The following is a 62250-nucleotide window of genomic DNA, read 5'->3' on the forward strand; positions in this document are numbered from 1 at the left end:
AATGTTGCAAGCAACTTAGAGAGCCGGATAGAGCTTTACCTTCAATCCGTTCAGGAATATCGGCGACCCCCTTTAGCTTATGTGGCGAAAACCTTGACTTGTAGATTTATTTGTACTGTGTCTGACGATTGACGATTAGGCAGAAGAGAGTCTCTTAGATTGAGTTTGGGCATAAATAGTTCAAACTAGGTTCTGGCTGTAGGTCTGGCATTTGAAAAAAAGGATCCCAAAACATCTGAGCGTAAGCCCGCGCGATATTTCACAGCGATTGGTACTGGCTTATCGGATCCCTAATCGAATGTGCCACCGAAAAACGGAGAAAGCTCATAGAGCCAGCAAGGATCGTACCATACAAAAACAACGACCACAACGCGGCTGTCAAATGAGTTTTCTTGCACGGAGAATGTCGAATGAAGCAGCTGTCAAAAAGTGTTTTGTTTTTCTGGTCATCCATCAACATTGATTTTCTGAACGTGTACCGGAAAGTGAAAAGCTAGCTAATGGCGGTAACTAAAAAACGAACCATTGACAAACTTCTTCTCGCGTGGATGGGCAAATTGTGTGCGTACCGTTCCACGGGCCATGTTTACATTGCCGTAGTAAGGTGAATAACGAGTTGTCGACAAACGTCAAATGGTCGCCGCGCACGCGTTCTTGTACTTGTAGGGCATCGATCTGTGAGCAGAGGGCCCTCGTATCTAGGGTTTTGCGGATACTCCTTCAGTACGCGTAGACTACTCGACACGAGTATGCAGGAAGGTTCCGGCTGGCTCGCAATGTACCGTTGTCACGCTCACCTCTGGCGATATGTGCTGCTACGAGAATACCACCGCGGTCAGCTACCTATCGCCCGCTGCTAATCAATGTTCACGCCCGAAAGCAGATTGAGGGACGACGGTCCGATCGTAGCATCCGTGCCCTAGCATCCGAGGCGGAGGCTCGGCGGACGGCCTAGCTGTGCTCGCTCAGTGACAATTGCAATCTGCAATGGAAAGGATATCTCGTCACACGAATGCTCGTGTTTCTTGTATCAGGATCAGGCTTGTTTTTGAAACAAATTGAACCTACATAAAAAAAACAGTAAGCATCCGTTTGCAAACAGTAAAAGTGGTGAAAGTTTCGCAAAGGCCTGTGAGTGAAAACGGCTTCGTTTAGCACTGGCCCATCAGGAAACGACGGGAAGGAATATGTGTTTCACGCGTTGCAAAAATATGCTCATCTCGTCGATTGCTATCCGCCCGCCAGAGTCAATGTTCTGTTTTCTGTGAGCGACACGGTGTGTACGTGCTTTTTTCGTGCGTATTCATATTTTAACACAGCATCCCAGTCCTCGTACGGTACGTGCGTGCGTAATAGTGTTTATTCTTCCCTGCCAGAGAACTTCTCGCTGCCTCTCTTCCTAAACGTAGCATACCTTTCAAAGCACACTCATTCGCCAATCAATCCGCACCATCGTTCAGACCAGCAAAAAAAGCGACCACAATGGCTGACACTGTCCTTCAAGAAGGTGGTAAGAACAACAACCAACCGAACGTGATCGTATCTCTCCCTCATTCCGTATTTCCCTTTTTTTATATCTTTTCAAAAACAAAATTGTAAAACACTTCCTTAAACCATGCTCTACGAAAATCCAACAACCACTCGGCGAACTGTTTACGAAATTTGTACGCTTATTTTGGACACTTAAAACCTACACCGCTACACGTCGGTTGCACGTGGAGCTTTCCTCCGTAAAGAATCCTTCGAGATGCTAAAGGCTCTATACGACTTCACTGCCGTGTATCCGAAAACGATCAGCTTCGACGAGGGCGAATACTTCATTCTGCACCAGACGAGCGCCCGCCAGCGAAACTGGTGGCAGGTGGTAAGCATGAAGGGTAACGTTGGCTTCGTACCATCAAATTACGTGATGAAACTGAAGGTAAGCATACTGGGTGCTGGGCCGTCGGCCGGGGGCCTGCCGGTTTCAAAGCTTAATTCTACCGGATACTCATCTCGAATCCTTTATAAGACGACCATGTTGAATAATAAAGCGGCAAAGCAGAGCGCACAAGAAAAACAAACAAGATCTGACACATATCCTCCACGCAGACAAATAGGCAACATATTATTACGCCGCATTGGAGAGTGGAAAAATCGATACAGCATGCATTTCTAATAAACCTTCATTTTAGGTTGCTATTGGACGGTCGTTGCTCCGTTTTTACGTAGCTCTTTCACTTGGCTTGCTGCTACGAGATCTAGAGGACCGAAACATGCCATGACGGGATGTTTCGTCTGGTTTGCGTTGCTGAAACTATTAATCTCCACATCGTTTGATGTGGATCGGTGTGCAGACATGATGCTCACGAAGTTTCACCGTTTCACGTTCAAAACCAAGAATATACAAAAATGTTTGAGGATACATTTCTGTATATTTTACACTGTTAAGCTTTGCCGACTTTATCCAGAATAGATGCTAGAATTTAAGAAGGTGGAGGTTCAATAGACTGGAATGAGGGTTATCATTGAAGAGGTTAATGGGACAGAATTGCAGAAAGAATCATTTCGTAAATTACATATTTTATTCCTCTACTGACTACTTCTAACCCCTTCTAATCATGTATTCTTGCACGGATTGTCATGCTCCAGGTGAATCCAAACTTTGTGAACGGTTTTCTCGAATCGAGCATCGAATCGTTGCGACTATCGACTGAGAAGGAAATTAACGGCATTATCGGGCGCGATGAACTCATTGGCCGGTTGGTGGAGAAGAAGCGAAAGCTGGAGAAAATTTTGAAGGTAAACGAGACAAGGCGTACGGACTGCAATCACGTACATGATCTGCTAACCTATTTATTTCCACCACGCGCTTCGTGATGTTGTCCAATTGGCAACGGTTCAAATTTTTCATTCATCCTTTGCAACAATGCGAATGCCATGCATCCTCCCATACGCTTGCAGTATGAACCTTCCGATAGCGAATCTGAGCCACCGTCACCGCTGAAGCTGGCCAATGGGCACATCAAGCAGTTAGAGCGGCAGGATGAAATGCATCTGGGTAAGTAGTCGTGTGGGGTTGGCGTCGTCATTGATCCTTTCAACCTAATGATTTTATGACTCTCTTTGATGATGATGATGATGATCAATGAGATGAATTTACGACTCGGCTGATAATTTTATAACTCACTGTCTCTCTCAACCTGCTCAGCCGATGCGCCTCTGCATGTGAATTCCGGTCCTCGGTACTCGCCACCGCCAATGACCACCGGAGCAATGACAGAAAAGTCTAAGTCGAGCCCTGCGATCGGTGTGCAGGGTGCTCAAGCCCAACCGCCGCAATTTGTTTCGGAAAGCCCGAGCATGGGTGTGCTGGTAACTAAAGTAGTACAGTCGGAAGACCCATGCCCTTCGACCAGTGCACCGGAAGCCGTCAACAGTAACACCTTGTCATCGGAGGTATCATCGGAGGCAGAAGCAACCAGCCACGATACTGTTACGACGGCGACGCTCACCACAAGCGACGAAATTACTGCAATATCACGCGTTGGAGAGGACGGCGAAGAAGACGCAGTGACGCGTGACGAGTCGGCTGCGGAGGCAGGACCGGAAACAGGCAACCACACCGACCACGAGCTAGAACTGGAAACAACCAACAACGACGATGTTACCGTGAGCGAGAATGATTCACATCCAAGGCCGGGTTCGGGCCCACTAGTAAAGGTGCAAGAAATTACGCCATCGGAGGGTAGTGCGTCGAGTGTTTGTGTTCTACAGGATGCTCCCAGTAATGGTAACGCGGGACCCGAAACATTTGAAGAACAAAGTACCGTGGCGGAAGCAGATTCCAACGAAACGCGAGGTACACGTGTTGAGCTGGAGCAACTCCCAGCGGTAAAAATTGAACCACCGGAAGTGTATCAAATTGTAGACGCGATCCGTAATAGCACCCAACTCAGCCACGAACTATCCTGCGTTGCGCTGCGCGTCATGCTGAGCGAGCTGGAAGCACTTCTACCAGCACCCGTTGTCCAGCACTATCTTGAACCGATTGCATTGCATTTAGCATCGCCGCTCGACGTGACCGATGCACTGCTGAGCCAAACGCACGACGCCCACCGGCTGCGCGTGATCTTTGCCGAGTTGTCCGACTGCAAGAACGACTCGGAGCAGCGCACGTGGATGCTGCACGAAGACGAAGCCGACATCAGCCAGTATCTGACCGAGTTAATACGCATATTGAACGATGCAGATCCCAAAATATGTCGCAGCGAGATGGCGTGCGATCATTACCAAGGCATCATTAACCTCGTACTTTACTACCAGATGGAGACACGCTGGTCGATCCGAAAGTTGCTGCTGAAAGCGTTTCGGGCGATGTGTCACCTTGACTACACTACCGTCGACATATTGTTGGGTTCGGTTTTGCCACTCGAGCTCGTGCAGGACATGGTATCGAATGCGCGCAACATCGAAAAACTGCAGGAACTGGCGAACATGCTCATCATCATCTTTTCGATCGGCCGCCGGATGACTATCAATCAACAAGGTGCGCTTAACAGAGAACGAAATCGCGAACAGATTTTCCCTGCTGCTCCTACTTCCTCTCTAACGGATTCTCTGTAACGGATTTTTTTGTAGATCACTTACGGGCGGATTTTGTCATCTTTTTGCTGAATCTCATCGAAACGCCTCCCGAGTGCGACACGCATGAGGTGTTACCAGATACTATGATTAACCTAATTCTGTCATTCAATCTGCAATTCGACAACTTCGCCGACAACGTGGTGCTGGAGGCGGTGGAACAGTTTAAAACGGCCAAAACGTTTACCGAGAAAATACTGCTACTGATCAATCGTGAAGGTACTAAGTTTGGCTTGGGTATATTGCAAGCACAAATTAAATTAATAAATTTCTGTCATTTTTTACTATTGCCTTCAATAGAGGACCCCGTACACACGCTTAGGCACACCCCGGTGAACATAAATCCTGTATTGAAAATGCTCGTCGATCTCTTCAGCCGTCCGGAAACGGCTTCTATTTTCTACACGAATGATAACAAGGTGTTGATCGACATCTTAGTACGCCAACTGTCGGATCTGTCGGCTGGAGAGCCAGTAAGTGTGGCTACGCGTTTCAATTTAGTTTGCAATGTGATGCTTATTTTTTGCACCCATATCACAAATACAGCTAACATAAACATAATAATATTAACAGATACGCAAATGGTACCTCGAACTGTGCAGGAAGATATTGCGCAACACCAACTACCCGGAGCATCAGCACCGAAAGCAGGATCTGATGAAAATCTTCACACGCATTTTTTGCGAGGAAACGGAGTGCAGCGCTAGCGATCAACAGATTGTGCGCGAAATAGCGAACGCATTTCCGCAAATCTTCAAGGCGTGAACAAACCGATTGAAGTTCGTTGAAGGGGTTCGATGTTAAACTATTATATCTAGTCCATTGGCGTTTCTATGCGCTGCAGCTAAAAAGGAAGACCGGATTGAGGGAAAGATAAGATTGTTGCGATGCACACAACATTGCCAGGTGATGAACGCTTGGACATGAGTCATGTTAACATTTTTGAATGTTCTGTTTCTCCATTTCTCTTGTTAACTCTCAATCGATGCGTTAGTGTTAACACCTAATCGTTTACATGTTTAACGAAACGAGATGAACAGATACTTGGTATTGAATGAACGATGGACAGTGTTAAGCCCGTGGATTGCGGTATAAAGGCTAGAATCAATGCAATATAAGATAGCGGCAATGGTGGAAGTAAGCAAACCTATATATGCATGAAGAATACGAGCATTTGTGGACGAAGACAAAGGTGTTCAGCGGGCGAGTGTTAAGTAGTGTAGAATAATCATGGAAATATTCGTACAATTTTCGAGGGAACTTTCCCCAGAGGCCAAAACAAAACAACCCAGTCGTCGGTGGCCATTGACAAGCTCTTGGCGAACCACACATGTTATATCGTTGTATTGAAGGCCACTAAAACGAAACAGTGCAAGTAAACGAAACATTGTTAGAAACAGTGAAACAAAACTTTATTACATTTTAAACGTACTGGTGCATATTTGCAGTTTTTAATCTTCGTTGAGCTTCCATTTTTCCCTTTACAACCTGTAACTGTTAGCATTGTTTGCATTGCATTTTCCTGATTGGCCGTTTATCTTTCATCCGGCACTAGTTTCCCACGGTTCTCGATGCATAACTTTCGAGCAAACAAATAAACCGAATAGTCAGAATTTATTCACTCAATAGATAGAAAAGGGAAGCTAATATATTATACTACAAGTCACCGCTACTGGTTAGGAAAGATTAGTAAAATCTAACGTAGCTTCGACGATGGCACTAATTTTAAAGCAAAAGCAAGTAATAGGTGAGGAAAGGTGAGCCGCCAATGTTCGTAGTAGAGAATAATGAATCATAATGCTATGGGCCAATACTAACTGCTTACGTCCGGTTGCACGAAGAAGGCGAAATATTGTTTAAATGTTTCACTACGTTTGCGAAGCAATTGCGTTTTTGAAAGCTCCGTTTGCGATGCGTCGAAGACAGCGGGTATGATCTGCAGTACCACAGAGAGCAGGTCATTCGATTGTTGTAATGAATAAGGAGTCTTCAGCAGTAAGCATTTTGTGCTTAGAGTAAGTGCAATACAACGATCCAGACTGTAGGCTCGGAGCACTTAGGTTTGCGAACGCGTATCGAATTATAGTTACTCAACGAGCGTGACTCAGTGGAAGCACCAGCTGCACTAGCTGTTTTAGTCACACCATGATTCCCAAACATTTCACTCAACCGTAAACCGATCTCATTAGCCCTTGAATCCCCCTCGGCTTTCTCAACACCCCTTCCCGTTCCCGCTCCCTTTCCACCAAAACTTGACTCCCTCTTCATTCCGTAAGTTTCGTTTGCATAGTCTTCCGGCTTACAGCTGAGTCTAGTTACTGTTACTGTAGCGAAACGTTGTTTTTTAAAAGAATAAGCAGACTTGTCAAACGTTTTTATCATCATAATTTTTAATACCAAACCAAGCAACCAAAGTTTGCAAAGCATGCAAGTCGGATATTTTGCCAAACCAATGATGCCAAAACCAGGCCACGCAGGCCTCGATGCCTAGGAAGTTACAAACGAAAGGCAACGCAAGCTGGCTACGTGTCTTGAGAATGAACGGCAAAACTTTAACTCCAAAATGAAAATAATTCAAAATAAACGTTAACTAATAAACGGTAACGGGTATGCTATTTTCGGTAATACATAACAACGTCGCATCGTTCGCCTCTCGTGTTTGCCGATGACCTGCCATTGCCAAGAATGCGGAATCCCTCAGTGCTTCTCGAGGAGGAGAATCAGTTTAGAAGGTAGCTAATCGTACGACTCGTAAGTCATTGGATATTCTCAGAAGCACTTTTCTGAGTCATGAAAACATTTTCTGCCAGGTTATGCCTCATTCGTTTTGTCTTATCAGTGCTGATAAGGCTGATGACAACTTGCACAACTCCTGAAGGGCCAAAAACTATGATAAGCGTGTAGAGAGCGAACGGAGCGAAACAGAAACTGTATTTCACCAGCGAGCTCGGAAAGGGTGCCGCCGGAAGTTGCACCGGTTTTCGTAATCGCAAAACGTTTTCCATTCCTATCCCTCATGTACCATAAACGTAGACGGCTGTGGGAGGCCATTGGTTCAAGGGTTTGTACGCAGGCCGTACAGGTTCTCAAAGGGTGTACCTTTGCTACGCAGTCCGTCTGTGCGACCAACATAGCGACGGTATCTTATCGGGCCAGCGGTGTTATCTTTTTTCGATTGCCAAACATGGGGCCGACGGTACGCTGATGGCATAGTTAGCCCAGGGTGCGGTTGATACTCGATGAGTGTGTCGCGTTCCGTTCCACGTCAGGTGTGCGGCAATATCTGCCAATGTATCTAGTTATCGAGAAGACTACGCCCCGACTGGTTGGCCATTTTTTGGAGCAGGTGGCCGATGCCACTCAGAGCTTGTGTGAACTGCGCTGGTGAAGGGTCTTTTTAGTTTCAGTTAGCGTTTCAGTTGGCCAGAAAAAGATTGGTGGACGAATAACGAGTGCATCGAGAATAGTGTAAACCATAGTTTCGGGTGTAGGTGGCCGTTAAATACGCTAGCGTTGAGCTGGCGTGGAGTGGTGGGTGTTGAGAAGACCAAAAGTGAACTAGTTCGAAAGCGCCAACCGTTGGCGTCGAACTTCCACGATGCGGTGGAAGTTACTATTGCTACTGCTATGTGCGGTAGCGCTAACGACCCTATCAACTCCTGCATTGGCCGATGAGCAAGATGGTGCTGAGGACGATGACGGTGACAATGGGCCGATCGCGGACGATGACGACTACGGCGAGGAACCAACTGGCGACGATCAAACAGCGGAAATGGACGAGCCGGCCGAAACCAACGATCAAACGCCATCTGCGGACGACACCGAGACCAACGAGGATACGGTCGATATAGAAACCGAAGGCACTGGAGACGGCAAAGGCAGGAAGGGAAAATACTATATGTACGATGACTTCCTGTCGAGCCTCGACCTGGCCGACAATAACTACAACTGGGAAGGTAAGTCCGAACGCTCTTCGTCCCTTCGGCTACTATAGCGCAGAGTCTGCACAGGCAAAGAATTCGATGACGGCCAAAGGACTGTTCCGATTAAGAACAGGTTCGAAAAACAGTCATTCTTTCTCGCACATTCCGAGCCCGATTCCAGCTCAGGAATCGGTTATCTTATCTCGAAAACGAGACCTGCAAGTTCCCGTACCACACATAGTTGTGCGCAGCTTCGACAGGTCGGTTTTTGATTAGATTAAGGGCCCATTTTTTTCCGCGGTCCCACCCATTACGGTAGAGGGGTGACCTGTTCGCAGGATACCGCTCCACCACAAGCCTCGCTGTTCGCCTCTGCGGCCTTACGCAACTCGTTGCAATGTTGCCTTATACGGTGTTCCGCCCGTTTTTTTTTATGCTGCTTGCCCCCACCGCTGAAGACCGCTCAGTTCCGTATATCGATCAGTTCAGCCTGCAGATAACAGCGAGGCCTACGGTATGGAAGCATATTTGACATGGGTGTGAAGTGTGAATCCACTTCATCACCGTACCATTTATTGCCTGAAGTGATTACAATCGCTGTGGACTCCTTCCCTTCCGCCCGGCCTGTCGCAGAGCTAACCCTGGTGGCTAAGGCCGCGTTTGGAAACCGTGTAATTGTAATTCATTCCACACTATTTCGCAGATCCGCTGAATCGCGTGCAGCCCAAAGAGCCACCGAGTCACAGCATCGACGGTGGGTACACGATCAACACGGCCCGCCTTGCCCAGCTCCGGCGCAACTTCCTGTACCCATTCTACGACCGGGGCGGCCCGGAAGATACCGGTGACCTGCAGCGCGACATCCACGCCTCGATGCCGCAGGTGCACAAGAACTTCAACTTCCAGCTCCCGTTCTTTGGGTTCCGCTTCAACTACACGCGCGTGTCGATGAACGGCTTCCTGGAGTTCTCCGATCCGCCCGAGCACTACACCTACCCGCTGTCGTTCCCGATCAAGGACTGGCCGCGCCGCAACGACCCATCGTTCATCGGGATCTTCTTCTCCAAGTGTCGCATCGGGCGCATTTACCAGACCGACCACGATCAGCGGTCGCCCGGCGTGTACTTCCGCATGGAGCGCGACCTGATGACGCGCACCGATCGGCCGGGAGTCGAGATGCGGGAGCGCGTGATGTGGGACATCCGGGAGGGCGTCGTCGGATCGGACACGTTCGTCCCGAAGCACGTCATTATCACCACCTGGAAGAACATGAGCTTCGCCGGTGGCATCGACAACTCGCTGTTCCGGGTAAGTCAACCGTCACGCGCAACAACCGGCAGCGGTTGGCAGGGCACTGGCTCACTGGCAGGTTTTCTCTTTTCCCTTACGCTCCACAGACCAACAGCTTCCAGATGGTGCTGGCGACCGATGAAGTGTACACGTATGCCATCTTCAACTACGGCGAAATCAACTGGTCCTCCCACACGGAAGCGGGCGGCGACACGACCGGAGGCGAGGGTGGCGTTCCGGCTTATGTAGGTCATCGCAGGTCGCCGTCGCCGAGGAGGTTCGCTATCATCTGAGTATCACTAACCACTATCCGGTGCCGTTTCAGATCGGGTTTAACGCCGGTAACGGTACGCAAGCGTATGAGTACAAGCCGTACAGCCAGGCGTCGGTCCTGCGCGATCTGACCGGGCGGGGCTGGGCGAACGGGTTCCCCGGGCGGCACATCTTCCGCATCGACGAGCGCATCATGCTCGGCACGTGCAACAAGGACATCGACGCGTCCCACCTGCCGTTGGTGTTTGCGCCCGAGTCGGGCAACATGCTCGGCGGCACGGTGGTGAACATCACCGGGCCGTGCTTCACCCGGGAGGACCGGGTGGCCTGTCGGTTCGACACGGAGGAGGTCGTCGGCACGGTGGTCGACACGAACCGGGCCATCTGCATCCAGCCGTTCCTGAAGGCGCAGGGCTACATCCGCTTCGAGATATCGATCGGGACGGACCGCTTCAAATGGCGCGGCCGGTACTTCGTGGAGACGCCCGCGACCGCCACCGACCGGATCTTCTTCGAGACGGACGACGTGCACCGGCGCGCCCCGTCCGAAATACGCATCACCTGGAACCGGTTCAACCTGACCACCAACCTGAACGCGAACGTGCAGATCTCACTGTGGGGCTACCGGGAGGCGACGATCCGGCCGGAGCTCGAGTTCATCGACATGCTCGAGACGCAGCTGACCAACACGGGCGTGTACACGATCGTGCCGGCCAACTACCGGAACCGCGACAACACACGCACCGTCGACATGCAGTTCGGCTTCATCCAGATCAACCTGACCAACCCGGAGCAGTACAACAACCTGCGCATCTCGCCGTACGTAGTCGCACCCCTTGTACCCTTTTACTGGTCGTTCTAGCGTTGATAATTCTTTCTCTCTCTTGCTCTTTGCTCTGCAGCGTTTTGTGGTCGAAGCCGATACCGCTCGGGTGGTACTTCGGGGCACAGTGGGAGCGTATCCACGGGCGCAACTGGCCGCGGGCCCTCTGCGACAACTGGCTGCGGACGGACCGGTTCCTGCGTGACTTCGCCCACGAGCTGGCCATCTGCCCGTGTACGCTCGAGCACGCGCTGCTGGACAAGGGCCGCTTCCTGCCGGACCCGGAGTGTGACCGGGACGCGAACCCGACCTGCCTGCAGCACCGTGGCGCGATCCACTGCGTGCGCTCGGGGCAACCGACGGTGCAGGGCTCGGAGCAGCAGTGCTGCTACGACCGCAACGGCTTCCTGATGCTGTCGTACGACCAGATGTGGGGCTCGCGGCCCCGCCGCAACCACAACATCGGGCAGATCCCGTGGAACGAGGCGAACAAGGTGCCGACACTGTCGACCTGGTTCCACGACGTGCGCCCGTACTACTCGTGCTGCATGTGGCAGGACGAGCAGGCGGTCGGCTGCGAGACGTTCCGGTTCGAGCGGCGCCCGTCACAGGACTGCATCGCGTACCAGCCGCCCGGTGTGGCCGGCATCTTCGGTGACCCGCACGTCGTCACGTTCGACGGCCTGCAGTACACGTTCAACGGGATGGGCGAGTTCGTGCTGCTGCGCGGCAACAACGGGCGCGAACGGATTGACGTGCAGGGCCGGTTCGAGCAGGTGCCCCGCAACATCCACGGCCCGGTGATGGCGACCCAGCTGACGTCGGTGGTGGCGCGCGGCAACACGTCCACCATCATCGAGGTGCGGCTGCGGCCGCGCGAAGCCCAGTGGCGCTACCGGCTGGATGTGTTCGCCGACCAGCGGCGCATCTACTTCGACCGGCAGAGCCTCAAGTTCCAGCACTTCCACGGCGTCACCGTCTACACGCCCACCTACATCCTCAACCAGTCGGAGGTCGTCATCATGTTCTCGTCCGGCGTCGGCGTCGAGGTGGTCGAGAACAATGGCTTCATGACTGCGCGGGTCTACACACCTTGGAGCTTCATCGTACGTAGCGGCACCCTACGTAGACTGTAGATTCCCTCAACCACTAACTGGTTTTACACCCTCCCCCAACAGAACAAAACACGCGGCCTGTTCGGGAACTGGAGCTGGGACATGGCGGATGACCTGACGACACCGGGCGGAGCGGTGGTGACACCCAACCTCAACAACTTCCAGACGATACACGAACAGTTTGGCATCTGGTGTACGTAGCTCGGCTCACCCAGCCACCCAGACCTCCTGGTCGCTAGTTGTACAGCTCTCACTATTTCTCTTTCTCTCTCCCCCTTTGCAGGGATGCTGTCGGATCGGGAGGTCGAAAACGTGGGGCAAGCCCTGTTCACTAGGGAGTTTGGACGAACGTCGAGCTACTTCGCGAACGCGTCGTTCGTCCCTAACTTCGTGCGCGAACCAAGCCTCTTTCTGCCACCGAACCGGACCCAGGATGTGCAGCGGGCGGAGGAGCTGTGCGGTGAGAGCTACCAGTGCCGCTACGACTACGGGATGTCGCTCAGCCGGGAGATGGCGCACTTTACCAAAAACTACCACGCCAGCGTCGTCAACATACAGACGGTGAACGATAAGTGAGTGAGCGCGCCATGGCTACCCATTTGTGGGCTCCCGTTCGTTAACATTTCGCTTTTCCTTTTTCGCCTCGTGTCCAGACGCGTCATATCGTGCGGTATCCTGGAGACACCGCGCTTCGGGCGCAAGTCCAACTTCCTGTTCACACCCGGGGCCCGTGTTTCGTTCGAGTGCAACGAGGGATTCTTCCTGATCGGTGATCCGCGCCGCATCTGCATGGAGAACGGCCAGTGGGACGTGCCCGAGTACGGCTACACCGAATGCTTGCGTAAGTATAGGCCTCCCAGCGCAGAGCACTACTTGGGGCCGATTTGCCGTGTAGCACTGATGTACAGTGATGTACCGGTACACAAATCCACACCATCACCTGTTCGAAAATCCGACCCGATGTACCACTAACTATTGTGCCCAAGGACTTGCGCGACTTTTTCTCGGTATTCTCGGGCTTGCTTTTGCATTGCAACTCCTTCACGTTATTGGCTGAGCTTGCAAAATGTGTCTCGCCGGGCCAGGACACTACCTATTTACTAACTAACACACGTCCACCGATCAGAACAGTGCTCACCTCAGTCAATTCATCTCTCGTCTTTGCGCGCAGGTGGTGTGTTCTATTCGCGCCGTACGGCTTGGATCGCGATTGGCATTGTCATTGCTGTGATTATTCCGCTGATGCTGTGCATCGTCTGCGGGGTGTACTGCCTGCGCAAGCGCAAGCGAAAGGAGGATCCGGACTGGCGGCTACCGCTGCCGTCCCGGTCGGGGTCGCGGGCCACGCTACGCAAAGGCGAAGATAGCGAGTACGACGAGAACACGATTCGCAAGACGAACAACTACGACGGCAGCTACCGGACGAACGAGCCGCTCGAGGGCAAGCCGAACATTCAGTTCGCCGCCAAAAAGCTGGACCTGGACGAGGAAGATATCACGTCCTCGGAAGGAGGTGACTATAGCGCGAGGGTGGCAAACGATATCGATTATAAGAACGTGGCTGATCACCGCAAACAACTAGGTCGGCGCAACCAGCGCGCGCTCCAGCCGGGCATGTTCGCCGAGGGGGACGAGGAGGAGGACGACGACCCAAAGGGATACCCGCCGCCGCCGCCGCAAGCGCAGGCCGCGTTGAACCAGCAGCAGCAGCAGCAGCAACAGCTTGACTCGCCACTCGATGCGTACGGCGCCTACAGTCCCACCTTCAGCGACATCGACCGCGCCAGCAGCTTCGCAACTGAGGACAACTCGCCGCTCAACCAACGCCGGCCACAAAACGGAAACCTGTCGCCCTTACCGCCCATCGGCCGCACCTTTTACGCCGGACAGGGGCAACCGGCGAGCCAGACCCAGCCGCTGACCCAGAACACCGGACTGCCCAATCGCACCGACAGTCGCTCCACCGAGGTGTAGGGGCCTGATGGCTCGTCGATACACAACTACGCAGCGAGCGCCGTTGTCTAACACTAGCATCTTGACATACATACACACACCCATACATGCGCGCGCGCGCGCTCACACGAGTTCACACTGGCGTTATAGGGCGTCGAGCCTTTACTGGGCCAATTTCTTTTTGTTTAATGTAGAATATCAGAGACATTACTTTTAAGGACAGTTCAGTTTCACTGTAGGGGCCCCGGTAATTCGGAGCAGCAGGTAGAGTTCTCAAACCCGACTTGAAGACCTAGAGGCACTGGAGTTGCATAGGAAGCTTAACACGAAATCATGGGTCTACCTAATTCCTCACCATAAGCTAGTAGTAGAGCCTTGCCCACAGTCGCTGCTCACAGTCACACAGGCAGACACCACAGCAATGCCAATGCCCGTTACTCCAGCTGCGGTGTGTATAGACAGCGCTTGGCCTGACAGAGAGCCCCCCCCCTCCCTCCCCTCTGGGGATCACCGTACCACCCATTGGCGAGTCCCTCGCTAGATCCCCCCCCCGTGCTGGTCGCTTACCCGTCTGTCCCCGTTCCAGGTGCAGAAGAGTATGTCGCCCGCAACACCGGCGTGTCGTTTGGCGTCGTGATGGCGATCGTCATTCCGGTTGCCCTCGTCATCATCCTGATCGTACACTACCGGATCAAGCGAAGTCAACGCGTGATAAACGATGAAGCACCAGCCGCGAAAAGATTGAACGATTTTTAGGTCCAAGGCAGGGGACAGTCAGGCCGTTTGGCACAGCACCTCATCCTGATCGAAACACAAACACCCAACCCCCGCAACCGAGTTAGTTACTACACGGGCTGTGAGTGAGTCGCTGTGGCAGGGAGAAGAGTAGGACACCAGGATACACAGGATGTGGGGAGCTGTGTGTAGTTTTCCCGATTTTTTAGCTTCACAAACCTGGATCCTTCATACCTTAGCCATACCAGTGCAGTACCATCGATAGATTTACTTTACTGTATTAACATTAAGATACACGATTGAAAATAAATTGGAAACATTCTGTGTTTGCCTAGATAAGAGGAGCACAACGGGCACGAGTACTCGACACACGTTATGAGTTTATTTTTATATGTGCTTCCATCACAAGTTTATTGCATCCGGGAGAAACTACTTTGGGAATTGGGGGAATGAAATGAATTTAGAAGAATAAATACAGAGTTTTTGAGTTATAAATGAATGTCCGTTACGTCTTAGTCGCACCCAGCTTGGCCGCCATTTTGAATATGTCAATCCGCTGCACGTGATTTGCCTGTCGCGTGGAAGTCAGCATGTATGGTTCCCAAATATGGTAGTATACTGATCGAAAAGCAGCGTTCGGTCAGATTGCCGGATAGCATTCCGCTCGAAGCTTGGTCTGTCCACTTCTTGGTGTCAATAGTTGTTAACATACTTAAGTATTTCCAGCCAGTGTGAAAAATTTTGTTTATTGGTTGGCGCAAAATGAGCTTCGCTAATAACGCAGGACGTGGCAAAACGTGGCTTGGAGTACTACTACCTTCACGGTTCACGTTTGTTTGACCGATGCTTTCAATCCCCCTCAAAATGGGGAATAAGTATGTTCAAAATAATGTGCACTACAATTGTGGCCAACCCATCAACTAAAACAATATATGATAAAATCATACACATACACAAGCACACTCTCGAGCACGCACGGATGTGCGTAAGCTTCCTAAGTGCGCGGTTGGCTTGCGATGGCCCCCTATCTTTGAAACGCACTGCACGACACCCCGACGCTCCCGCAGTGTCGATTTGACAGCCGCTCCGGGTGGTTGCGCCGGAGACGATCAAGCCCAAGAGCTGCTCAGTTCGTGGTTAGTGAGAGCAACCGGCCGTAGCTGCCTGCTGCGCGATAAGCATCACTGTCGCCGAAAGGCCCGGTCCCGCGGGTGCGTCGTTATCTTGCCTGGCAACTCTTGGCGCCGGTAATAGCTGCCGCCCATGTATAGGTGGTGACCTTGAGTGAAATCGAGAGCCATCGCGGAGCGATCAGCAATCAACATCGATCAGCACACAGCACGCGCTAACGATTATTTGTCACAGCAGCAGCAGCAGTAACAACAATAACCATGCAGCTGTTACGGTTGATGTTGTCGCGCGGCTACCACTCGTCGAAAGGTGTCTTTGGCTACTGCCCGCGCTCACTCCCGCAGTACAAAGGTAGGTTTGGGGACCCGGGTTTGTCACTGGACGGATACAAACACGATCTTCGGGCGAGCCTGGAGACAGACCGTTGAATGGCTGGGCCGATTCGAGTGGTGAGATCGTTGTAGCCGGTGGCCGATAAGAGCCGACGGGTACTAGAATCCGAGTGGAGTGCGCGGCTATCACAGCGGCCTAGCTCACCGGCCGGGCGATGATGAAGACTATTAATCGCCTGGGAGGTGTCACGCGATCAGCTCTTGGAGCAGAATGAAAGTTATGGCACGGCTCACGATGGTTTGCTTTGCGTGTTGCTAACGACTTTTCTTCCTATCTGCCTACCTTCGTATGTCCATCTCTCTATCTCTCTCTCTCCATTTGGCAGGAGCCAGCGAGGACGTGCTGAAACAACGGAATCAAAACAGTAATGCGTACCGGTGGATCGAAGCGTATCGGAACCATGGCCACCGGATGGCCACGATCGATCCAGTGCTATTTCAGGGACCGCTGGCCGACGAAGAAACCAGCGCACCAACGGTGCTCGACTACACCCGTTACGGACTGGCAGCGTCCGATCAGGTGGACCCGGCTGGATTGGTGTATGTGCCAGCGCCACAATCGACGCTGTCGATCGGTGAGCTCGATCAGGTGCTACGCACTCGCTACTGTGGCACGTGCAGTATCGAGCTGGCGTACATCGAGTCGGAAGAGGAGCGCGAGTGGCTGATCGAGCGGTACGAACGGCTCCTCACCGAACGGCCGCTCACCGACGCTGACCGGCGCGAGGTTGCCGAGCTGATGCTGAAATCGCAAGCGTTCGATCAGTTCCTGGCAGTGAAGTTTCCCACCGTCAAGCGGTACGGTGGCGAGGGCGCCGAGAGCATGATGGCGTTCTACCGGGAGCTGTTCCGGTGCGTTACCGAGGCCGGCCTGCGCAACGTCGTCATCGGGATGCCCCACCGGGGCAAGCTGAATGCGCTGACGATCATGTTTGGCACGCGCCCGGCCAAGATCTTTCGGAAGTTCAAGGGCCACCCGGAGTTTGCAGAAGGGGTGAAGGCGATGTGCGACATTGCTAGCCATTTTCGTGAGTCCACTGAGCCACCCCTCCCCCCGACTCACTTTGTAACGGTGCTGTGAATGCTGTTGTTTCCAATCTCAGATACTGCGGCCGACATTAGCTGGAAGGGGAAGACGTTCCATCTCAACATGCTGCACAATCCGTCGCATCTGGAAGCCGTCAATCCGGTCTCGATGGGCAAGACTCGAGCCAAGCAGCTCGCCATCGGCGACGGAGGCTACGGTAGCGGTCCACGTGATGGGCTGGTCTGGTCGAAAGCGCTGAACGTGCAGGTGCACGGTGATGCCGCCTTGCCGGGGCAGGGCGTGAACCAGGAGTGTCTCATGATGGCGCAGGTGCCCCACTTCGATGTGGATGGTACGATCCACCTAGTCGTAAACAATCAGGTGGGATTCACCACTCCGGCCCAGCGGGGACGCGGTACGCGATACGTGTCCGATCTAGCCAAATCCATCATGGCACCGATCGTGCACATTAATGGCGACGATCCAGAGGTATTACTACTACTACCGCTACCACGCATCACGGTTGCTCTACGTTTCCTTCTTCGTCTTCGGCAGGCGCTGACCTACATGACGCAGCTGGCGGTCGAGTATCGGCAGCGGTTCGGGAAAGACTTCTTCATCGACCTCAACTGTTTCCGACGCTGGGGCCATAACGAGCTGGACGATCCGACCGTCACCAACCCGCTGCTGTACGAGGTGATCCGGCGCCGCCAGTCGATACCGGATACGTACGCCCGGCGGCTGATCGATGCCGGCGTACTCGACCAGCCGGATGTGGATGCAATGTCGAAAAGCCACCAGAACATGCTGACAGCCGAGCTGCAGGCATTAGCGGAGTACGAGCCCGAGCGGAGCTACTTCGAGAAGCAGTGGGCCGGCATGGAGCAACCCGGCAACGAGGTCACCGTATGGAACACCGGACTCGACTACCGGTTGCTGGACCACGTTGGGCGGGCAAGCGTCGCCCATCCGGAAGATTTTGTCAGTAGCCGCATGCAGCGTGCGCCAATTACTGCGTCATTACCAGCACGGTTCTAATACGTTGTTCGCCGTTGTTTTTACTCCATTGCAGAACATTCATCCCCATGTGAAGAAGACGCATGTTGACGCGCGGCTAAAGCGATTGGCCGAAGGACAGCGCATCGACTGGGCGACAGCGGAAGCACTGGCAATCGGAAGCCTCATGTACCAGGGCTACAACGTACGTTTGAGCGGCGAAGACATCGGCCGCGGTACGTTCGCCCAGCGGCACGCCATGTTCGTCGATCAGCGCACGAACGAGATTCACATTCCACTCAACGCCATGGCCGGCGGCGGTGCTGCCAGTGGGCGGCTGGAGCTAGCGAACAGTATTCTGTCGGAGGAAGCCGTGCTCGGCTTCGAGTACGGGATGGCCATCGACAGCCCCAATACTCTTGTCATCTGGGAAGCCCAGTTCGGTGACTTTTTCAACGGGGCCCAAATCATCATCGACACGTTCCTCGTCAGTGGAGAAAGTACGTCTATGTCTATGTCTGCTGTCATTCTCTTTTTATCCTTCTTTTATCCTTATCAATGCCTTCGAATGGATGTCTCCTTCTAGCCAAATGGATGGTGTGCAATGGGCTGGTGATGCTGCTACCGCACGGCTATGATGGTGCCGCGTCCGAGCACAGTTCCTGCCGCATGGAACGGTTCTTACAGATGACCGACTCGTGCGAATCGCACCCAGATGGAGACGATATCAATCTGCAGATCGTGAACCCTTCGACGCCGGCCCAGTACTACCATGTGCTGCGGCGGCAGATGATACGTAACTTCCGGAAGCCGTTGGTCGTCGTGGCGCCCAAAACGCTACTTCGGCTGTCGGAGTGCGTTTCGACGCACGTCGACTTTGCCCCCGGGACACACTTCGAACCAGTGTTGCCGGACGCCCTGGAGCTCGATCCCAAGCGCGTCCGCCGGGTGGTGCTGTGCAGCGGTAAGCACTACTATACGCTGCATCAAGAGCGCAAAGCACGTGCTCTGTCGGATGTGGCACTACTGCGTTTGGAATCGCTGTGCCCGTTTCCGGTCCAATCGCTGAACAATGAGCTTACCAAGTACCCGAATGCACGAGAGTTTGTCTGGAGCCAGGAGGAACATCGCAATATGGGCGCATGGACATTTGTGCAGCCTCGATTTGAGAACATGTGTGAACGACGGGTAAGTGGAAATAACACCAGCACCAAAACGAAGCACCATATATCCTAATTTAAAAACTGATTAATCCTCCGCATCCTGTTTCTGCTTTTCCATAGCTCCAATATTGTGGACGACCGGAGGCGGCGACCGTTGCAGTTGGTGTTGGGCCCTGGCATGCACAAGAAGCGGAGACGGTGATTAGGTCTACTTTTCAATAATGCTAGTCCGGACTATCTCGTTTCTAGCATTTATTTTCTAACCACAAATCCCTAAATCCGGTCATCCGGGATTTGTTCAGAGGATGTTTACAAAAGAAAGAGTAACCAGCCTTTAACTTAATCAGTAACGAAACGACTAGAGCCTTTCCGGCGTTGCTCGATATGCTTTGGAAGATGAAGAATTTTTTCCACCACGATCAACCACTGCGCAAAACCTTATCTTGGCAATTTTGGTCCAAAGTTGTTCAGTTTTTAGCTATAGTTTTTCTTTATTACTATCTTGCATAATGCATTATTTTATTAAATGTTATTTCATAATGCTCATTTTAGTATTGTATATAGCCTTCCTAGATGCCTTCCTATCCAAGTTAGTAGCCGGTGTCGACATCACGGATTCATCTCCACTTTGCCACGTACAGCATATATTCTATTCCGGAGATTTTTCGTTTTGTTTTGTTACTCACCGAACGTCCACAACGGTGTCATATGCCGGGCAAGTGTGTTGATATAATCGAACGTTTGCAGTATCAGTTTGTTGTCGGTGCGGTAGATCGCTTCGAAACCTCGGTGCAGAATAGCCACGTGAGGTAGGCCACTGTCGACGAGAAATTTGGCAAACAACAACGCACTCTGATGCGCGACACCTACAACAATAACAATCACAGGCGGCTGGCGACGCAGGTATGCCTCAAGCTTCGGTATGTTGAGTGCCTCGAGCCGACACTCCTTCAGCGATACCGAGCTGAACGGTACGTTGATGCTGTTTTCGATCGCCGCTTTACGATAGTCGAGATTGCTGCGAATGTCGAGGACAGCCGTGCTGGAGTGACGATCTCGAAGCAGACAAATCAAATCATACACGCTAATCCGAGGATGCAGCTCGGTCTGTACGTCTCGCAGATCAGCCTCGCTGTAGTTTAAATCCTAAAAGTAAGGGAAGAGTTGTCATCAACAACATTTCAACCGCAGTAACTTTGTAGCTGTAATATGACGAGCGTGAAGGGAACCTACAAATTCTTCTGGGGCTTCCTCGTGCAAGGCGAACTGCCGGTACGTAATGCTCTTGGGCGTGAACTGGTACATCGTTTCCGAGTCATTCACACATGTTTCAATGACAATGTCGGGAAGATCGCTGAACAGTAGAATGCACTCGTTGAACCCCGATTTTAACAAAGTACCCTTGAGCTGCCTCAAAATTGCAATACCGATAAAGAGCGGATAGGAACTATCTCCTAGAATCAATTTGTCCCAGAGATGAAATATTTTATGCAGCGGAAACACATCTGCAAGAAGACACGAAAGAACAATTTTTTCATTCAAACCCATCAGCGAGCGAGAAACATATCAGCAGCACACTACTAACGGCTAAACATTGTCAGAAACCACGGAATTGCGTACAACTCGGGAATAAAATTGATGCCGTGCAGGTGGCGTGCCAAAACGGGTTCGTGGAAGAAAATCAGTTGTGAAAATTTCACCAGATACTCCTTAATGACCGACGAGTTGTCCTTTAGGAAAAACAGATGCAAGTATTTGGGAATAAACTTGTACAGACTTAGAAACGCCCGCTCCTCGTTGTTGAAGTTAAGAAAAAGGAACGGTGCGGTGAGCGAGTCCAGCCCCTGCCAGTAGACGTACTGCGGGTGCGCAGTAACCCAGGCCTTCAGCAACCGTTTGAGCTTAGTGTGTCCTTCCGGTGACGACAGCAGATCGTTGTACTGATGACAGCGCGGAATGTCAACCTCAATCTGCCTATCGGTGTGCGTGGGGCTGCACTTATCCAATCGCTCGAACAGCCCGTTCTCGACAACACCCAACAGACAGGCCCATATCTGACCACGGAACAGCGGGGGAATGTCTTTGGCAGCAAATGACCGCAATAGATCCTGTGTATACGGGTAGCCCTTGTGCAGGGTGCTAAGCAGAACGTTGCGATGGAACTGGTAGATCATGTCACGTTCACGAATGACGAGCGGCAACTCAGTCTTGAAGATCGATGATTCTAGGTAGTTGTCGCTGCTGTAGATGAGCGGCACGTAGTCCTCCTCCGGGATTGAGACGAGCCGCTCAAGCAGCGTGCTAAAGTTGAGAAAAACCATCCGGTTGTCATGTAGCAGGCTCTGGCTCTTCGGTGGACAGATAGATTTTCCATTTAACAGCACCAAGCTGAAAAACGAAAATTGTGAGACGGGAAGGACACAAGAAACAACTCTGCTTAAGGAGCTTAGCTTATGCGAAAGTGCACTCATACTTTGGTAGCAACAGAATAGGCGCCTCACTCTTGATCAGTCCCTCCCGTTTCAGTTCTTGCTGTACATCGCCACCAGCCAACTGCCAGAGGTAGTAGATTTGACCGAGTGGTATGTGTCTTTCGATCAGCGTCAAGTTACTCAATTCCATTGGTGATGTGCACTCCGTTTGCAGAAAATCGAAAACCGGATCCTTAAGAGCATCTTTTGGTAACGGTCGGTGAAACGGAGATATTTGAAGGAACTCCTCAATGATTCGCCGTAGTCCAGCGTCGAGCGATTCGTACGCCCCCACCCGAGAGTGCTCCCGGGCAATCTTCTCGAATACGTTCTGCGTATTGGTTAAGCTCAACACCTTTCGTACGATCTGCGACACTTTCAGCGGCTCCCACAGCCGACAGCCAATGGCCAGCTCGGCCAACATGATACCCAAGCTCCATACGTCAGCCTTCGGATTGTCGCGACTGCCAAGCAGAACTTCCGGCGCTTGGTAGCACACGTTTCCAACCGGAAAGGAAACATAGCGCCCTCCGTACGTCATATGGTACAGCCCGTAATTGTACAGCTTGACGCCAAATTCGGGGCTAACAAGCACATTGGTTGGGTCCAAGTTGCGACTAACCAGACCATGTCGGTTAAGGTGACTTAGGGCAGTTAACACCTGATAGCCGATCCGCAGCAGCGTTTCTTGCTTGTTGTTCTCTCCGATGAACGTTTCCGCCAGCGGACTGCCCACATATTCTTGCACGATGATGGTACGCTCTTGGCAGTAGGAGCATGGGAAGGAGAGAACACTCATTTTACATCGTATGCATATACGAAAGATTGTTCCACTTTGCCTTCGGTCAGCACTTACCGTGCTTGTCACGGATCACATCCAGATAGGTGCACAGGTTGTCATGTCGCAGTGCCTCGGACTTTAAAAGCTGCGACCGGCCAAAGATACCGATCGAGTTTGGAGTTAGCGGTAGCCCATTCGTGCCGCAACACTCATCGTTCGGATGCGATTTGGCAAAGAACGTGGCTACCGAGATGCGACAGTTGAACTTCGCAAGGGCCATCTGGCTGTCGATAGCGTATCCGCTGAAACGGGTGCCACTCTGGCACTCCGTTGGTGCGCGTCGCTCGCCCGCGGAGATGGTAATTTTCATTACTCGATACTTTTCCCGCTAAACTGATGCGTGAGGCAATGGCTGAAACGTTCGTCAGGCTACGTACTAAGGGCCACTCTAGGCTTTCACCAACGATTGCCGTATGTTTCGAGACTCTTTCAACAAGCCAACGCCGTTATCTATGAAGCCAGCCCCTAATTTATTTACTATTATTATCAGGATGGGCAGAGCCGTACTATACAACTGAGCTCAGTGTTCGAACTGACGAAACTCGAACACTAAACACAAGTACAGAGAAGCTTGCGAACAAAATTGAACCGATTGCTCATGTTAAGGAAAGATGAATCAGAAAGAACTTCAACAATAAAATCCTATACCAACTCTAACGAGACTATGTTGTCTTAATCAAGAAGTGTTGACATTGTGAAGCTGACATTACTGACAGATGACAGAACTTACCGTTTTACCTGATTTCGCCCTTACCGGTTTTCGGCGGAACAAAAACTGGCCAATCTTTCAACTACTTAATCAAGCAAAACATCACTCGCAAATAACAGTAATCCAAAACGTTTTACGAACTTCGTAAGTATTACAACCGATTCTATTCATCAATACATTTCAAGCTATGCATTTCTTAGAAATAGCTTATAATTGATTTTGCAAACCTTACACAAATGGGGGAAAAATGTGTTTTATGTTAATCAGTTAGTTCCGACTTTGGTTTCTACATTGTGTAGTAAAGTTTCTTTTAATGTCGATATATATATATATATTGCGGAGGGGAGGTGTTAGGGGGAAAAACAAGTCGGCATTTGATCTACTAGCCGGATATGCCGAATTATTTTTCTCTTATTTTACACGATTGAATCATTTCATTGCAAACATCATCTTTTCTTTAATGTTTTAAATCAACAACACGTTCTGTATATTTTTTCAATAATAGCTATTTATTTTCAACATATGTACAGTACACGTCATATCAAAATGTTGTATTTACAATGATACGCAACGCACAATATTTTTCTTATTCTGTTACCTGACACCACTTGTGATCCGAAAACTACCTGGCAAACACTTTCATTATATTACTGAGTAATGAGTGTGTCCTTTCATTATTTCATCGAAAAATAATTCAATGCAACATCATATTTAATAGTTTTAATGTAACATCCTAAAAAATTTCAACGATTAAACCGAATGCTAGTTACTTGCGCTTATTTTGTTGTTTGGTTTTGTTTTGTTATTTTCATCCACTGGTTTGTAACATGTTCATTTCATTATAAGCTGTTTTCTTTTTTTTTTTGGTTTTTCATTCTAGATTACGTCCACTTAACAAAGGGATATTATGTGAAAAACGAAACAAACAAAAAACAGTCATTTGCTTTCGTAACTCATGGGTAAACCATGAGAGATGAAACACCACTCACCGCAACAATGAATTATAATTGGTACCATTTTTTGTCCTTATATTTGTTCATTAACAAATGAGCTGAGCTGGAGAATTGCTGTGCCTCACTAGCCATCCGTTCCGTACGTTCCTCCAGCTGGCTAAGCTTATCTCCACGTTCCAACATTAGCTGATGGGCCTTACTGATCTCGGAAGTGGCTGTACTTGTTCTTGAGTTAAGATCCTGTATGCTTGCGTTTGGCCCTGGAATATGTTTCGCTACCGAACGGTTAGCTTTGCCGCTGGACTCTCCAACTAGAAATCAATAATAAATGTTTTCTAAATTACAATCGCATTATCGAAAGTTGAACGAGTATTTACAACAGTAAAAATCATAGAACATTCGATATACATATTAGATATACGTATGTATATCTATGTAAGATTTGATATGAAGAATATGAGAAATGACAAACGGCATATGAAAAATATGACAAACAAAAAGTCATCTTACATAATTCTTCTCGATCGAGGTTGCGCATTCCACCACCAAAAAGGCCTTTGAAAAAGCTTTCTTTGGGCGCTTCTGGCATTTCGTGAGGTACGTATAGATCGCCAAGCATATCGTTGTACTGATGACTAAGAATAAAAAATCGATTTGTTTTTAAATACTGAATAAACTTTCTAAAGTACGCCTGCGATCCACCGAATTATTGTAATACATACCTGAATTCTTGGCAAACGGTAAACTTCTGGATTTCGGTGGGTGTGACTAAATACAATCCATGGCCTTTGTTACTAAAGCTAAATGTCCTTGAAATCCTACAAGTCGTGAAATAGACAGGCAATTAAAAATAAAAACCAATTAATTTTTTTTTTATATTTATGTTTTGAAAACAAACATATGAAAGAAATGTATGATATATTTGTCACAATTGTCGGAGTTAATATTTCCAGTGTTCCCAGTATTGGAAAGCGTGTTTATAATAACGAAAGTCACGAGTGATGTAATTAATAAAAGGTATTAATTAAAGGTAGAAAGGACCGCAGTTGTAGCACAACTCATGCACGGCTTCCCTATACTTTCAAACACACGTTAACTCTAAATTCATCCATCAATGGTAAAACAATGTTTTGAACATAAACATAGTTTTTAATTACTAATTTCAAATTAATATTTCATTATACACCTTTTCCATACCGCTCAAAATTGTTGTTTTTTTTATTAAGAGAACGATATCGCATGTTACTCAGCAAAGGAGATATAGGAAGAGAAGGCATTCGCGTCTTTGCGAGAGGTACTTAGCGCATCATCACTTACACATTCGAATCTTCATTGACTATAAGTTGTTGTCCCCAAATGGACAGCATAGGATCCACCACTCCCTGTTTACATTTGGTTTGGAAACTGTGTGAAGAAACGTGTTATTTAATTTTTCTAAAGCATACAGCAACCGATGAGAAATATACTTTCGTTCAAAGCAGGGCATCAGAAGACAAATTAAAATCGATTACACAATATACAACAATCAACCGTATTTGGGATGTTGTCAGCTGTTCCAACAAATACGTTTCGAAGAATAGATTATGTTCTTATATTATCTAACTTTAATAATCATAATTTTTTTATCAATTGCTTCTTTCAATTGATAGGAATTGGAAGCCATTCATGCATTAACCCATGCATGCAATCCCTTGAGGTAAGAAATTTGTTTGTCTGGTTTTCGTATCAAGTATTTTCGTGTTATACGGTACTAAAAACAATGTTATTAAAAACCCTGCTCCACACACTATTGTGTAACACCACGAACAGTTACCGAATATGACGAATGCAATACTATGCCGTTCAATGCTTCACGCTGGTCACATTCACTGTGGACGTGACATTGAGTTGCTGCGTGACAAAACTATTTTTAACTTACCTTAAATCGGCCAAAGGGAGAAAATCAATTTCCAGCAACGGTTTCAAACTGGGCAAGGTAAAAACCATAAGATGTCCGTTAGACGCATAACATATCAGACAAACGCTATCTACAATAGAGGAAACAAAAAGATGTTTTAAGAATGTTAATAAAATGATCAAATAAAATAGGTTTTGGCAGTTGTGCTTCTTTTTGCCTACCTTTCATGCTAATTATTTCTGCCTTCACGATAAAATCAAAATCGACCAGTTTCTTCCGATATACGCAGTTTTGACTTGGTAGTGCATACACACCAGCCTGCTTCTCACTTGCTATGACAATAAATTGTCGATCACATAAGCCATCTGGGTTGGTAGGGCTCATCTTGTTAGATGATGTTTTGGTTGGTGTTCCTGGCGCGATGAAATATGCAAGTAAAATCAATAAGTGAGCCAATCTCAAGTGATGTATCGCATGGCAACGCAACATACTTTCCCGTTTCTCTTTTCCATCTTTTGTATCTTCTCTCCATGTTTCAAATGCATATGGAATCAACGCTCCGTTGCAATCCAATAGAGACATCGAAAGGATAGACCCTTTTAGGCGGAACATGGCTCCTGCCGGTAGCAAAAATATCCAGTAGTCACGCAATAATCGATTAGATTTAGTGCATTGGAATGCAAGTCTCATGAAAGAACAACTATACCTGTAGGTGCCGCTTGGACAACATTCGCTTTTCTCAGATCATTCTCCGGAACGGATAGAGAAATGGTTAGGATCGATCCTAAACTTGTTCCTAACCACGCAGTGGGCAATACCATTGAGGGATCTAATAAGCAATAATTCACATGTACATATTTTATATATATTATAGTTTTAATGTTTGCTGTAATTTCAAAAATCGGAGCATGCTCGTGTACGCTATGGGGATGTACACCGAATGGGTATCCATAACCTGGACTTACCGCTTTTTTTTACATAACTATCGGCAAAAGCCAAACAAGTCACAGCCTCCATTGCATTATTTTCTAAGCTTGACATAGAAGATGAACGAGATCTCGAGAAAGAGCTATCCAATTTATCTGTGGAGGAAAAGAACGAACACGATAAGAATGGCAATACCGTTTCCTACGTAGAAAATGGCCAAAGTGACGATTGGTGTGATGGAAGCATATAAAATCCTATTAATATCATTACAGTACTGAAATTATGTTATGTAAAAAAAAGAAAATATAAAATTAAAAACGATTTGCTTTTGTAATGAAAATGTCCCTAACATCTTCGTTATTTTCGAACGCTTCCTAATAGGATACGGAGTATGCACACGGTAGCTCTGCTTGCTTGGTAGCAGCTACTTTAGCCTGTAACATCAGCAAAACGATGAAGATATAATAGGAGATATGAAAATATTTTCTTAATTTGCATTGTGGTATGTTTCGTGTCACTTCTGGGTGTACCATAAACAACAAATTGTAAATATCGAAAGAAAATTTGGCAGAGATTGACATGCAGTTGACTAAAGCGAATACGTACAATATCAAAATAAAAACCACTTTTCAATCGAATGAAACATCATTTGGCATCGCTGCCAACAAAAACTGTAGGAAAGCTGACGAGCCGCTCGAATGCCGCAATATGATTTAATGTGCGAAAAAAGAAACCAAATCACAACTTAACCAGACATAACGAAATCAGAAGAACAAAGTAAAAGCCACTTCTTTCGCGCGCACCTTGCGATCGTGATTTCCTGACAGAGTCTGTCAGACCCGTTATTGTCGTGGATCCGCCTGCTCCTGCTCCGGTACGCTTGCTCGGACTGCCGGCACTTGATATGCTCATGCCTCGCTCATACATTGACAACGGTATGTTCGAGTTCACTGCATTAGGTGTTGTTGCCGAGCTTGATGTTGTACCACTTCCGATTCCTCCGCCTCCACTAACGAGCCCATTGATCTATTAAAGGATACAACATAAGGAGGTTTTTGTTTGTTTTAAACCAATGTTCGCTAGGTTGATTAATCCACGTCCCATAGGGCCCAGAAAATCGATAGCAAAAGTCCGTAAGTGGCGTATGCCCTGCAAACGTTGACAACAGCTCACAAGTGAAAGATATAGTAGTACAAAATGCAGCAAAATGCAAATGTACAACTGTTACGAACCCGTATTTTGCACATTGTGTCAGCAGGCCAAAGCAACAATCAAAAATGTGTTTGACTTGGTGTAAGAAGATGATATGCATAGATGAAAACGATGGAACAACCTCAGCTATTATTGACTGCATTTGAGCACTAAACCGCACTCAATTGACGAGCGAACACACACAAATCAACTAGATCAATATTTTCAAGTATAGCAGGAATGAAAGGTGATGGAGTCTTGCAACCGAATGCATCCTAACTTAATGTATACGAACGAGATGAGAGATACTCAGTTGCAATAACGCATTTTTTCGCATTATATAAAGCTATGTTTTTCTTATAATGCGTATAATTGGTTTGGGTGGTTTTCGTTCACTATGAAGTACTTACTGTAGTTTCGCACCCACTTCGAGAAAGTTAACGATTCTAAGAATGATTTCTTCACCGGTTTTTTGCAAGGTACGACCGTGTCCGTCGAACTCAGCCTGGCCGCTCTCGGGGGCTTTGGTGGCGCGCAGCCGGACGCTTGTAGCACTAGAACATCGTCTTGCAGGGCAATGCTCTGGATGCTATGCTTTGCTCTACATCGCGGCCGCCTTTCGGTGCGGTCCGACGGAACATCATGGGAGCCGTCATCGACGCTACGTTGTACGGTACAATCTCCTCCATCTCCATCATCATCATCATCATCATCCTCATCGTCCTTATCATTACCATGGCCATCATCCTCCTTCTCATTATCATTGATATTACCATCAATGATTTTGTCATTGGAAGCGATTGCCAAGGCCTTAAGCGCGTCGGACACCGGCGCACCATCGCCCTTTTGGCAAGCTACAACCTCCGTGGACTGCTTTCGACCTTTGTAGCTGGACTAGACACAAATAAATTTATTCAATGAGCATTGGGCCACAGTTTGTAATAACTTTCTTTTCGACTAATCCAAACTGTTGTTAAGGTGGCAGAATTATGTACATCTGGTGGGATAAAATTATGTTTTTAGTCTTATGACCACAATGGTACATAGTGACAATGTTAACGATAGTTTTAGATACATTAATGGATTGAACAAATAGAAACACAACACACACGCACACAGACGCACGGTAGGCGTAGGTGGTTTTTGTCAACTATCTGTCGGTGTTGGCACCCAAACCCAAAAGGTCAGTTAGTTATAATATATCCCGGATAGCATGTCCCTGTACATACCCTGCAAAAGCCCTGTTAATAAGGCGTTGAAAAAACAGCAGACCCAAGCAATATATACAGATGAGTCCAACTTTGTGATTTAATGCACAATACCTTTTGTACAACACTTAACATGAATCTTTTGAAGAAACAAAACAATTTTGTGTAAAATATATTATGCGGACATATGGTTTAAGCGCAAAAACCAAATGGTTGAAACAAATGACATAGACCTATACCCCTACATGATGAGGGGGGTTTTACCAATGTGGTTGAGATGATTTCATAACGCAGTTAGAAGGTGCATTTTTTTTATAAAATGGGTGTTCATTTATTTTAAAAATATGATTAAGAAAGCCAACTACTTCATCCCCACAAACCCATATTGACCCTTGCACCGTAAATTAGAAGGTATATTGAATGTTTAAAGTGTATGCAAGTCTACACTTTCATCCGATTGCTAAGATGTGCGGTCAATCCAGGTTCTCCTTTCATCGGTGGATAATTTCTCTCCTCTATTCTTCCTCTATTTCCCATGCAGGTTGCATTAACAGAAAGCACTACGTGTGAAGGCAATCTACTGTAAGCTTAATGACACCTGCTCGTGAGACGAATCAAAGTGTTTCCGATGTTGATTTAAACAATCAATGGAAAAAGTAGTGTATAGTTTTCTTTGAAAAATTACATGAATTCCCACTTCAATACAGTTAACAGACAGCATTAGATCCGACCGATTGTGAAATTCTGTTTCGCCGTTCACATGTTTGCACGTCCGTTTTGCAGTAAAACGTGCTTATTCATCATTATATTATGTTAGTTTTTAGCATTGGTTAATAAGTAATGTTTGTTGTTAAGTGTTAAGTGTTAAGTGTTTAATACATGTTGTATTGAAGAGACACATTTGCTATTCCTCAGTAGGCACACAGCATAATAACGTTTGCAAAGCTTTGTTATTTGTAACTATTGGTTATTAATCTATGTTCATACTCATATCAGACTTCTACTACTTTATTGTAAAAATGTATTTAAAATAAACCAAACACCATTCACTTACCTGATCTATACTAGGTGAACGCAGCGAATCATCTTTTGATTGACTGTTTTCCAAACGCTTCGGACTTCGCGGTGTTCTAGAGTATGGATCCACTGAGCCGTAAATTTCCTGTGTACACACATTTAGGACGCACGCCTTCTTCACTATGTCCACTATCGTTAAGCCGTACTCATTGCCGTAAGCCATTCTGTAATGTATTGATATTCAATAGACGATGTGCCGAGAATCAAAAGTGGGTTTAAAAGTTTTAGTGCTAGTGTTTATATTACAATCCATAGTTAGAGTTGATGGTAAGTGCAGTAATCTGCACGCTACCGCTAGCCCACGAAGAAACACATACAAGCTGAGCCTGAAACCCTGGCGGTTTTCTTTGTGGTCCTGTTTTAACTTTCAGCAAACTGCAGTTCTGAAAGTGCATAAAAAGGACCAACAGTTATTATCTGCATGGATTCACTACTTATGCGTAAAGGCGTCTCGTACGCAAAACATGAGAGCGACCGTACCTTTTTATCATTTTCAGTTGAATCAACATTTTTTGGCAGTGATTTTGGTATAAACTCACATTCCGGACTGCCTTCAAATTCGGTCAATGTTTCCATGGTAAACGGAATATCCAACGCCTGCTCCGGAAGAGACGTGACACATGTATACGCGTATCCTACATCATTATGTTTGTGCTTTCATACTTACAACAATATCTCCTGTACTTTCCGCGCGCCGGAACTTGAATAAAACCACATAACCGCAATTGCAAGCAACACAAAGTTTTCTGCAAATTAAACAACAAAAAGAACTTATAGCAATCGACTATAAACCATTTAGGCACACATCCACCTACCTCGACTCTGCGCACATGGATAACATTGAAATAGCCAATGGGTCGTCCTCATTAAGGTCCAACGATCTCACTCGAGGTTTTTCGAAAATCTTGGATGTTTTCAGCTTATACAACACCTGCAACGTGCCTGCGCTAGAGTCCCAAAACTTGATCGACCCGTCTTGGTGACCGGTAACAATGATTTCCGAGTAGCTGCAAGACGTTGGCTGCCATTCACCGCCATTGATCGGCCACTCACGCTCAGAGTAACCAGAACGACGGTTGGTCGCTGCACTGCGACCAACAGAGTAGAACGCTGGTACTAGATCGGATGGACAGTCGGCAAGATAGGTGCAGCACGTGATCGGCGATTCATGTAAATCCATCGAATAAGGCGATTCGAAGGTTGGATAGCCTGCCGTCAGCAAATCGATCAGCACCAAATCATTCTGGAGCAGCACCGCTACTGCGTATGGTTCTTGCAAGTCTGTAAGAATGGGTGTTATTGTAGTGAAAAATAATTACATTACACGCGTAACATGCAATAAAAGTGAAATTTACCACTGCCCCAGGGGCTTTCGCACATAGTCACAAAGTCCACAACACTGTGCTCCATTTCCAAAACGGTTGTCGATTTTCCCTGCACCATAACTGTGATGCAATGTGACTTCGAATTACACTTTTCCGTCGGTAAGCCACCCGAGAAAATTGTAAATTGATCTCTGTTGAATTAGTTCGACAAAAATACGGCACATGTTTTGTGTTAGTAATTATTGCTAATAATGGGGAAAAATGTTCACAGTGTAAACCGTACCCTAATCTATTCGTTTTCACTTCGACTTTATGAATTGAATTGCAACTCTCAGTTTTTCCTTCCTTGTTCGTTTTAGCTGCAAAAAGGCGCATAGTTACATTACTTGGATTACACTAAACAATCGGGGTCCGATACCGACCCCTGGGTTTCTTGTCCCTTCGCTTACCATGAGGAAAATGATGAGTTAAGGGTTTCGGTGAAATTTTCAAAGGCCACGTACATAAAGAACCGTCAGTGTGTGATGTTATGAAATGTTTGCCTTCATGATGCCAGGAGCAGGAACTGAGCGGCTCTTGTGACAACCAACGGAATTCCGCACATTTACCTCGCATATCCCACAGAACTAATTGACCGGACTCGAACCCTATTAGTAACTATAGGATAGAGTTGTAATTTAAAAAACCAAAATTAGTTCACTGTATTGTTCATCGAACTGCTATAAAAAAGTGTAATCTTCTTCCGCTGCAACCGTTGCATTACCTTGTTCGCATCCAATGGATTATCGGAGAGATGCACAACTGCACCCGGATGTGTCTTACGGATTCTACAATAAAAAGAACAAAAACCGATGTTAATGATATGGTATGTTTGAAGATATGTTACGTATACGTATGCTACGACTGTTCTTACGGGTCGATCGCTTTATTCCAATTTATAACGTATCCGCTAAGAGAAAACGAATCAATGTGAACAATGTGTGTATTTCCCTTCTCAGTCCCAATATACAACCACTTGGTTCCAATAGGCAAATGCAAACGAGTTATTCTGAGAAAAAATGGGTTGATGAAACAAATATTAATTAGAAAAGATTATATATGAAAAAAATGATGCAAAAATAAACATTACCTCTCCCTTTGAAACTTCAGGCTTTGCACCACTTTTGGTATTTTCGAATGAAAATTCCACAGATGAAGAGTATCGTCAGCGGTGGCGGTCACGAGGCTGCCTTCGTTAACTAGAAATTCAATCAAATTAACAGCGCAAGCCGATTCTCCTTCATGTTTCACGTGGGCATCAACACCAAATTTGCCCAATCTAAAAAAATGACACAATCGAGAAATAAAATACGCTAAAATAAAATCGACTACAAGTGGAAGTTATTCACTAGCTACGTACAGTCGCATAGAACCCGATTTGTCGCCAACAGCCAAAATCCTTTGCACCGGGTCGAACGCCAGTGCCGTGGGTGAGAATGGAAATCCATGGCGAAATGTCTGGAAATAATTATAAAATCAATATTCGTTGTCAGTTAGCAAAGGCCAAAACCCAGGATTTTTGCGTCGAATGCATCAACACTAAACCTTAATGTTCTGTTGAATACAACATTCATCGAAATGGGGATCAAATAAAACAAAAGGATTGGCTTGATCCATACAATGTGCATTACAATTTCATAGCTGCCGTTTTATTAGTACTGTTGATTGGCAAGATTTTGTAGACTGCTGCTACTATCCTCCCATAGCATAACTTGAACTTTATCAACGAAGATTTGCGACGTACATTGTGTATCGTATTTTTCAGTATAGTTTTATTGTAATAAAGTTTGCAAAAAAACAACGTGAAGATGAAAAACATCATTTAGTTCTGCGCACACTCGCAAAAATAATTTTGCTTCCAATACTGATATAGATTTTCTGCGCAGTATAGTTTTCGGCGAGTACGCAGATAAACATAATGCATTGTGCTAGTAAAAAAAAACAAATAGAAACATAGATAAGAAAAGATAAACGAAGAAGTAAAAACGGGTTTATTCGTTAGTACGATGGACGACTATCGTAAATAGATATTCAAATAATTACTAAAATTGAACAACCTTACTCCCACATCCCTAGCTTTTTTGTTAGCAATGTCCTCAGTCAAGTCCGTCATTGTAAAGCATAGGATTTTGTCTCTGCTTGCCAAAATGAACCTTTTCCTGATGTTTACTGGAGAGCCATTTCTATTCGCCATGGAGAATGTCGTTGACGGAAATAGCCGCGTGTGTCTTATGATATGTTCAAACCTACAATACCAAATAAGGCACACAATGGCTACATCAATCAACTAACTAAGGCATATTCAGTGAAAGTCTCGAAAGCTCGCTTGTGGCGTAAAACGGATGAGTTTCAGGTGAACGAAGTCGATGGAATGTATGTTCTATAGATGCGACAGTAGAATAAGATTCGTCAGGATAAGATTCGGAACAGCGTCGGAACAAACTCCCCTAGCTTCAATACAAGTTGGTGCGGCGTGTAAATTATAAGAGATGGGGTGGACTGTTAGTTGCAAAATGGTCTAATGGAGCAGCACACATGCGCACGGAGCACCATCTCCATCTCCATGTATGGCCGGTTTGGAAATGCGATTAGTTTATGTACAACAAAAGTCAATCTATAGCTATGTGTAATCATTATCCTTCGTGTTGAAAGTATGTACAATTTGTATGAGTTTCTGAGGGGGGAGGTGGTTATAGGTACTTTTGTAATACCACTTCAAGCCATATTGAAATAGACCCTTTTGTCCTTCTAGTATTTATAAAAAGTAAGATGGTGACAAAGTTTCTTCATTTTGAATGGATAAATCGAAATCTCTCGGCTAGACCAACAATATACAACTTTTTCTTATGGATGGCTGGTTAGTTAACCTCCGGAGAATTCATCTTCTCGATGAACACTAATTCTGGACCGGAGGACACGAAAACTGAATTGATTCCTTTATCACGTGTTAAAGAGCAGAGCAGTTCGTTTTTCGTGCCATTGATAGATGATTCCGACCAGAAATTGATTTTTGATTGGGAGCTTCCGACGTAGTTTGATTGCTTGGGACGCTTGGTTGTCACTTTCGGATAACAAGGACTCAGAGAAAAATATTGTGTTTACCATATGGGGGGTGGGACAGAAAAGTGTGGTCGTTGGATGGGAGCTTAAAATAAAAAAAAAATAATAATTAAGGCACACCCTTGACCGCCCATGACTCGGCTCAGAGAATCGATTGGACGCTAGTGTCAGGAGGTGTATGATCCCGTATATCCACCCGTCACACTTGTATCGATGTTGCACGAACTAGACCACGAAATGCCACACCCATCCCGGATAGTACATCCAGTTGTTGCGGCATATTTATATATATAGATAAACTTTCTGAAACAATAAACGGAACACGAAAAATGGATCCGCAATTCTGCAATAGTTACCTTTTTCAGTTGGAAGTGTTCCGGGCGCAACGTTTCTTGGATTTCCTGTTCAATGCAGGACTTGGCCGCTCCACCGACGGACGTCTGTTGATTGACCGAGGACCGAAACCCGTCCAACACTCCCTTGAAGGTGAACTTCTTCATCTTTTGCTCTTACCCAGATGGTGCGTAAGGATAAGATACAACGAGGAGAGCGTGTGGCGACCGAACAGGAGACTGAGTGGAGATTTCACGATGGAACAGGTGGGGGGGTGTATGAAGTTGAAGGGGGATTTTGTCACAGAGCTACTATACAGATCGTTACGTGAGAAAACAAAACAAATTCGCGTGGCTACGCAATCGAAAAACGCGAGTTGATCCTGGTAATCAATCAATGGCGAACGACGTGTAAAGCCATCTGTTCTTGGTATCGGAGTAGTAACTGGTTTTCTCCGGGAAACACATAGTTTATGCTCCGCGAAGTTCTGTCGCTGGTGTCTCTACTGCTGCTGCTGCTACTGCTACTGTTGCTGCTACTGCTACTACTGCTGCTGCTGCTCAATGCTGCTCGGTGCTGCTTGGTGCTGATGAACGTCAACACGCCAAAGTACTGAAGCACGCTCACTCTTGTTTACATACTTAAGAGAATGGCTCTTGTGGGTGCGCCCCGCCGTTCTGTGCGATTTTGCTGTTTTTCCTTTTTTCTTTTTTCTTCTTGCAACCCCACCCACCCGGGGCACGCTTTCGGTGGCGATTTTAAAGCCGTGTCCTCAGTGCAGCACTAAATACACGATCAAAGGGAGGCGACAGTGCGACGATTACAATGAGCGCGCCACGACCACGGATCTGCAGTGGTGCCGCTGTAGGCCGAACGGGCTTAGCAGCAGTAATGCTCCGTCCCCTGCAATGGCTCGGGGGGGCGCATCAGTCTCTGCGGTTCCATTTGACCATGACTTGGAAACACTCATGGCACAGCGAACGGAATGAAGCGGTCAAACTAACAGCAACATAAACCAACAGCGGGCAACTTTGGTCGGCGAATTGAAAGTGGGTGGAGGGGCGCCCTGCACACTCTTCACTCTTCCTGGCCAACCCTTCCAAGCGCGCTGGGGTGGCAGGCGCAACAAAGGATACAGGAGCAGGAGATTGTAGAGCGCGGGGAAACTGTGCTCTGGGATGTGGTTGGGATTGATGAAAAACTGTCCACCCGAACAGATTGTGTCCACCTCGCTCCCTCGGTCTCGCTCTCTCGATTTCTCTCTCTCTCTCTCTCTCTCTAGGTTTCTCTCGGTCTCGCTCGCTCGCTCGCTCTCTCGCTCTCTCTCTTTCTCTCTACCTCTTTCTCTTTTGCTGACACACCGTACCGGACAACGCGGTAGCGGTCGATAACACTTTTTCACATGCTGCTGCCGAAGAATTTGGGAATCAACAAGGGAACAGCCAGATCGTTACGACCAGTCGTCGTTGTTTTTTGGTTTGTTTGTTTGGCGACTTGGGCGGCTTGCTTACACTAATTCGTTATGCTTCTTCGCTCTGTGCGTCGGAGGTAAGTATTTTGCACGCGTGAACAACAACTTCCCGGGACCGCGAGCACCACACTACAAAGGTGAGTCGTTCTGTTTTTCGACCGAAATGCACACACACTAGCGCACACTCCAACAAGCGATGGGCCCGATATCACACTTTTGCTCGAACACTGTTGCCTATATGACGTGTGCGCAGTTCGCCCGACGCAGCCGATGCGTGCGAGTTCCATGGTTCTGGCCGTTGTGAAGTAAAGATGGTGGAAGGAGCAAAACCTCTGCCATTTTAGAAGACGGCGCCTTACTGAATCGCTGAATCGGGATTTCCATATTCGTTAAATAACGACATCACCAACAGCCTCACTCGGGGTGTGTTGTACACAAGCTGCTGTTATTTTACAGAGCTTCATTGTTTTAATGCAGTTTGATGTTCTTTTACTACAATTGTTCCCAGGAGTTAGTTGATAAGCAAGTCAGGGCAACTCATTTGTTTAGCGGCCAGATTCGTTAATCACTTCGGTTGGAAATGTTTACTAACGGGCAATTGCCTAGACTTTTACGAGAGGTCCACCCTTTACTTGCATGCAACTTCTACGCTATTCCACGCAAAATGATCCATCTGCCGGAGAAAAGTAAAAGTAAACATCTTTTTTCTGTTAAGCTGGAGCACACGAAACATAAACGATGTTGTAAAACTTTTTTATAATGCCAAATGCACGTAGAAGGCGCGTTTCATGGTCAGTCGCCAAACCCGACGGTCCGACAGTGTGAGCTCTGCTCGGCAATATGTACTACATTTTACATTATCCCTACATAGCAGGAAATTCAAACATAGCCCAGCCAGCCATAGCCCCACCGATATTGAAATTGAAAGATATCAGATCGTCCAGATGGAACAAGTCCAAAACGACTAATTTTATCAGATGATACAAAAAATATAAGAAACTATAAAAAACGCCCAATGTGTATATTATGTATAGAATATTTGCGATTAGAGAGAAGAATTTAACTCAGTAATATTAAATAAGAACCAATTGCCCGTTAATGGTCAGGAAATTTTACATCGGACCCCATCAAGTTTCGTTCGGTCCATTCCCGGATACGGCGGCGAATAGGACCAGTCAACTCTTCGCTGTTCCCGTGGACATGTCCATTGCGAATGAACGCCTGCTCGCCGTGCTTTAAGATGCCAACCTCTTTCAACTCCTCGCAGGTGACCGACTTATTGTGGCGGAAGTTGGTGATGTCCAGGTGGGTGCAAAGTTCCCCGATGTGCTCGTCGGACAGGGTGCGGCCAAGGAAAGCAGCCGTCTTCCGGACTGTGTCGGACAGGTTGCGCTTCATGTCCTCGTAAAACATGAACAGCACATTGTCCTTTTTCCTCAATTCCCACCCTTCCTTGATGTGGTCCCAGTAAGGCGACCATGGAGCTAAAATCGCCAGCAGGAAGAGAGATAAAAAAAAACCGTCAAAATCCCAAGCAGGCCCATGCCCCATCCAACCCGCCGATTATTACCCAGACCCAAACTCACTTAAATCTTTTTCAAAGTAATCGTAAAACCGTTCAAAGTCGCCTTCGTACCCTTGCGTCCGGTACAATCGGTTCAAGTGATAGTAGGAAACAACCACATCGGAAGGATTCCGTGCTACATAGATTATCTGCAACGATACGAAGACAATGGTACTATTGCACGATACTACTATCGGCGGGATCTTGGGCTGGTACTTTGGATTTTTTTTCAAAAACACTCGGCGGCACCAATGACATCGGAAGGTGAGTTTTAATGAAGCGCGGTGTATCCATCGCATCCAGCTGCCCACTGACCGGCTGAGAAATGGCTTCGATGAACTGCCGACTTTGCTCGTTCCGTTGGTTTTCCTCCAGGAAGCACGCCTTCATATCATCGTGCATGAACAAATGAAATCTGTGAAGGAGAACAAGTTCAAATCAAGCGTGAAAAGGGTGACCACTAAGCGTGCCGATCGTGGATACCAACGCACTCGAAAAACGGAAACCGTTTTGTTAGTGGCACTTGTTTCGCAGTTTCAAAATTCAAATCATTGCATATGAGCCACACCATTTCCTGTGTCCACGTTGTGCCCGAACGCGGGAAAGTGATGATCTGCAAAAATTAATTATACAAGACACTAACATAGAAAGTTTCGAAGAACAGTGCGGCCACTGACCAGTACGGCATATTTACCCAAGTGTCATCCGATCTGGCATCGAACGAGTAAAGGCTCGAGGCGTACTTCTTGAAACGGGAAGGAAAAAACCACCGCTTTGGGCCAACCTGCACGAAGCCAGTCCGTTCACCTGTACAGGGGACGGAGTGACAACCCATTTCGATAAGGACACACCGAAGCGAGGTAGGTTACTTCTTACCGTGGAAGTCTTTCAGCAATTGCTCGTTCAGCTCTGGCTCCACAAAATTGATACTGTAGGGAAAACTCATTTCAGACCCCAACAAACACTGCCAGGACGCGGCGATCGCAACGTACGCAATCAAAGGTAGAAGTGAAACTAAGGCTCCGCACGATGCGTCCGTAGCTTAATTTTTTTTCTCTCTGACAAATGTTTATCCACACTGAGCGGCACTTATGTGGGACGCTGTGATGTCTATGCGAGGTGAAAGTTTGCTGACCCGATGGGTTTTTGCGTAACAGGGAAAGTCGCGCGAGAAGTGTTGACGCGAGATTCAGCTTCACTGCTTGTGTGAAAACTTCAAGATGATGACGACGGCCGAAAGTCAATTCTTCACGTTTCTTCTTCTTCTGTAGCTATACATTTGATTAAATTTTGTTTGATGTGCGAGTATTATTTCGTTCTTGACATCCGTTGGGACACGAAGTTTTTGCAATTTTTTTGCGAATTAATTTTCCGCTCATTGTTTACCAGGTGTCGGACTGCAAAGTGTAATATTATGGATGGGTAGTTTTTATTATTTAATTTTTATAAAATATGTTTCAACAACAAACAACACGAAGGATAATGCCAACCTCTAAAAGCGTGTTTAGGCAATTTTTATAACTATCACGTTCTAATGTCATCTGAGCTGTTCACAAATGCAATCATTTTTGTTGCACATCAAGGGTGGTCACAACAGTTGCTAGGTCCTCTCGATCTTCCTCGATTAGGACAGGCATGTTCCGATGTACCGTTTGCTGCAACCTAACCATCGATGTGTATCGAAAGTAAGTTTTAGTCTAACAGGTATTTGACAATCCTTACAAGCTTGTTTAGGCAAATGTTTATTACAATCGTGATCTTATATCATCTGAGCTGGACTTATGAACTTATTCAGTATATTTTTATTACTCATTAAAGCGTCACAACAGTTGGTAGGTCCTCTGGATCTTCCTCTAATAGGCCAGGAAAGTCCCAATGAACCGTTTGCTGCAAGCTAACTAGCAAACGCTGCATATCGGAAGCACGCTTAGTCTGACAAGTATTTCGCAACAACTTTCGCGTGTCCTTATAAATGGTGTTTGTTTCAATGTTTCCTACCATTTCCAGCGGCAACATTGGGATGTGGTACATCAACAATATCATGAGCTTAGAGTAAAACTGTCCATAACTAATTACCGCTAGCTCCGAGTTGCACAGTAACGCAAACAGTGTTCTCCATTGCTGCAAACAATCGATCGAATGTCCACAGAAAAAAAGTATAAAGCTAAGCTGAAACTCGCCCAATATCTGGTTTTCCCCATTCGTCGACATCAACTTATTTATCACCCTTATCGAATCCATGTAATTCGCGGTAATGTCTGCTGCTGACAAGTCCTTCCCTGAGCGTGCTGGAACGTTGGTGAAACTGAACGTGTGGTTAGAAACATCCACTGAACTAGTTAATTGTTCCGATTCGGCAACTAACACGATGCCATGTTGATTGCACGGTTCGTTCTCACGAGTCTGTTCTTGGCTTGCGTTCTTGGAACATGTGACGGGTTCAGCAGACGTGATAATACTGCATGTTGGTACGATTCGCCTCAACAGATCAGAAGTGATATGGTTCGTCAGTGTTTTCCACGTGTCGTATTCATCCGAGTTATACTTTAGGAGCAATCTTAAGAAATAGAAAACGGGTTCATGTTAAGAATGTCAGAGTACGAAATGTAGATCTGTAACCGTTTGCGGTTTGAGGTACTTACGCCTCGATTTCGCTGTATCGTTCAGCATTTGCAATATTCTCTAGAACGGCTTTAGATACATCGGCACCCAGTTTTAACTCTTCTGTGTGCATATCCCACTCACAGACGACGATTTCGTTTTTAAGGAAGTAATGCACGAAACCTGTCCGTGATCCTCTGTGTCCCTGTGCGTCGCAACTAGTGGCATAAACGTAGTGCACGCCTTCTGGTATCCTGTGAACACCTCGAAAATCCACTCCCACTTCATATTCACTGAGGTCGATTCCAAATTCATTTCCTTGCAAAGTACCGACGACAACTAGAGTTGAAAACATTTGTTCACCGAAATACGCAGCCGTAATATGGTTCCGAGACATTCTCTACTAGCCAATATAAAATAAAAACAACACCCGAACCGCATAACAACTGAATAGGAAAGTCTATTTGACAGGTTGAGCGTAAAACAACGTTCCTAGGGGGCTACACGAAGCGTGAAAACTAGCGTAAAATTAATTTGTAATGTCAAAACGTTTACGCTTCGTGTGGCAGCAAAAATATAAAAACGAAACGTGAAACGTGTTTACGTTCGTGTTTTTGGTCCAAGAAAATAGAAATAGAAGAGAAATTAATTGATTTCTGAATTTTTTTATACCAGCAAATAAAAACATAAATTATTCTCTGTTTGTAAGCAAAGCGTATGAAAAAAATAATTACGCTCGGGTTTACGCCTCGCGCGAGCCGTAAACGTTTTGACAGCGCCGCAGCAGTTTGGCATTAATCGTTAATGTCAAAATCATTACGTTACGCTTGATGTAGCCCCACAGTATGATTTTGGCCGAGGCATAAACAGTTAAACATTACAAATTAAATTTACGCTAGTTCTTACGCTTCGTGTGGCCTCCTAGTGACCATTTATGCCAGACCTTGTATTATTGGAAACGAACCGGTGCGTTAGGACGTAAATGACACGGAAGAACGAACCGGTTTAGAAGAGATATTTCCAAACGTCAAGATCGGTGCGGTAATGTTTTGTGATTGAATAAAAACTCTGTACTTATTTTTGTTTGTGTGTTCCTTTTCAAAGTTATCAGGCGGAAGGCATATCAGGCATAACCCAACAGAAAGGAAGTCGCAATGACCCATCTAAGGAAATTGCTTTTCTTGCGCAATTTGAGTAGTATGCCTTGTCTAAAATATTGTAATAGTTTGGCGCGGTTTTATATCAAATGTTTTTGGTTCATGAGTGTCTGATTTCCACAATTTTAGTCACCCTGCCAGCCGGATGCAGCCTTAGAGCATGCTCGTCACGGAGTCAACAATGTATACCTAGCTTAAACCGGAAAACAAACGATCATAGTCGTCAAAATGCTTTGTACGGTCAGCCGGTAGCTCTAACTCACCCGCACATCATCAAAGCCGGTGAAGTGCTGCCGGGTATTCAGCTTGAAGAGGTAAAACTAAGACGACATGCTTTGATACAGGCCATCAGAGCGTACTGCGCCGTGAACATAGATAAGAACATAAAAAATCACATAGTAAGTCCAATCGACTTGTCACACCCGGACCTCGAAACGTGTGAATGCAGTTGCAAGCGGTTCTATATGGTTTCGTTCTTCCCATTAGATCATCATCCCGGCAGCAAACAAAAAGTACATGAGTGACAAAATTCCCTACGTGTTTCGTCAAAACAGCGATTTTCTGTATCTTAGCGGATGCCAGGAACCGGAAAGTGTGCTGGTTATGGAAATTGACAGCAGCACTAAACACAAAACGACAATCTTTCTACGCCCCAAGGACAAACATGCCGAAATGTGGGATGGAAGTAGAACCGGTGTTGAGCTGGCGCCAGATGTTTTCGGTGTCGAACAAGCAATGGATATTGGCGAACTGATGGACTACTTGTGCAGGTACAGCTTTGCCTATCCCAACGCCCTTGTGTGGTATGGCAAAAACTGTTCCAATCTAAGCAATGTCTCACACGTCATTAAAGATATGTTCAATTGCGAGCCACGATCACCAACGGAGTTGATTCACCAACTGCGTGTAATTAAATCGGCTAGCGAAATTAACCTCATGAGAAAAAGCTGCGAAATTGCCTCGCAAGCCATTAACCGTACAATGAAGCAGAGTTTTCCCGGCATCAACGAGCACCATATTTTTGCCAGTGTCGACTACTACGCTCGCCTTGGCGGCGCTAACTTTCTCGCCTACCCACCTGTGGTGGCAGGTGGCACTAACGCAACGACCATTCACTACATTAACAACAATCAAATAATAGAAAACGGGGAACTGGTGCTCCTGGACGCAGGTTGTGAGTACCATGGGTATACAAGCGATATCACGCGCACTTGGCCGGTCAATGGGACGTTTTCCGAGCCGCAGCGGGTGCTGTACGAAGTGCTACAGCTCGTGCAAAGTGAGCTGTTGAGCTGCCTTCTAAGTACTGAGGGCGAAACGCTCGATCGCCTGTTTGACACGATGTGCACGAAGATTGGGAAATATCTGCAGGAGATCAAGCTCATACCCGGCTCGCTCAGCGGCGTGGAATTATCACGCGCGGCTTATAAATTTTGCCCACACCACGCATCGCACTACCTTGGCATGGATGTGCATGATACGCCGCTTATATCGCGCAATATTCAATTGAAGCCTGGGATGGTGTGCACGGTGGAGCCCGGTAAATATGCATCCATTTCAAAACGAAACTATTACCTAACAACTTGCTTTCACACTTTCAGGTATTTACATCGCTAAGGACAGAACGGACGTTCCCGCCGAGTTCAAAGGGCTAGGGCTGAGAATCGAGGACGATGTGTTGATTAAATCGTGTAACGAAATTGAAGTTCTCACTGCGCAGTGTGTGAAAGATAGAATTCTGCTAGAAAATATTCTTTCAAACACAGATACGCAGGAAAAAGTATAACGATCACTTATAAGGCTAAAAATACGGCCTGGCCGTAAATTCTAGAGTTAACAACAATCAATTTTTAAAAAGTAATAAACCTAGAAAAATATGTTATTTTTGTTCCTGCTCTTGGTTTGAGACTGGTGGTCTGTGTGGTGGTGGTAGGAGCGCCCCCTGAGGCAGATGAGGCTCCAAACTTATTGAACATCCTGATGTTGGTGTTGTTGTTAAACGTAGACTACGTATGATTATAAATTACCAACCGTCACAAATTATAAGCCGTCTTAGCAGTCCGCCATTTCCAGAGGCACCGCAACCAATGACGAAAAAGATCAATTTAGATTACTACGGCCCAGTGGCTGCATCATTGTTGAAGGCCACAAAAATGCGACGCTGTGCAAAAGCAATTACCTGTCTGTGAAGGTCAACAGAACGGTGACCACCGATGTCGAAAGCAGTCGTGCTAGTGCTATAGGTTCCTGTCTACCCCACTACTGCACTAAACACTAATAGCATTGGAGATGTTCCTTGGAACAGTTTTTTTTTGTTTTGTGGTGGAGCTGCTGATGTGAATCCAAACTAATCAACGTAATGGAAATCCAACCATTACGAAATGAGGAAATGATCCAGCTATAAATTGAAAAAAAAAAATAATCAAAATGCCTGTCGTGGCCATGAGAGTTTGCCATCATCACGAAGCACGTGTTGGGCATGCTAAATTTGAATTGTCCAATCGGCTCCAAGCAAGTCAAGATTTCTAGGCATCAAAGTACACTAGGAAACACATACACAAGCCAAAAGTGCCCCAAGGCAGGACAGGGCGATCGTTAGGTCTTATGAATCTGCTGCAATGTACTACCTCATCACAATAGCCAGTTATTTTAGTGACCTTCACAACACGGGGAATGTCATTTTCCCTACTATTTATTAAATGAGTAAACAATAGCCTTCGCCATCACGAGCACAACTGCATGGCGATGGCTGTTTAAATTGACTGTTGATTTAGATTTAGACTGTTGAGTAGTTCATAAAATCTCTTGTTTTTTTGTTGAACTCTGTTTCGCGAGCTGCTGTATGTTCAAATTAGACTGCTTTGTTTATTGAAATAAATGGCCAATAACATCCGACACATGAAAGTGCTGCCGAGGATCGATGTGTCTATGAGACGATCAGACACTCATCATGTATGCGCCAAACACACTGCAAAGAGGAAAAGAAAGAGCAAAAGCGCGCGCGCGCGAGGGAGAAGGAGAAACGAGTTGAGCGAGAGAAACCTAAAAGGAGAAACGACGTGCTTTCGGCGTGTGACGCTCGTGACGCCTTTTACTATCGTGTGTAGTGTACTATTCAGCCTATGATATCATGTAGTACACAGCAGCAGCTGGCGAACAATACCGGTGTGTTACCGGTACTTAACGAGGGTTACAGTATAGTGTATATGCGTGATGCGGCGTGCATGCGTCGTGTGGGGTGCCGCGTGGCGAGGCCTCTTGGTGCCGCGGGCGGTGGCTTTCTTCGGTAAACAATAACAAGGGTCCTTTCACCTTGGCCCAGGCCCATAATGGAGCCATTCATATGAATGGGAAGCACAGGCACGGCTCGCAGGCGCCACGGCAATAAAATCTACGCTTGTTGCACTTGCGACGAAACGATGATCTCGATCGATCTGGCCCATCAGGAGTTAGGTTGGAGAAAGGAGGAAAGCCTTGTGGACGAACGTTTGAGGATTCGTCAACGGCACGCACTTGGTTTTTGCGCTATTATATCGACCTAGCTAGGTGTAGTTCATCGGTAGTTCATCCGTGACCGCTATCCGCTTACGGATCCGACACACACTACAGACAATACAACTCTGCTCCTTCGACACACAAAATGTTAATAGCAAAAATTATAAGTATAATAGTAAAAATAATCTACCTATCTTAGGGACTCAACATGGTTCCGGGGTAAAGGGTTCTTTAGTCCAAAAACGTCTCAATTGCAACAGACAGTCCCCTCCTCTTTCAGACTTAGCACATCGTGACACTGGCCCTGCCCTAGGGGGTAGCTCCGAGGGGAAACAAACTTCTTTATGTAGGATGTAGAAGTTCGGTAGGATCTCAACCGAATGAAAAATTACGAAAATGAGATAATGGCCACTCGTCCGGATTCCGTGAGCCGCTTATCCAGCCCCCGGTGTTTCCGACACTAAACCGTGGTGTATCGGTGTGCAGGGTGCTGTGATAAGTGCTACGCACCAACGCGTGTGCCAATTCGCCTTCCCCCTGTTCTGAGCACGTGTCGTCACGCGCACTAGCCTAGCACACGAGACGTCACCCGGACCGGCGGAACCAGGACGGATCCCGCACCCATCCTCCGCACCCGGGTGGGGGGGCAAGCGAAGCAGAGCGACCGCGAGACCGAGCGCGAGAGAAAGCCCCTTCGACGGTACGCAACAAAACCGCTCTACAGCAACAGCAACAATGTTCAGTGTTCCAGCGCGTTCACAGCGCAGCCAGGCTCGGCTTCAGTCGCAACGACGCCTCTGTGCGAACCGCATCGACGTGAAAGTGTGTGCTCTTAGCGGGGCTCGCCGTCCAGTGCGCCCAACGACAGTTACGATCACCACCGCGAACCGTGTTCCGTGTGGTCTATGCTCCTGGAGCAGCCTATTACATCAAGCACGACCCAATCAGTCAATCAGCCTCGAACCGCATCGGAACTTGCAACGATCAACGTAAACACCCCCGGTGCCCGAAGTTGGGGCCTCAGAGCTTTCCCGGAAAATTCTGCCACACGTGGCGTCCCCTCCAAACGGTCCAGCTCACGGTAAGTCACAGGGATCACCGTAATCGGAACTTCCTACTTTCCCGACATTTCACACAAGTCCACTCAGCAGCCCACTGGTGCTGTGCCTTCTGGGAAATTTTCCCGGTTGTCACCCAACAGCAGTTGCATGTCCAGGGGCCCAGGGGTCCAGGACTGAGTGATACGAAACAGACCCAGCGGGCATTCTGTGTTCTGGTAGTACTTCTCGACGCTGTTGAGTCGACGAGGCTGAGTCACCAGTGGACCGGGTCTGCTTGGGGAAAATGTTCATGGAAGCTCGGGTGGCTCCTGGCGGGCTCATCGATCGAGAAAGAGAGAGAGAGAGAGTGAGTGAGCCGAGTGCGCAGCAGCGGTTGGCGCAAAACAGCACATCACAAGCCCGATCAGCGAGAAAACTTTCACATCGATCCGGCTGCCCAGAGCACAGACCGGCTGTGGGGAGAGTCTGTGCGGGTTGCAGGACGGATGGACCAGTTCCGTGATGGTTTGCGCGCACTGGCCAAAGCAGGTCAGCCCGGTACTACAATTCTTCGGGAAAGTGCATCCACGCACGTGCGTTTGAGTTTTTCTCTTGCTCGAAAGGCGCTCGGAAAAAGTCTGTCGGACGTCTGACGGTGGTCGTTTTGTCATTCTCCGCCAAATGGCTTCCGGAGGTCATTAGATTGCTAGTTCGGGGCGGGGGCGGGGGTTACATAGTCTACCTCCGACCTACTAACGGTGTGAAGATAATTAACTGCCAGCGATAAGAGCGGTCCGCGGTACACACAGGTCGGGCAAGCCGGCTTGTGATGCTCCTCTACGTCCTCTACAGCACTGGTGCAAGACCCTGACACCCGTCTGGGACCAGCTCCTGATTTTGCTAACTGATGGGCTCCTTACGCATGGCGCTTTCGGGTGGCGGGGAAGTCCTTCGACATCAGCACCACACAAGGGGCGCAAGGCAAAACGAGACGAGGGAATGAATGTGAAGCAGCAGCCAATGACAGTTGCGTAACGAAAACGACAGCCCTCCGCACCGTTTCGCTTCGTGACACCATTTTTGCAGACCATGCTGCTCGTCTCCATCACCCACATTCGCACACACCGGCACCCCGGCACCCCGGCACCGTCAGCGTTGTGATGACGCGCTGTGAAGTTTCGTAATGTCGTCTCTCGTCTGCTGCTGCCGCTTACCAACTTCACGGCAATCTCGGCTCTACACGCCCTAGCGCCTATTGTTACCCACTATGTGCCGGTGCCGATCGGTGTGCGATCGCCGCCGGCAACTTGCCGGTAACCTTCGACTGGCCGCAGCGTCGATATCTTGGGCCCTAGGCCCTAGGTCTGTACCTGCGGACGATACGCTGGGCCCAACTAGCAGGCCCAAACCACCAGCAGGGTTCCCTGCAGCCTACTGGTCCTCCCTGCCTCTGGCAGCTGTCGGACGTGAATTTCCGCATCTGCGTCTGGGAACATACTCCGGGATGACCTGGCAGACGGTGGTTTTCCCTGGCTTTTCCCCACTAGCTTTCGGTTGTGGAGGATTCTCCTAACAGCACAGGCCCCAAATTATACGCTCTCATTGTTAGCAGACCGTGTTGTGTGTGTTCGCGGGCGGGAAACATCGCCATCGCCGTGGCGGACACGCTCCAATGGCGATTGCGGATCGAACACACGCGCACCAGCGCTGATCCCGCTGGTAGGCAGTTCAACGCGCATTGTGCAAAGTTGGGGAAGCCGCCGGACATCATCGCAACGAGACGTTGTCTGGGTGTGCCCCACGGGGTAGAACACAGGGTCCAGCTCATTCCCGCGTCACGCGGTCTCCACATCTCCCTGTCCCTGTTTGCGAACTGTAAAAAAAAAATCCTTCAAGTGTTAATGTTTCATGTATTTTTTGTAAGTTCTGTTTTGACGTTATAAAATAAATAACCCTGTACTTTGGTGCTGGTTCCTTTAAGATTCAAAAACAAACCCCCGGTCCACTGTTTTTGCTTCTCTGTCGACACAGCTGTAGTCGTCACGCTCGTTGAGCACCTCTCCCGGGTTCCCGGGCTGACCCGACCTTCATGGTGCCATGGCCTATTTTTTGTGTGTCCTTCGCCCGAGTGTCATTTCGATGACATAGCGGTAATGGTTCTTCGAGCGGGGGTGGGTGGTGTAGTGTGGGAAAGCATAAAATATGTAACGATCCCCCAGTCCCGCCTCCCGTGGTAGTGGACCAATATTACGCTGCCAAGCGGAATGGTAATCTAACTGTATCGATCGCTATCAACGCTACCGAAGGGAACACTCGGACGTGGAGCCCGAGGTGTAGCGCACCGCCACGTGCGTCGGTCCCACTACGGGACCGCTTCACCTACCTATAGGCACGCTGCGCTTTCAAGCTACAGCTCTGCCATAGTTACTCGGTTGAGTGACTCGTTCCAGCGGCTCAACCAATTACCTCATCAGACGATACAGAACTACAGACCACTGTAGTTGGTGCTCGGTGCTCCTTCGCAGAGCTTTAGGGGGTGTGGGGGCGATGAGAGTTGGTTAGCCACCACCCCCCCTTGCACAGCAATCATGACCATTACGGCTTTCGATCGATTGATTGGCAGCAGCGGGATAAAAAGGCGTTACGCACCGGTACGCATACGATTACGAGATAACCCGCGCGGCTCCAGATCCCTTTTTCGAATCACCACGCCAACTACAAAACACGGTGCACACCTGCGACATTTTCCAGGTGCTGTGTGTAAGAGGGCTGTAGTAAGACAATTTCCGCGGGGTAAGGAATGTTCGATTCTCCGATTTGTTTGGGCGTTTGGACACATGTCACTCGCCTATGGTGACAAGTTCGGCCATTTTGAGTAATAGGCCTATTCTTGACAGCTTTTGCTGGGGCGTGTTTCGGGCTCAGCGAGATCTGGAGAGCATGGTAGGAAATCTGATCTGGAGATTATGGAAATTCAAACGTCTTACTACCTTCCCTCGTATTCCACAACAGTCGATGCTGTAATTGAAGTTTCTATACCACAGACGTTTTCCCACAGCCCGCGCGAGGAAGGATGTGCACACCGCCCCACGCCCAGCGGTTGATGCCGGTTGCGGCCCCCGGCCGGCCACGGCAATGGACGCTGCACCGGCGCCTGTGGCAGCTCCTGGCCATCCTGGTGGCCGGTCTGCTGAGCGGCACGATGCTAACGACAGCCCGGGCAAAGCCGACGCTCTCGTTCCAGCTGTCCCAGATTCCCGGCTTCACACACATCGTCGAGCGGCGGCTGATGGACGCCATGAAGAGCTACAGGTAGGAGATACACACAAACACACCAGAATAGCCCGTCTGCAAAACCCGTCTGTTCGGGAGGAGAGACCTTCAATAAGGCTGTTCGATGCCCGAACCGAGTGGAGAAACCACGTGGTACGAATCCGAGTGAAAGGAAAAGTTTGCTTTCGCAGGCTTTCGGAAGAGCCGCCACAGCCGCGCCGTTCCCTGCGTGAGCTTTCACTTTAAGCCACAGGGCCCGCCCGTAACCTTTCCTTGGTTTTGTTTACTGTTTTCAATTTATGCATCTTCATGTGGTACACTTGGACAATGTTTGAGTCGATCCAGTCAGTCGATGGATGCTCTCTCACTTGCTGGATCGCCTAAGGCTTTACTTTCTTCGTCAAGATATAGTGCTACGTTGGGGGGTTTTCAAACGTCTAGCGAGCAGCCGTTTGTCAGGCTTGTGTGCCAACTTGCCCACGATTACTGCGGATTGGAGAAACTACTGTTAGTCACAGTGAGGCATCTCTTTCGTTCCCCGTCTCGCTGAGACTGCTTTCCGCGCGCGTTTTCGTGCATGCATGTGGGAGCCACCACGCTTTCACTTTGGCCGAGTGAAGTTCGCAGAGCTCAGACCTCAGAGCTCCATGACCTTTGCTCACAGTCACTGTGACCGGCTACACTACCTACAGCTTGCACAGGAATTGTGCAATCCCGGGTAAAGCGGAATAAGCTCAAATTTGTGTGGTGATCATCGCGGCGCGCGTGGAGTATACTTGGTACGTCATACGTACCAAGCTGACTGATAGATGACAGAAAGGCACAGTTACAGCGGAGGAATCGGATGAAAGTCGTCCAAACAGACTGGGCGAAGAATCTTTTCTTCGTCAAATCGGTCAAACGGCTCAGTCGGCTCAGTCAAATCGGTGTCAACTAATGCTCGGGGCATGTGAATTGGACCCAGCGCCGCTGCAGCAACCCGACTTTTTACCGGGTCAATTTCGAGCCGAACGAGAGCGGAACTAATCTGTAGTGTCCACGAGCAATGATATTTCTATTTCTCTCTCTCTTTCTTTCTCTCTTCTCTCTCTGGTCCCCACAGTGAACGCCGGCTAGACGTGGAGAGTTTGCGGATGATTTACTTCCACGATCAAACGGTGGCGGTGGTCGAGCTTGGGCCGGCAAAACGACTGATCGGATGTGAACTGATAGAAGTCTAGTAAGTGCAGGAAACCTACAGCTAGCTGGCCAGTGATGAGTTGCCGTAGGGGTAAGAACGTAGAGCGGCGTACCTACCTATCTAAACGCTTGTCTTTTTCGATCGTGCAGCAACGATGCCGAAGGAACGGAACTGCTGCGCAACCTGTCGACCATCAACCGACCACTGGAAGTCTCGTTTCGCGATATGATCAAACTGATGGAGCAGTGCGAGCAGGTGGATCGGCTCAACGAGCGTAACCAGCAGCAACAGCAACAGCAGGGCACCGTGGCACCGGACGCGTGGAACGGAGGACCGATCGCGTACCGGATCGCTTCCGACCGGGACTCGGGGCAAGAAGAGAGTAACCCACCGGAGTCGGCGGGCTCCACCAGTAGTGACGGTGGCTTTTTGGCGCTGATCATGAAGAACCGCAGCAGCAGCAGCAGCAGTAGCAGCAACAGCAGCAAGAGGGGCATCTTTCACAAGGGATCGTTTTCGCTGTTGAGCGGCATCATCCCCGGGACGAAGTGGTGCGGTACGGGGGACATTGCCGATGGTTACTACGACTTGGGCGAGGATGCGCTCATGGATCGCTGCTGCCGGACGCATGATCTCTGCCCGATTAAGGTTCGGGCATACCAGAAGCGCTACAGCTTGAGTAATAACTCTATCTACACGAAGTAAGTGACCCGCGTGCCGTGTGCGTCCCAGAACCAGATCTTTCTCTGTATCCCCGTGCGTGTCTCTCTCTCTTTCTTGCAGGTCACATTGCAGGTGCGACGATATGTTGTTCGAGTGCCTGAAGCATACCAACACCTCGGCGGCCCAGGTCATGGGTGAGTTCAGCCATCCAGCGATCCAGAATCATCCGCTTCCTGTGTTTACCACACACAATCATGTATTCACCGATCCTTTCTTCACAGGGTTGATCTACTTCAATCTGGTGCAAGTGCCGTGTCTGGAAGACACCTCCACCGGACTCCAGTTCCGCAAGGCCCGCGAGGGCTTCTAATGACGGCCGGGCAGGATTTTCAGACAGCGATTATGCCCCCGATGCCCCTTTGGTCGTACCCCACCACCCCTACCCATAATCCCAGAATGGGGCAAGTGATGTGATAGATTCGGCAGAAAACACGACAGAAAAGGAAACATTGAACCAGCGTTGAACGACGGTTCCAATGGCAACCCTGCAATCTGCACCTTCGAGCTTTTATCAAAATTGGCTGCAAGAGACTAACAAACCACTACACTACTAGTGCGAGACACAGCGCTGCCACTGGTGCAGTGCAAATGTAATGGGTTCTTGTAAACTCGAACGACTTGTCGAAAGAGTTGGCAACTAATTTCGTACGGTTGTCTCTCCAAAGAGAACGACTCCCAATCAACGCGGGAAAATCATGTATACTGTAATGTTATTTTTTTCATTTAATTTTGGATTTTGTTTTTGCTGTTTTAAATCAACGGGACCTTGTATGGCTAGGTCATGGCTGCAATAACTATATATTTAAGTTTGGAGATATTGTTTATCTATCGGCCCGCGGTTGGCCGTCGACGTGTGTGAGTGGTTAGGTATCAAGGTGCAAACGCATGGAGCAATCGCCTGGGCTCTCTCTCTCGAACGAACCCCTAACTGTTACGCAACCAGTGATATGTAACGTGTAACAGGGCGTGTGCGGCATTTCCAAAAGTCCCCCGCAACACAGAGCCTACACCCAAACATTGCACACCGGCCGGCCGATTGCCATTTTCGCGTGAGCCTTTTCAGATTAGGCACTAGAAGTATGCAATAATTATAGAGTTGTTCACCGCTTGCTGAAGCAGAGAAGTGGTGAATAAATGTACGGAAAAGTTTCCGCTGTGTCGGTGGCCTTTTATTGAGGCAAAATTCGAAACATGTCATGGTGTTTTATGGTGGAAACCGTAGACGAGCAGCACAATGCGGTAGCTGCCGACCGAACGCAATATTCAAAATCCTAACCATGTGCCGATTGCGCAAGAAAGTTCGCCTAAAGGTAGGCAATATTAAGTACAGCCGCAAAATGTGGACTTGCACGCAGCGTGCTCCTCTAGTGGGCTCTAGTACGCTGCAGCGACAATTTAGTGGTGTATCCTTTTTATGATAGAGAAAGGAAGAGTAACAAGCAAGTTTTCTTAAATATCTTCGTCACACCGAAAGCAATGCAAAGCGATCAGTGTGGCCGGCACTAACAGGATCGCATGCAATCGTCTCTCACCCATCCGTACTCCGTCTTTGTCACTCTGCCACTTGCCCATACACCAATGTGATACTGGGGCACCACACGGAACGTAAACACTCGATATGACATTTCAGATAAATGCCAAACTGTTTGCGTGTATGCCAAAACGTTTATGCCTCAGCGGATACGTAAAACGCGTTTGCAAACGCTTTGTTTACAAACAGAGGACCATGTAAGTTCTTGTTTGCCGGTTCAGCAACAAAATAAAAAAAAATAAAAGAATATTTAGAAATCAACTAACCTCTTCGATTTCTATTTTATCGGGTCATAAACACGAATGTAAACACGTTTGACATTTTGGTTTTATATTTTAAACCTGCCACACGAAACGTTATCGGTTTGACATTTCTACACTCCGGTTTGCGCTTCGTATGGCACCCCAGATACAATGGCGTGTTTGGAAGGGAATGCTAATGTCAATTGATAGCAGCGTAGCATCTTATCTATATAAAGTCAAATCGAGCACACCAATCAGGGCTTCTGAAACCATTAAGTAACGATTCAGGATGTAAACAATGGCCATCAGAAAGAAGATGACGATGGCAGCTGTTTACATCCTAAATTGTTAATGTTTGCTAGAATGTTTCGTCCACACGTGAGATAGAAAGAGAAGGAGAGTGAGAACGAGTGCAAAACACCAACAAAAACGGGATCTTCAGTTCTTGGTGTGTTTCGCTCGCATCACATGCTCTCTCTTTCCGATTCGTAAGCTCGGGCCAGAGACCGGGAACGCAAAAACAGAGACAGATAGTCGGAGTGACAGAGAAACGAGAAAAACAGAGTCCGGGAACGCAAAAAAGCAGAGAGAAACAAGAGGCAAAGAGTTGTCGTGGTTGGGTCGTCGTGTGTCCGTGTTAAGTGCAGCGTTTGTTCGTTCTTGAAAACATTTTGTCTGTCACTGTCGGCGTTTCGGAATCCCTCGTGCTTTGTTGTGTTCTGTGGTGCTATTGTTTTCTCCATATCCCCGCTCGTTGTGTTGGCTGTAAGTGAAACGAGTCAAACGTACGGACGCACGACCGCGTCATTCTTTGTGTGGTGTTAACGTTAGCGCGCATCCCGCATGTGTCTGTGGCAAACTGACGGTGACAAAAAAGCAGCAGCAGTAAGAACGGCTTACTCCAGAGGGGAACGACAAGCAGCCCGCCAGCACTTGGTCAACAATTAAAAGCGAAAGAAAATCGGGTAGGTCTGGACTGTAAACTGCCGACCCCGAACGTTTAGCGGCAAACACTCGGCCCCAACAAAACGGCCCAATCGTGATATGTTATACACGACGCACGGAGGAGCATGGGTTAAATTTAGGTGCGCTCGGGATCCGGGTCTGGGCCACCCTTCCCGGACGTTTGGTGCATGTTTTTTGCACTTATCAGGAACGTTTGAGATGGTTGCGATACGATGGTAGCACTGGTCGTGCTGGTTTGCTGTTGAATTGAATTGTTCCACGGTGTCAAACGAGCCACCAACAGGTACCACACACGGAACCGCATGAGCTCGGTCGCAGCCTCCCGAACATATAGTCCTTCACTCTGTCAGAATGCTCTGCTGCGAGGAACATGGATGCAAGCCACCCACTGCCAACAAACAGCAAGGGCCGGCTGATGCTGTTGGCCTTCCACCACACCCAACCTAATACCATTACAATCCAAACGGTTCTGTTCCTGTTTCCTGCGATACGATTAGTTTTCGGAAGAAGCTCTAGAAGCGGCAAACGCTTGAGAGGAGCCGCAGAGCATAGATTGCCTCTAGGAACGGGGGAGCAAGAGCGGACGACGCGAGAAATTCCCATCACACCAGCCCGCATCCCTGGACGGGCGCAGGACATAGACACTGGCAAACAGGTCCCGCCAGGTATGCTGCCCTTGTGGATTTTTGTTTTTGGCTTCCCACATGCAAAAAAACCACACAAAGGAACACTCCTTATGCACTCACCATGGAATCGCCTGGCGTTGCCAAAAGAGAGCATACGACAAAACCAAGAACGAGAAAGAGCTCCGTGCGTGACGAAGCAAACATTCATTGACAAAACTTGGTACAGCGTACGCTTCCCGTAAAATGTAATCGTTGAAGCGCCCCGGTGAGGGGAACATCTCCGGTTGTGCTTCCGGGGGTTGTTACAAAGATTTTTTTGTAATTTTATTACCGCTTTTCTAAGGTATATTTACATACCGGTCGTAAGGTGCTTGGCGGTGCCGCATTCCTTGCCATAACAAACCGATTTGCATTCAACTAACTGCTGCTGGTAACAAAATGAGAAACATGCGATCTCACTTGCGCCAACTGAACACAATCTACTCGCCAGTCAAAACGGCCAATCAATCAACCAAACGTTCTAATCAACCATTGCCAGTCAACTTGGCAATAAGCGTCATCTAAGAACGATAGAAAGAAAACACACGGCTCGAGCTGACCTTTAGTTCTGGTGACTAACCCCCCCTCACCAACCTTTGGGCACCTGCATTCTGGGTACTTCGCCACCCCCGGTTTGGATCGAACCCGCTGGACGACAATCAAAGAAGAGAACCCTCGTAAAAGTGAAGAGGGCAGGCAGGGGGAACGACGTACTCGAAGTCCCAATCGGATCCCAAGCAACCGTTAACACGCAACAACTCGTTTTCCACCGATTACCGCTGACCGGTGGGTTGGACTGACTTGGTGGGTTGGATGTAGCCACATCGGCAGAGTTTTGGAGTCCGTTTTCTACTTTCCCAACACTGCTGCTGAGCCCAACGCGTTATCATGCTCGAAACCCGTGACCCGCTAATTCTAATCACCGTTGGCCTCCCTCCGATACTGTATTTGGACGTTTGCGATGGGGACCTAGGAATATGCCTATTATTTCATGGTGAAATGATGTTACCTATAAGCGGCTCATAGCTTGCGCAGAGGACGGATGTTTCTAAGCAGCAAAAAAAACTGTACAGGTCGTTCGTAAACTACCGGCTAGGGAACTTCGTGTAGGATCATAGAGTTCTCGCCGGCGGTACGGACTTACGCCTTACCACGAATGCAAATGTTCATTTTACAACCTTTTTGTGAGATGACGCCGGTTCCCGGCCACTTATTCGACGTCTTGTATCGCGAAAATCAAATGCTGCCTGTAAAGTACGGTGTACTTCGGCAAAGGAATTTAGACACCAACAGGTTTGCCGCTACTTTGAGCGTATGCTGGCCGGTTCAAGCGGAAGGGGTAGCACAGAACCGACCGGAGATGCTGTGACGATCGTCATCGGACGTCGCCACGTCGCCGGACGCCGTTGTGCTCCATCTGTTGTCGCCATTATTGGCGACGTCAAAAAAAATGTGATTGTTTTTGCAGTGGCATTAACGTTCACAATTGGGTGAACCTAGCGGACTGTGCGGAACAGACGAACGATGAACGATTGCGACGCACTTTCACGGCCAACGGACGAACGCTCCAGTGTAGCGGGAGAGTGTTGAATTATTAATGAAAATCCTGCCACAAGATCCAAATTACTTCCAAGACGCTGGATGTGGCCATCGTATTGCAGCATCCACCATCGTCCTTCACGCAACGCTGTACGTTATCAGCGTTTGATCCCGGCACCTACTGCGCCTTGAAGTTCTTCGGCGAATGACGCAAACGGGGTCAGCGGAGGTCATACAGGGTATTAAAGCACTAGGCATCATCCGGTGAACTGTGCCGCTAGAGGATCTTCCGAATTTTGAGCAACCCCAATAAACACTCTTTACAAAGGACGTTGAAGTAGAGAAGGAAGCGCAGAAAGGATATGAAATTAACGTGTGATAGAGATTGAAGCATAATGGAGGGAATAACAGCGCGATAGGCCACAATGAGCGAAAAATTAGAAACCAGGAGCCTGACGGCGGCTTGACTTGCGAAAACCGAGTTTTTACAAATCCACCCCCGATTGTGAATGGGAGGTTCATGACATCTTACCACCTTGATCACTTGATGTGTTGTTACCCTAGCTTTGCCGTGCCTATTTACGATTAATTCAGCATCATTCGCGCCTTGCCTTCCTTCCGGCCTATTTCGCCAGTCGCTATCGAGACAGCTTCATCAATGATGTTAATAGCCTGTCAAGCTTGCCAGGATACTACAATCTACTTCCTTGCACATGCGGCATGGCTCCCCCAACCAGCGAATCACAATACAATATAAAATTCGGCTTCGCGATAGGATTGATCGATAGCCACTAACACGGGCTCTAAAAGTTAAGGAAGTGACAAAGAAAATTAATACAGTCTTCGTAATAACCGCTCAAACGCCAAGTACAAAGTTGTTGTTTGGTAAGGTGCGAGCAAATGGATTGCCAGTAAAAGAATCCCATCGAGATGGCTGTCTTCGGAAAACGTGGGATGGCCGATGTGATGGTACTGTAAGGAGATGTACGACTTTCTCATTGGATTGGCATCATGATGGCGTTTACTGAACTGTATGGCAAAACGCCTGCCCAAGACATCATTGATTTATCTTTTTTTTCTGAGGTTTCATCAACCCGCCCCCATCACCCTCTTTCTTTTTCTTTCTTTCTCTCACTTTATCTCTCACTCTATTTTTCTTTCTCATCTTCACTGTTGTTTTCGGGAGTAGCCAATTGAAAGTATTGAATTGAATTGAAAAAGAATTGATGGAATTTGTTGCCTCGTCGCTGTGTGCACACGTCGATTACTCCCCTTGTTCCTCACAAACCTTGAACAATTCGATGAGCCCTGAATGGATGGAAACATTAACATGATGCTACGTGCTATATTCCGATCATTACAGTGGGTCGAAATTGTAAAATAATCACAGCGTCATGCAGCTTCCGCGATTAGAAAAAGGGCAACACCGTTTAAAATGTAATCTTCCTGACAAACTGTCGCTCGATTGTGGAAAATGATGTTGTTTGGGTTGAATTATTAACACACAGAGGCAAAATCTGTAGTTTTACATGGTTCTACTACCAGCACCACCCCTGATGGCCAGACGATCGATACCATGTAGCTTTTCCGTGGGTACACCGCAATTCGATTTTCACGAGTACGATTACAATTAGTTGCGTGGGTGCAGCAGGGTGCACCATATGGGGAAGATAAGAAAATGTAACAACCATCAATCACGCCCGTGAGTCACACACTATATTTCTTAAACCGGTGTTTGTGACATAAGCTTCTCGTATCGACTGGGTCCATGTGGAAGTAGCGGTTCAGTTTTGCTTAACAATTAAGTTTTCTTACTTGTAATATTAAATGGAACCGCAAATTCCCAATTAGGTACTGCTCCTGTACATTCCGCCAAATGGGATGCGCTACTCTTGATGATACGTTACAAAACAGAAAATAAAATTGGGGCGGATATATTCACTTTTATTGCTTCAAACAAATATCTGCATTGTATATGTTAAACCTTATGTTTAGTTTTTGCTAGTAAGCACTTGAGCCTAAGCATCTTGATTAGATGACGTGGACGTTACTTTCTTGGCTCCCATTTTATTTGTTGTCGGCATTGGAATCGGCATTATGCGAAAGTGGAATGGACTCTTTGCGAATGTTTGCACGGCCATTAGCAGCATTCTGAAACGAAATTTAAGCAGGACGGTATATCCGGAAGACGGTCGACTCTATTGAGATGCAAAAGTAGCAAAATTTATATAAACTCGACAGAAGAAACGAAAGTTAGTTTACCCGAACATGGAAACATATCGAAAAGATTACGGTACATTCGAAGGGCGCTGGGCAAACATAAGTTCATGCAGATCTTCAGCAGCAGCAGCCACCTGTGTACAGTGGAACGCGTCTTGTTCGCTCTTTTTCTATTGTGTATTCGAGACGTAGCGATACCCAAATCTTGTAGACGTTGGGGCAGCATTTTAAATGGCCTCAAGATGGTGTACAGACGCAAAACAAAACACAAGCAGAAAGAGAGTTCTGTTAAGAACACATAAGTGTGAGAGAAAATACGAGCGCGCACATCACACGGGAAAAGCAGAATCGGACGATAGGCAAACAGACTGTCGTTAAAAATAGGCAGCAGCAACAGATCATCGTTGAAAGAGGGTAGGACGGGTGTAGACGGTTTTTTCATTACCCCGTCCATGATATCATAACCCGACGATCTTATGAGGTCTCACGTTTGTAGACCAGCATATGCTTTCTGACAACTTGGCGAAAATAAGTAATATTTCTTTTATGTCGTTCTTTTTTTTAAGCAACCTACGAAGATTCGTCGCCTCTTGTCTGGATGGTGTTTTCGTGGAGCGGGCGAATGACGGAAGTGATCAACAGAAGAGACGGGAGTACGCGTAATACGCTAACCATTTCTAACGGTGTCGCAGTGCACAAAAACTAGTTCATTTCGGTCGGGCAATACCGTAGTCTGACTGGGTTGTAAGCGGTCGATACGGTAGGATCGGCTTTTTAACGTTCGATTGCTAAATGCGGGTCGGGTTGACTCGCGAAGCCTGCAGCAACCGTGGGGCGGTAGTACGGACTGTGGTGCTTTGCCAAACTTCGCGCGACATCCGATGACGTCAGATGGGCTGTAAGCAATGAAAATTAGAAGCAAAAGTTCATCGCTCTGTATACTCACTGGACGCTTTCTCAGATCAGGACACCACCTGTGATCCGGATAGTGGCGAGTAAGGCTAAACAAACGAAGGCAGAAAAGCTTCACACGTTCATGGTTTCTGAAGGAAAAAATATCCGAGGGTCCAATCGCCTAGAAGGATCGACGGGCAAGAACGGAATGGACGCGGTGGAATCTGACCCATCAGACCACCTTTAACTAGTAACTGTTGCTTCTCGTCGTCTCCAAAGCCCTTTCGATACGGTGAAAACGGTTTGCAGAGAGCCGAAAGAAAAAAAGTAGCCGTGAACGTTTTTTCAAAGAAGCGACACTTTGAGTTCTTCGGTTTTGACCAAATTTTAAGTTGCGCACGACGGTACTTCGACCGATCGGTTTCTGCATCGTCCCGCCAGGCGAGGTTGCTGGTGGCGGACCAACATATCCGAACGATGCACTCGAACGTTACGCCTACTCAATGTACGGTGCTACGGGAGTAGCATCGAAACAGATCGCAAACTGGACCGCACATATTTTCACGCCAAGCGTGAAGTTTTGTGAATTTATATTTGAAAGATAAAAAAACACATATCTACAACTCCGTTAACGCACACACGACAAGCGGAAGTGCCAGACACCGATTGGAGGGCACTGCGATATCCACATTGCACATTGCTTGCACTTCCCACCTAACGGAACATTGGTGCGATAGCGAATCGCCATTCTGCACTACCGGAGGCATTTTAATACCTAAAGAAGTATCGATATCTTACTATTTGACTTTTTGAGTAGCACTGCTCTCTGTCCTGACATTGGTCGTTGATCTTATGTGTTGTTCATTTTAATGACCGTAAAGTGGCTTGGAACCAATAGTACATTGTACAGTCCTTCGATCCTTTTATTATTACATTGCAACACGGGCAAGCATAAATTTAAACAGACCTATAACGCATACAATTAAGGCAAAAACCAAGGGGACAAACAAAACTAACTAGACGCGACAAGTCAATAATGCGCCTAATGCTGCGTAACCGCAAACTACTACTAACGGCCGCGGCTGTCCTATCCGTGATGATCCTTTGCTGGAATTGGACAAACTTCGGAATGTCCTGCTGGGGCAACCAACGAGACGACGGTAAGCTGGGCTACATGGTGCGCGATGACGAGGTGGGTATTGCGATACTCCTTAGCTTTCGTGGAATAGTGAGCATATCTTTCTGATTCGCCAATCACTGCTTCACAGGGAGGCTCTGGCAATGGCTACCGATACCATCGGAACATGCCCCTGATCTTCATTGGAGGTGTACCACGATCCGGTACCACGCTGATGCGCGCGATGCTTGATGCTCATCCAGAAGTGCGGTACGTTAAGGAGGGGGTCTCGACGCTCGTTTCTATCTTTCCTTTACGAATCTCGTCGTTGACTTTTGTTGTTTCACTATCCATACGCAGTTGCGGACAGGAAACGCGCGTCATTCCGCGTATTCTCCAACTCCGGTCGCACTGGATGAAATCGGAGAAGGAATCGGTCCGGCTGGTCGAGGCTGGCATCACCAAGGAAGTGTTGAACGGCGCCATCGCCCAGTTCTGTCTCGAGATCATCGCTAAGCATGGGGATCCGGCGCCTCGCCTGTGCAATAAGGATCCACTGACGCTCAAGATGGGTTCGTATGTGATAGAGCTTTTTCCGGAGGCTAAGTTTTTGTTCATGGTGCGCGATGGGCGTGCTACCGTGCACTCGATTATCTCGCGCAAGGTCACGATCACCGGCTTCGATCTGACCAGCTATCGGCAGTGTCTGACCAAGTGGAACCAAGCCATCCAGACCATGCATGAGCAGTGCAAGGAGATCGGTAGCGAACGCTGCATGATGGTGTACTACGAACAACTGGTGTTGCACCCGGAAGTGTGGATGCGAAAGATTCTACACTTTCTCGACATTCCCTGGAACGACTCAGTGCTTCACCATGAGGAGTTTATCAACAAGGAAAATGGGGTTGCACTGTCAAAGTATGTTTGCCATTCATCCTTTGGGGAAGTAATCCTTGACGATTGGCTACGGTTTCGTGTTCTTTTGAAATTGCAGAGTGGAACGTTCTTCGGATCAAGTTATCAAACCGGTCAATTTAGAAGCACTTTCCAAGTGGGTTGGCAAAATACCGAACGACGTGGTACATGAGATGGCCGAC

At 47.7% G+C, this 62250-nt stretch overlaps 10 protein-coding genes across 14 annotated transcripts in view; 6 read left to right on the forward strand and 4 right to left on the reverse strand.

The window, feature by feature from the left end:
- Window positions 1-1389: 1389 nt before the first annotated feature.
- On the forward strand, window positions 1390-7161 carry LOC131213188 (NCK-interacting protein with SH3 domain). The gene is made up of 8 exons (XM_058207181.1): window positions 1390-1510; window positions 1737-1921; window positions 2632-2781; window positions 2944-3040; window positions 3191-4528; window positions 4621-4842; window positions 4924-5096; window positions 5197-7161. Exons 1-8 carry the CDS (start codon window positions 1483-1485, stop codon window positions 5386-5388), a joined length of 2385 nt encoding a protein of 794 aa, XP_058063164.1. The 5' UTR covers window positions 1390-1482; the 3' UTR covers window positions 5389-7161.
- Window positions 7162-8221: 1060 nt separating this feature from the next.
- On the forward strand, window positions 8222-14733 carry LOC131214093 (protein mesh). The gene is made up of 9 exons (XM_058208453.1): window positions 8222-8579; window positions 9250-9854; window positions 9944-10081; window positions 10162-10928; window positions 11012-12038; window positions 12111-12240; window positions 12331-12619; window positions 12701-12888; window positions 13219-14733. The coding sequence occupies exons 1-9, from the start codon at window positions 8222-8224 to the stop codon at window positions 14019-14021; spliced, it is 4305 nt and encodes a 1434-aa protein (XP_058064436.1). The 3' UTR covers window positions 14022-14733.
- A 1094-nt stretch (window positions 14734-15827) lies between these two features.
- On the forward strand, window positions 15828-21190 carry LOC131213858 (probable 2-oxoglutarate dehydrogenase E1 component DHKTD1 homolog, mitochondrial). Of its 2 annotated transcripts, none has more exons than XM_058208056.1 (7): window positions 15828-16217; window positions 16585-17286; window positions 17362-17774; window positions 17841-18266; window positions 18358-18781; window positions 18868-19469; window positions 19565-21190. In XM_058208056.1, exons 1-7 carry the CDS (start codon window positions 16127-16129, stop codon window positions 19664-19666), a joined length of 2760 nt encoding a protein of 919 aa, XP_058064039.1. In that variant the 5' UTR covers window positions 15828-16126; the 3' UTR covers window positions 19667-21190. The 2 variants fall into 2 exon arrangements, with proteins under 2 accessions (XP_058064039.1, XP_058064040.1); XM_058208057.1 differs by having other exon boundaries at window positions 16588-17286.
- Window positions 19764-23361, reverse strand: LOC131213859 (TBC domain-containing protein kinase-like protein). The gene is made up of 5 exons (XM_058208058.1): window positions 22772-23361; window positions 21918-22677; window positions 21030-21832; window positions 20678-20949; window positions 19764-20590 (listed from the first exon to the last, which is right to left on the reverse strand). Exons 1-5 carry the CDS (start codon window positions 23064-23066, stop codon window positions 20123-20125), a joined length of 2598 nt encoding a protein of 865 aa, XP_058064041.1. The 5' UTR covers window positions 23067-23361; the 3' UTR covers window positions 19764-20122.
- A 614-nt stretch (window positions 23362-23975) lies between these two features.
- LOC131213783 (syntaxin-binding protein 5) lies at window positions 23976-37050 on the reverse strand. 3 transcript variants are annotated; one of them, XM_058207906.1, is made up of 23 exons: window positions 35499-37050; window positions 33443-33540; window positions 33173-33361; window positions 32957-33091; window positions 32807-32870; window positions 32493-32700; window positions 32327-32402; window positions 32074-32234; window positions 31534-31999; window positions 31386-31464; window positions 31199-31315; window positions 30965-31101; window positions 30696-30882; window positions 28046-28268; window positions 27281-27397; window positions 27022-27144; window positions 26807-26932; window positions 26537-26728; window positions 26337-26445; window positions 25736-25822; window positions 25141-25236; window positions 24929-25053; window positions 23976-24729 (listed from the first exon to the last, which is right to left on the reverse strand). In XM_058207906.1, exons 1-23 carry the CDS (start codon window positions 35640-35642, stop codon window positions 24467-24469), a joined length of 3522 nt encoding a protein of 1173 aa, XP_058063889.1. In that variant the 5' UTR covers window positions 35643-37050; the 3' UTR covers window positions 23976-24466. The 3 variants fall into 3 exon arrangements, with proteins under 3 accessions (XP_058063889.1, XP_058063887.1, XP_058063888.1); XM_058207904.1 differs by lacking the exon at window positions 28046-28268 and adding an exon at window positions 28844-29327; XM_058207905.1 differs by lacking the exons at window positions 25736-25822; window positions 28046-28268 and adding an exon at window positions 28844-29327.
- A 991-nt stretch (window positions 37051-38041) lies between these two features.
- Window positions 38042-39458, reverse strand: LOC131213296 (sulfotransferase 1C4). Its single transcript, XM_058207312.1, has 6 exons — window positions 39387-39458; window positions 39205-39317; window positions 39002-39123; window positions 38727-38925; window positions 38533-38659; window positions 38042-38430 (listed from the first exon to the last, which is right to left on the reverse strand). The coding sequence occupies exons 1-6, from the start codon at window positions 39454-39456 to the stop codon at window positions 38042-38044; spliced, it is 1020 nt and encodes a 339-aa protein (XP_058063295.1). The 5' UTR covers window positions 39457-39458.
- Window positions 39459-39928: 470 nt separating this feature from the next.
- Window positions 39929-41537, reverse strand: LOC131213629 (protein AAR2 homolog). The gene is made up of 2 exons (XM_058207708.1): window positions 41153-41537; window positions 39929-41067 (listed from the first exon to the last, which is right to left on the reverse strand). The coding sequence occupies exons 1-2, from the start codon at window positions 41506-41508 to the stop codon at window positions 40323-40325; spliced, it is 1101 nt and encodes a 366-aa protein (XP_058063691.1). The 5' UTR covers window positions 41509-41537; the 3' UTR covers window positions 39929-40322.
- A 642-nt stretch (window positions 41538-42179) lies between these two features.
- LOC131213607 (xaa-Pro aminopeptidase 3-like) lies at window positions 42180-44103 on the forward strand. Of its 2 annotated transcripts, XM_058207679.1 has the most exons (4): window positions 42180-42329; window positions 42398-42666; window positions 42755-43808; window positions 43870-44103. In XM_058207679.1, the coding sequence occupies exons 1-4, from the start codon at window positions 42266-42268 to the stop codon at window positions 44052-44054; spliced, it is 1572 nt and encodes a 523-aa protein (XP_058063662.1). In that variant the 5' UTR covers window positions 42180-42265; the 3' UTR covers window positions 44055-44103. The 2 variants fall into 2 exon arrangements, with proteins under 2 accessions (XP_058063662.1, XP_058063663.1); XM_058207680.1 differs by lacking the exons at window positions 42180-42329; window positions 42398-42666 and having other exon boundaries at window positions 42928-43038; window positions 43122-43808.
- A 2602-nt stretch (window positions 44104-46705) lies between these two features.
- LOC131213597 (uncharacterized) lies at window positions 46706-52289 on the forward strand. The gene is made up of 6 exons (XM_058207670.1): window positions 46706-46844; window positions 49848-50115; window positions 51179-51295; window positions 51406-51957; window positions 52040-52113; window positions 52201-52289. The coding sequence occupies exons 2-6, from the start codon at window positions 49877-49879 to the stop codon at window positions 52287-52289; spliced, it is 1071 nt and encodes a 356-aa protein (XP_058063653.1). The 5' UTR covers window positions 46706-46844; window positions 49848-49876.
- Window positions 52290-60804: 8515 nt separating this feature from the next.
- LOC131213881 (protein-tyrosine sulfotransferase) overlaps window positions 60805-62250 on the forward strand; it is a 3670-nt gene continuing 2224 nt past the window's right edge. Inside the window, exons 1-4 of the mRNA XM_058208090.1 lie at window positions 60805-61232; window positions 61309-61423; window positions 61514-62071; window positions 62148-62250. Of these exons, the coding sequence (XP_058064073.1) occupies window positions 61073-61232; window positions 61309-61423; window positions 61514-62071; window positions 62148-62250 (936 nt within the window). The 5' untranslated portion in view covers window positions 60805-61072. The remainder of the gene's footprint in view (window positions 61233-61308; window positions 61424-61513; window positions 62072-62147) is intronic.

Source organism: Anopheles bellator, chromosome X (genome assembly GCF_943735745.2).
Source record: "Anopheles bellator chromosome X, idAnoBellAS_SP24_06.2, whole genome shotgun sequence".
In the NCBI taxonomy this organism is placed as follows: domain Eukaryota; kingdom Metazoa; phylum Arthropoda; class Insecta; order Diptera; family Culicidae; genus Anopheles; species Anopheles bellator.

Bases quoted from the DNA above. Each gene is read 5' to 3' on its own strand.
- LOC131213188 (XM_058207181.1), top strand. From the start codon at position 1,483: ATGGCTGACACTGTCCTTCAAGAAGGTG. The intron at 1,922-2,631 runs GTAAGCATACTG...GTCATGCTCCAG, and splicing joins ATTACGTGATGAAACTGAAG to GTGAATCCAAACTTTGTGAA. The intron at 4,843-4,923 runs GTACTAAGTTTG...TGCCTTCAATAG, and splicing joins GCTACTGATCAATCGTGAAG to AGGACCCCGTACACACGCTT.
- LOC131214093 (XM_058208453.1), top strand. From the start codon at position 8,222: ATGCGGTGGAAGTTACTATTGCTACTGCTATGTGCGGTAGCGCTAACG. The intron at 12,039-12,110 runs GTACGTAGCGGC...CTCCCCCAACAG, and splicing joins ACACACCTTGGAGCTTCATC to AACAAAACACGCGGCCTGTT. The intron at 12,241-12,330 runs GTACGTAGCTCG...CCCCCTTTGCAG, and splicing joins CGAACAGTTTGGCATCTGGT to GGATGCTGTCGGATCGGGAG.
- LOC131213858 (XM_058208056.1), top strand. From the start codon at position 16,127: ATGCAGCTGTTACGGTTGATGTTGTCGCGCGGCTACCACTCGTCGAAA. The intron at 17,775-17,840 runs GTATTACTACTA...CGTCTTCGGCAG, and splicing joins TTAATGGCGACGATCCAGAG to GCGCTGACCTACATGACGCA. The intron at 19,470-19,564 runs GTAAGTGGAAAT...GCTTTTCCATAG, and splicing joins AGAACATGTGTGAACGACGG to CTCCAATATTGTGGACGACC.
- LOC131213859 (XM_058208058.1), bottom strand. From the start codon at position 23,066: ATGAAAATTACCATCTCCGCGGGCGAGCGACGCGCACCAACGGAGTGC. The intron at 20,950-21,029 runs GTTAGTAGTGTG...GTCTTCTTGCAG, and splicing joins GTTTCTGACAATGTTTAGCC to ATGTGTTTCCGCTGCATAAA. The intron at 20,591-20,677 runs GTAGGTTCCCTT...CCTTACTTTTAG, and splicing joins AGGAAGCCCCAGAAGAATTT to GATTTAAACTACAGCGAGGC.
- LOC131213783 (XM_058207904.1), bottom strand. From the start codon at position 35,642: ATGAAGAAGTTCACCTTCAAGGGAGTGTTGGACGGGTTTCGGTCCTCG. The intron at 33,092-33,172 runs GTAATGTTTATT...ATTTTTTCTCAG, and splicing joins CTGAAGTTTCAAAGGGAGAG to AATAACTCGTTTGCATTTGC. The intron at 32,701-32,806 runs GTAATGCAACGG...TCTATCCTATAG, and splicing joins ATCCATTGGATGCGAACAAG to TTACTAATAGGGTTCGAGTC.
- LOC131213296 (XM_058207312.1), bottom strand. From the start codon at position 39,456: ATGAGTTTTCCCTACAGTATCAATTTTGTGGAGCCAGAGCTGAACGAG. The intron at 39,318-39,386 runs GTAAGAAGTAAC...TCCCCTGTACAG, and splicing joins ATTGCTGAAAGACTTCCACG to GTGAACGGACTGGCTTCGTG. The intron at 38,926-39,001 runs GTGCGTTGGTAT...TCTCCTTCACAG, and splicing joins AAACGGTTTCCGTTTTTCGA to ATTTCATTTGTTCATGCACG.
- LOC131213629 (XM_058207708.1), bottom strand. From the start codon at position 41,508: ATGTCTCGGAACCATATTACGGCTGCGTATTTCGGTGAACAAATGTTT. The intron at 41,068-41,152 runs GTAAGTACCTCA...CTATTTCTTAAG, and splicing joins CGATACAGCGAAATCGAGGC to ATTGCTCCTAAAGTATAACT.
- LOC131213607 (XM_058207679.1), top strand. From the start codon at position 42,266: ATGACCCATCTAAGGAAATTGCTTTTCTTGCGCAATTTGAGTAGTATG. The intron at 42,330-42,397 runs GTAATAGTTTGG...CCACAATTTTAG, and splicing joins TATGCCTTGTCTAAAATATT to TCACCCTGCCAGCCGGATGC. The intron at 43,809-43,869 runs GTAAATATGCAT...TCACACTTTCAG, and splicing joins GGTGTGCACGGTGGAGCCCG to GTATTTACATCGCTAAGGAC.
- LOC131213597 (XM_058207670.1), top strand. From the start codon at position 49,877: ATGTGCACACCGCCCCACGCCCAGCGGTTGATGCCGGTTGCGGCCCCC. The intron at 50,116-51,178 runs GTAGGAGATACA...TGGTCCCCACAG, and splicing joins GACGCCATGAAGAGCTACAG to TGAACGCCGGCTAGACGTGG. The intron at 52,114-52,200 runs GTGAGTTCAGCC...CTTTCTTCACAG, and splicing joins CTCGGCGGCCCAGGTCATGG to GGTTGATCTACTTCAATCTG.